Source organism: Bufo gargarizans, chromosome 10, assembly GCF_014858855.1.
Source record: "Bufo gargarizans isolate SCDJY-AF-19 chromosome 10, ASM1485885v1, whole genome shotgun sequence".
NCBI classification, from domain to species: Eukaryota; Metazoa; Chordata; class Amphibia; order Anura; family Bufonidae; genus Bufo; species Bufo gargarizans.
The window spans coordinates 128,135,753-128,197,646 of record NC_058089.1 but is presented as its reverse complement, the minus strand read 5'-3'; the positions used below and the strand labels follow the sequence as shown (position 1 = coordinate 128,197,646).

The 61,894-nt window shown below is 54.5% G+C and overlaps 4 protein-coding genes across 5 annotated transcripts; 2 read left to right on the top strand and 2 right to left on the bottom strand.

Moving 5' to 3' along the window:
• Positions 1 to 8,761: 8,761 nt before the first annotated feature.
• On the bottom strand, positions 8,762 to 12,405 carry CSNK2A2 (casein kinase 2 alpha 2). Its single transcript, XM_044269340.1, has 8 exons — positions 12,160 to 12,405; positions 10,268 to 10,379; positions 10,042 to 10,143; positions 9,888 to 9,938; positions 9,758 to 9,817; positions 9,503 to 9,586; positions 9,290 to 9,400; positions 8,762 to 9,214 (listed from the first exon to the last, which is right to left on the bottom strand). Exons 1-8 carry the CDS (start codon positions 12,261 to 12,263, stop codon positions 8,762 to 8,764), a joined length of 1,077 nt encoding a protein of 358 aa, XP_044125275.1. The 5' UTR covers positions 12,264 to 12,405.
• A 13-nt stretch (positions 12,406 to 12,418) lies between these two features.
• CCDC113 (coiled-coil domain containing 113) lies at positions 12,419 to 28,678 on the top strand. 2 transcript variants are annotated; one of them, XM_044269946.1, is made up of 10 exons: positions 18,206 to 18,277; positions 21,302 to 21,484; positions 23,264 to 23,390; positions 25,847 to 26,011; positions 26,385 to 26,543; positions 26,804 to 26,884; positions 27,254 to 27,409; positions 28,038 to 28,145; positions 28,235 to 28,390; positions 28,473 to 28,678. In XM_044269946.1, exons 2-10 carry the CDS (start codon positions 21,375 to 21,377, stop codon positions 28,572 to 28,574), a joined length of 1,164 nt encoding a protein of 387 aa, XP_044125881.1. In that variant the 5' UTR covers positions 18,206 to 18,277; positions 21,302 to 21,374; the 3' UTR covers positions 28,575 to 28,678. The 2 variants fall into 2 exon arrangements, with proteins under 2 accessions (XP_044125882.1, XP_044125881.1); XM_044269947.1 differs by lacking the exons at positions 18,206 to 18,277; positions 21,302 to 21,484 and adding an exon at positions 12,419 to 12,446.
• A 977-nt stretch (positions 28,679 to 29,655) lies between these two features.
• PRSS54 (serine protease 54) lies at positions 29,656 to 52,173 on the bottom strand. Its single transcript, XM_044269339.1, has 7 exons — positions 50,415 to 52,173; positions 50,199 to 50,332; positions 34,817 to 34,875; positions 34,097 to 34,253; positions 30,370 to 30,626; positions 30,105 to 30,226; positions 29,656 to 30,033 (listed from the first exon to the last, which is right to left on the bottom strand). Exons 3-7 carry the CDS (start codon positions 34,860 to 34,862, stop codon positions 29,656 to 29,658), a joined length of 960 nt encoding a protein of 319 aa, XP_044125274.1. The 5' UTR covers positions 34,863 to 34,875; positions 50,199 to 50,332; positions 50,415 to 52,173.
• A 929-nt stretch (positions 52,174 to 53,102) lies between these two features.
• Positions 53,103 to 55,457, top strand: GINS3 (GINS complex subunit 3). Its single transcript, XM_044270693.1, has 3 exons — positions 53,103 to 53,322; positions 54,660 to 54,893; positions 55,115 to 55,457. Exons 1-3 carry the CDS (start codon positions 53,155 to 53,157, stop codon positions 55,343 to 55,345), a joined length of 633 nt encoding a protein of 210 aa, XP_044126628.1. The 5' UTR covers positions 53,103 to 53,154; the 3' UTR covers positions 55,346 to 55,457.
• The last annotated feature ends 6,437 nt before the right edge of the window (positions 55,458 to 61,894 follow it).

Sequence of the window (61,894 nt, the reverse complement as noted above, 5' to 3'; positions counted from 1 at the left end):
TGAAACAATCTCTCTCCTATTGATAACCGGTCCGGCCTCTGTACTCACTGTCACTATGAATGCACTGACGGCAGCGAGCGGGCCGGCCGGCGTAACGCTCCTGCTTCCTGACGTGGGAGGAGCGTTACTAAGTGACGTCAGTCCCGCTCGCTGCCGTCAGTGCATTCATAGTGACAGTGAGTACAGAGGCCGGACCGGTTATCAATAGGAGAGAGATTGTTTCACACAGGAGTAACATACTTTACACACAAAGGCAGTTATGTGCGCGGTTTAGGACACATGAGGGGACACATAGGGCCATGAGGGGGACCAGCATAAGATGCTATATGTGTGTCTTATGCTGGCCCCCCTCATGGCCCTATGTGTCATAGCACACATCCCCCATAACAGCGCCCTCCACAGATCCCACACATAACGGCGTCCTCCACAGATCCCACACATAACGGCGCCCTCCACAGATCCCCCACATAACGGCGTCCTCCACAGATCCCCCACATAACGGCGCCCTCCACAGATCCCACACATAACGGCGCCCTCCACTGATCCCCCACATAACGGCGTCCTCCACAGATCCCCCACATAACGGCGTCCTCCACAGATCCCCCACATAACGGCGCCCTCCACAGATCCCCCACATAACGGCGTCCTCCACAGATCCCACACATAACGGCGCCCTCCACAGATCCCCCACATAACGGCGTCCTCCACAGATCCCACACATAACGGCGCCCTCCACAGATCCCACACATAACGGCGCCCTCCACTGATCCCCCACATAACGGCGTCCTCCACAGATCCCCCACATAACGGCGTCCTCCACAGATCCCCCACATAACGGCGCCCTCCACAGATCCCCCACATAACGGCGCCCTCCACAGATCCCCCACATAACGGCGTCCTCCACAGATCCACCCCATAACGGCGTCCTCCACAGATCCCACACATAACGGCGTCCTCCACAGATCCCACACATAACGGCGTCCTCCACAGATCCCACACATAACGGCGTCCTCCACAGATCCCACACATAACGGCGTCCTCCACAGATCCCACACATAACGGCGTCCTCCACAGATCCCACACATAACGGCGTCCTCCACAGATCCCACACATTACGGCGTCCTCCACAGATCCCCCACATAACAGCGTCCTCCACAGATCCCCCCCCCCATAACGGCGCCCTCCACAGATCCACCCCATAACGGCGTCCTCCACAGATCCCACACATAACGGCGTCCTCCACAGATCCCCCACATAACGGCGTCCTCCATAGATCCCCCACATAACGGCGTCCTCCACAGATCTCCCCCCCATAACGGCGCCCTCCACAGATCCCCCACATAACGGCGTCCTCCACAGATCCCCCACATAACGGCGCCCTCCACAGATCCCCCCCCCCCATAACGGCGCCCTCCACAGATCCCCCACATAACGGCGCCCTCCACAGATCCCACACATAACGGCGCCCTCCACAGATCCCACACATTACGGCGTCCTCCACAGATCCCCCACATAACAGCGTCCTCCACAGATCCCCCCCCCCCCCCCATAACGGCGCCCTCCACAGATCCACCCCATAACGGCGTCCTCCACAGATCCCACACATAACGGCGTCCTCCACAGATCCCCCACATAACGGCGTCCTCCACAGATCCCCCACATAACGGCGTCCTCCACAGATCCCCCACATAACGGCGTCCTCCACAGATCCCCCCCCCCCCCCATAATGGCGCCCTCCACATATCCCCCACATAACGGCGTCCTCCACAGATCCCCCACATAACGGCGCCCTCCACATATCCCCCACATAACGGCGCCCTCCACAGATCCCCCCCCCCCATAACGGCGCCCTCCACAGATCCCCCACATAACGGCGCCCTCCACAGATCCCCCACATAACGGCGCCCTCCACAGATCCCACACATAACGGCGCCCTCCACAGATCCCACACATAACGGCGCCCTCCACTGATCCCCCACATAACGGCGTCCTACACAGATCCCCCACATAACGGCGTCCTCCACAGATCCCCCACATAACGGCGTCCTCCACAGATCCCCCACATAACGGCGTCCTCCACAGATCCCACACATAACGGCGCCCTCCACAGATCCCCCACATAAACGGCGTCCTCCACAGATCCACCCCATAACGGCGTCCTCCACAGATCCCCCACATAACGGCGTCCTCCACAGATCCCCCACATAACGGCGTCCTCCACAGATCCCACACATAACGGCGCCCTCCACAGATCCCACACATAACGGCGTCCTCCACAGATCCCCCACATAACGGCGTCCTCCACAGATCCCACACATAACGGCGCCCTCCACAGATCCCACACATAACGCGTCCTCCACAGATCCCCACATAACCGGCGCCCTCCACAGATCCCACACATAACGGCGTCCTCCACAGATCCCCCACATAACGGCGTCCTCCACAGATCCCCCCCCCCCATAACGGCGCCCTCCACAGAGTCCACCCCATAAACGGCGTCCTCCACAGATCCCACACATAACGGCGTCCTCCACAGATTCCCACACATAACGGCGTCCTCCACAGATCCCACACATAACGGCGTCCTCCACAGATCCCCCACATAACGGCGTCCTCCACAGATCCCCCACATAACGGCGTCCTCCACAGATCCCCCACATAACGGTGTCCTCCCACAGATCCCCCACATAACGGTGTCCTCCACAGATCCCCCCCCCCCCCCCCATAACGCGCCCTCCACAGATCCACACATAACGGCGCCCAATCCACAGATCCCCCCCATAACGGCGCCCTCCACAGATCCCACACATAACGGCGCCCTCCACAGATCCCACACAATACGGCGCCCTCCACAGATCCCCCCCCCCCCCCCCATAACGGCGCCCTCCACAGATCCACCCCCATAACAGCGTCCTCCACAGATCCCCCCCCATAACGGCGTCCTCCACAGATCCACCCCATAACGGCACCCTCCACAGATCCCACACAACGGCGTCCTCCACAGATCCCCCACATAACAGCGTCCTCCACAGATTCCCCCCCATAACGGCGTCCTCCACAGATCCACCCCCATAACGGCACCCTCCACAGATCCCACACATAACGGCGCCCTCCACAGATCCACCCCATAACGGCGCTCTCCACAGATTCCCCCCCCCCCATAACGGCGCCCTCCACAGATTCCCCCCCCCCCCATAACGGCGCCCTCCACAGATTCCCCCCCCCATAAACGGCGCCCTCCACAGATTCCCCCCCCCCCATAACGGCGCCCTCCACAGATTCCCCCCCCCCATAACGGCGCCCTCCACAGATTCCCACCCCCCATAACGGCGCCCTCCACAGATTCCCCCCCCCCATAACGGCGCCCTCCACAGATTCCCCCCCCCCATAACGGCGCCCTCCACAGATCCCCCCCCCCCATAACGGCGCCCTCCACAGATCCCCCCCCCCCCATAACGGCGCCCTCCACAGATCCCACACATAACGGCGCCCTCCACAGTCCCACACATAACGGCGCCCTCCACAGATCCCACACATAACGGCGTCCTCCACAGATCCCCCACATAACAGCGTCCTCCACAGATCCCCCACATAAAGGCGTCCTCCACAGATCCCCCACATAAAGGCGTCCTCCACAGATCCCCCACATAACGCGTCCTCCACAGATCCCCCACATAACGGCGTCCTCCACAGATCCACCCCCATAACGGCACCCTCCACAGATCCCACACATAACGCGCCCTCCACAGATCCACCCCATAACGGCGCCCTCCACAGATTCCCCCCCCCCCATAACGGCGCCCTCCACAGATTCCCCCCCCATAACGGCGCCCTCCACAGATTCCCCCCCCCCATCAACGATCCCCCCCCCCATAAGGCCTCCACAGATTCCCCCCCCCCCATAACGGCGCCCTCCACAATTTCCCCCCCCCATAACGGCGCCCTCCACAGATCCCCCCTCCCCATAACGGCGCCCTCCACAGATCCCCCCACCCCCCCCCCATAACGGCGCCCTCCACAGATTCCCCCCCCCATAACGGCGCCCTCCACAGATTCCCCCCCCCATAACGGCGCCCTCCACAGATTCCCCCCCCCATAACGGCGCCCTCCACAGATTCCCCCCCCCATAACGGCGCCCTCCACAGATTTCCCCCCCCCCATAACGGCGCCCTCCACAGATTCCCCCCCCCCCCCATAACGGCGCCCTCCACAGATTCCCCCCCCCATAACGGCGCCCTCCACAGAAAACGGCGCCCTCCACAGATAACGGCGCCCTCCACAGATCCCACACATAACGGCGCCCTCCACAGATCCCACACATAACGGCGCCCTCCACAGATCCCACACATAACGGCGTCCTCCACAGATCCCTCACATAACAGCGTCCTCCACAGATCCCCCACATAAAGGCGTCCTCCACAGATCCCCCACATAACAGCGTCCTCCACAGATCCCCCACATAACGGCGCCCTCCACAGATCCACCCCATAACGGCGCCCTCCACAGATCCCACACATAACGGCGCCCTCCACAGATCCCCCCCCATAACGGCGCCCTCCACAGATCCCACACATAACGGCGCCCTCCACAGATCCCACACATAACGGCGCCCTCCACAGATCCCACACATAACGGCGCCCTCCACAGATCCCACACATAACGGCGTCCTCCACAGATCCCCCACATAACGGCGCCCTCCACAGATCCACCCCCCCCATAACGGCGCCCTCCACAGATCCCACACATAACGGCGCCCTCCACAGATCCCACACATAACGGCGCCTTCCACAGATCCACCCCATAACGGCGCCTTCCACAGATCCACCCCCATAACGGCGCCCTCCACAGATCTACCCCTATAACGGCGTCCTCCACAGATCCCCCCCATAACGGCGTCCTCCACAGATCCCCCCCCCCATAACGGCGTCCTCCACAGATCCCCCCCCATAACGGCGTCTTCCACAGATCCCCCACATAACGGCGTCCTCCACAGATCCCACACATAACGGCGTCCTCCACAGATCCCCCACATAACGGCGTCATCCACAGATCCCCCACATAACGGCGTCATCCACAGAACCCCCACATAACGGCGCCCTCCACAGATCTCACACATAACGGCGTCATCCACAGATCCCCCACATAACGGCGTCCTCCACAGATCCCCCACATAACGGCGTCCTCCACAGATCTCACACATAACGGCGTCCTCCACAGATCCCCCACATAACGGCGTCCTCCACAGATCCCCCACATAACGGTGTCCTCCACAGATCCCCCACATAACGGCGTCCTCCACAGATCCCCCACATAACGGCGTCATCCACAGATCCCCCACATAACGGCGTCCTCCACAGATCCCCCACATAACGGCGTCATCCACAGATCCCCCATAACAGTGCGTCATCCACAGATCCCCCATAACAGTGCGTCATCCACAGATCCCCCCCATAACAGTGCGTCATCCACAGATCCCCCCCATAACAGTGCGTCATCCACAGATCCCCCATAACTATGTCATACCCAGCCTCGTCAGCGGCTCATATGGGAAAATCCAAGAAAATAGACCTCTAGCAGAATTCCCTTAAAATATTGCATCGCATATCGTTATCGCAATTTTTAGGGCCTTAATCGCAATTGCATAAAATTCCCATATCGTGCAGCCCTAATGTGCACTATACCGAGAAGTAACTTGTGGGATGGCGGTCGCACATCAGTATATCATGTATTTATGCCACTGCCATAACACAGCTTATAGCACCACTATTCTATTAGGGTCCATTCACAGGTCCGTAGTGTATTGCAGATCCGCAATACACCCGGCCGGCGCCCCCACAGAACTGCCTATTCTTGTCCGCAATTGCGGACAAGAATAGGACATGTTCTATTTTTTTTCGGAGCCACGGACTGGAAGATCGGTGGCGCGCTCCCTATTCAGTGAAACTACAAGTCCCAGCTAAACCCTCCAGCCGAGCCTCAAACCTGAGAGCATACGGACTAAACACAATGGCCAGTCGTACTTTACTATGCTTCTCATACAGCACTGAATTGGCGGCAGTCTGCAGTAAGGGTACTCAGTAAGGGGGGGGGGGGCTTAACCAGTTGGGACTGAAAATGGCAGCACTGATTGGATAGAGTCAGTCTGTGCAGGGACCCCCCAACTGGTTCCCCCCCTCTGTACCCTTACTGCAGACTGCTAGCAATTCATTCAGAACTTCCAGCAGGAATAGTAAAGGATCGGTGTATTGCACTCGCCTCGCAGCTAAAAATATAAATAAATACAGAACGCTCCCGGGTTGAGCGCTCACGGCGCACATTACTTCGCTACAATCCCGACTAAGCCTCAGGCCGAGCTTCTCTCTTCTCCGCGAAACTAGTGGAAACCCGCGCGAAACTAAAGGATGCCTCTATGCATAATGTGGAGCGCATGCTGCTTTACTCCAAGCAGAGATACTACGGGAAGGGAAAGAAGGGAAACAAAGCCCACACCATTTTGGCTCGTCACTTGCGGGACGCTGCCTCTAAACTTGCCCCACAAGGCGGTAAAATATTCAACCGGCTGCCCCCAATACCACCCTGATGCGATTGCTCGATACTTTCGTGATTACTACTCCAAACTTTATAACCTGACCGATAAACCCTCGCACCCCCAATACTCCGCATACGGAATTACTTATCCTCTTGTAAACCGCCCAGGCTCTCCCCAGATGCAGCTGCTTCCCTGAACAACCCTATATCGGCCAAAGAACTCTGTGATTAAAGCTCTCCCCCCTAGGTACTACAAAACGTTCCAATCAGAACTCTCCCCTCACCTCTTGTCCTTACTCAACTTACTCATTTCTACAGGGTTCCCCAATCCCGCCGTCTATGCTGTCATCTCATATTGTAGTCATTCACAAGACGGGTAAAGACCCTCAGGATTGCGCTATAAACCGATTGCCCTTCTCAGTGCGGACCTTAAGATTCGCACCTGAATCCTCGCTGCCCGCCTGAATGTATGGCTCCCCACCATGGTCCATAGGGACCAAGTGGGGTTTATGCCCTATAGACAGGGCAGAGATAACACTCGCCGGCTGTCAATCTGATTGATGTGGCGACACGCACCTCGACCCGCACAGTTGTCCTGAGCCTTGGCGCAGAAAAGGCCTTTGACCGGCTCGACTGATCTTTCCTCTTCGAAAACCCTCCGAACCTTGACCTCACCCTGACCAACCCCCACATTACACTACCAAACTTACATACGGCTCTATCCAACTACGGCGCCCTTTCTGGATACAAAATCAATGCTTGAGACATAAGGCTCTGCCTCTCCTTATACCCGCCCGTGACTTAACGCTACTCCAGAGCAATTTCCCTTATCGATGGTTGGATACCAAGCTGAAGTACCTGGGGGTTTATATTACCCCCCACCTATGCTTCACTGTACTCCAGTAATTTACCACCCCTCTTCCGTGAGCTTAAGTCCCTCCTCGAAAATGGAAACCCCTATACATATTGCTAGGTCGCATAGCAGCGGTGAAAATGGCCCTCCTCCCAAAACTGCTATATTACTTTGAGACCCTTCCAGTGCGAATCCCTATGTCAGAACTCCGCCTCCCCCAACAAGCCATTTTCGACTTCATATGGCAAGGTAAACGTCACCGCATCCCCCGCAAGGTTATGCTCGTGGCCACATGTAGAGGTGGCCTATCGGTCCCTATTATCTTGCACTATTACTGGGCTTCTCATTTACGTGTTGGCATACTCCAAATGGGTGGAAATCGAAAAACTCTGGATTGCCCCGATCCACCCGAATACCCCAGTAGCCCCTCACACCCCCCTCCTTACCAAGCACATATGGGATGCCTGCCACAGCCGATCTGCTTTAGCCTCGCAGCACTCCTCTATGATCTCTCTTCTTTACAATTCCCTCCAGCTTAACCACCCCTATGGTCCGGGTCGTCGTCTCTCCCCCCTGGCTGACATTGTGGATGCTTCAACTCTAACGCCGAAATCTTCTGCGCAGCTCCAGGACCAATCAAACCTGCCGGCGGCGGAGGGGCTTCTCTACCTCCAAGTTCCCCACTATGTGAGCTCTACTTTTGGTTCGCTTAAGGTGTCCCTCCCTACCCCATTTGAGCGTCTGTGTAGACTAGGCACCGAGACGAGAGGTCTGATCTGTTATTTATCGCCTTCTGGCCAGATCCCGGAGGGCGAGACCCCACATCATGCATATATGGACAAATGGGCTACCGCCCTGGGATCGCCTCTTTCTCGCGGAGCCTGGCAGACTGTATGGCATAGGGCAGCCCAGTCATCTATTTGCACCACATAAAGGAAACGCAGTATAAACTGGTAATGCACTGGTACCATACCCCGGCACTCCTACATTCCATCAGTCGCATCCCCCCAAGGGTCTCTCCCCTACCCTGCCCCTCCTGCTGGTATTTTCTCATATCCGTCCCTCTCCCTTTTTTATATTGTGATATATTGTGGATACCAGTATATCACCCAACATTAGTTAGGTGGCCCCACCTCCTCACCCCTGGGCTCACACACTGAGGGTAGGTGGCCCCGGCTCCTCACCCCTGGGCTCACAGACTATGAGGTGTAGGTGGCCCTAGCTCCTCACCCCCCTGGGCTCACACACTATGAGGGTAGGTGGCACCGGCTCCTCACCCCCCTGGGCTCACACACTTTGAGGGTAGGTGGCCCCGGCTCCTCACCCCTGGGCTCACAGACTATGAGGTGTAGGTGGCCCTAGCTCCTCACCCCCCTGGGCTCACAGACTATGAGGTGTAGGTGGCCCCAGCTCCTCACCCCCCCTGGGCTCACAGACTATAATGGTAGGTGGCCCCGGCTCCTCACCCCTGGGCTCACACACTATAAGGGTAGGTGGCCCCGGCTCCTCACCCCTGGGCTCACACACTATGAGGGTAGGTGGCCCCGGCTCCTCACCCCTGGGCTCACACACTATGAGGGTAGGTGGCCCCGGCTCCTCACCCCTGGGCTCACACACTATGGGGGTAGGTGGCCCCGGCTCCTCACCCCTGGGCTCACACACTATGAGGGTAGGTGGCCCCGGCTCCTCACCCCTGGGCTCACACACTATGAGGGTAGGTAGGGTACTCACCTGGTCATAGTTGTCCTGACCGTGGAAGAATGGCTCCTTCCGGAATATCATACTGGCCAGCATGCACCCGAGGCTCCACATGTCCAGGCTGTAGTCGTACATCTGCGGAGCACAGCGGTGGTCAGTGGAGGACAGCCATGGCAGCAGTCAGCATTCTGCAGGCCAGAGCCTCCTTACCTGATAATCAACCAGCAGCTCCGGACCCTTAAAGTATCGAGAGGCGACGCGTACGTTGTACTCCTGCGCCGGGTGATAGAACTCCGCCAATCCCCAGTCTATGAGCCGCAGCTGCATGACACAAAAAGGGTTAAATGTCACATGTAGCCGACCAGTCACATGACACAGTGGCTGATCATCAGCGGGGCTCCGCTGTGGTCACATGACCCCTACCTTCTTCTGCTGGTGGTCTATCATGACGTTGTGCGGCTTCACGTCTCGGTGCATCACACCCTGACTGTGGCAGTAATCCAGAGCCTGCAAGAGGGAGGGGCATCCATGACAACCACCACAAGACGCCGAACACCCGCTGTCACGGGGATACACACACTACAGAGCAGATGATAAGCCAGGACTGCGGACCTCGGCACCAAAGCCCAGACAGGACTGACCACTGACAACCCCCGTACACAGGACTGACCCCCGTACCTTCAGCAGCTCGTACATGTAGTATCGGATGTCATAGTCGGTCAGGATCTGGTAGAGCTGCTGCAGAAATAAAAGGGAGCAGTAAGTAGTCAGTCGCCCCTCCCCGCCCCTCCTAAGGAGCTGCACTCACCTTGAAGTCTGTATTATTGATGTATTCAAACACGAGAGCCGGAGTCTTGGACTATGAGAAAAAGATAGAGAAAGATGGAGTTGTCAGACTATAACACCCATCATCCTTCTCGCTCCGCCCTCCTGGGCGGGCCCCATCAGAGAAAGAGACTCACCACTGGATCCTTGATGGTGTCCAGCAGGCGGATGATGTTGGTGCCACCTCGCAGGTTCTCCAGGATCTTCACCTCCCGCTTTATCTTCTTCTTCTTCACCGGCTGCAGAAAGAAAGAGCTCAGAAGAGGTGGGGGGGACAGGGGGAATCGGGAGAAGGGGGGCGACACGGGGGAACAGGTGGGGGATGTGGCGGGGGAGGGAGATGGGGATCCGGCAGGAGCCCACCTTCAGGATCTTCACCACGACCCTCTCATTATTGGTGATGTTTATCGCCTCGAACACTTCGCTGTATTTGCCACGGCCGAGTTTCCGCACCAGCTGATAGTCCTCCTGGTTCCTGCGCCGAAAAGAGGAGATCAGGAGCTCAGAACACAGGCGTCCACAACCCTGCACCCCCCGACATCTGACCAGTGCGCCCCCCCCCCCCAACCTCCAGACATCTGACCAGTGCGCCCCCCCAACCTCCAGACCAGTGTGCCCCCCCCAACCTCCAGACATCTGACCAGTGCGCCCCCCCAACCTCCAGACATCTGACCAGTGCGCCCCCCCCAACCTCCAGACCAGTGTGCCCCCCCCCCAACCTCCAGACATCTGACCAGTGCGCCCCCCCAACCTCCAGACATCTGACCAGTGCGCCCCCCCCAACCTCCAGACATCTGACCAGTGCGCCCCCCCAACCTCCAGACATCTGACCAGTGCGCCCCCCCCAACCTCCAGACATCTGACCATTGCGCCCCCCCCCAACCTCCAGACCAGTGCGCCCCCCCCCACCCTCCAGACCAGTGTGCCCCCCCCAACCTCCAGACATCTGACCAGTGCGCCCCCCCAACCTCCAGACATCTGACCAGTGCGCCCCCCCCCAACCTCCAGACATCTGACCAGTGCGCCCCCCCAACCTCCAGACATCTGACCAGTGCGCCCCCCCCAACCTCCAGACATCTGACCAGTGCGCCCCCCCCAACCTCCAGACATCTGACCAGTGCGCCCCCCCCCCAACCTCCAGACATCTGACCAGTGCGCCCCCCCCAACCTCCAGACATCTGACCAGTGCGCCCCCCCCAACCTCCAGACATCTGACCAGTGCGCCCCCCCAACCTCCAGACATCTGACCAGTGCGCCCCCCCCAACCTCCAGACATCTGACCAGTGCGCCCCCCCCAACCTCCAGACATCTGACCAGTGCGCCCCCCCCCAACCTCCAGACATCTGACCAGTGCGCCCCCCCCCCCAACCTCCAGACATCTGACCAGTGCGCCCCCCCCAACCTCCAGACATCTGACCAGTGCGCCCCCCCCCAACCTCCAGACATCTGACCAGTGCGCCCCCCCCCAACCTCCAGACATCTGACCAGTGCGCCCCCCCCCAACCTCCAGACATCTGACCAGTGCGCCCCCCCCCAACCTCCAGACATCTGACCAGTGCGCCCCCCCCCAACCTCCAGACATCTGACCAGTGCGCCCCCCAACCGGGAAATTTCCCTGTAAGGTCTATGCCCAATCCGCCCCTGACTCCACCCGTCTCCCCTCACCTTCCTCCTGTTCCCCCCTCTTCCTCACTCCCCATCCCCACACCTTCCCCCAGTCCCACTTCTTCACCCCCAATCCCCCTTCTTCACCCCCAATCCCCCTCATCATATTCCCTCTCTGCTCCCCTTCTTCCTCAACCCCCCCAATCATCATACCCCCCTCTTCACCCATCCTTTTCTTCCTCACACCACCCCCCCCAATCATCATCATCAGACCCCCCTCTTCCTTTTCTTCCTCACCCCCCCCCCCATCATCATCATCATCATCATCAGACCCCCCTTCCTTTTCTCCCCCCCCATCATCAGACCCCCTTCCTTTTCTCCCCCCCCATCATCATACCCCCTTCCTTTTCTCCCCCATCATCATCAGACCCCCTTCCTTTTCTCCCCCCCTCTTCCCTCTCCCCTCTCTGTCCCCCCCGCTCCCTCACCCCCCAATCATCATTATCAGACCCCCCTCTTCCCTCCCTAGCCCCCCCCTCACCCCCTTCCTTTTCTTCCTCACCCCCCTTCCTTTTCTTCCTCACCCCCCAATCATCAGACCCCCTTTTCCCTCCCCAGCCCCCCGTCCCTCTCTGTCCCCCCTCTCTTACCCCCAGTTCGGGACGTGCGCCTCGTAGTCCCAGTACTCGCGGCTCCTCAGGCTGTTTACATCGGCATACACGCGGGCTCGGCTCCCGGTTTGCGGGCCCGGCATAGCTGCTGAGAATTTGGAGGTCAGGCCCCGCAGCCCCGGGCTAGGGAGGCGGCGGGAGGCCGCTCGCAGGAAGAGAGGGGCGGCCACACACAGGACCGCCAGGCCGGGCCGGGATCACGGGCTTCCGGGACTGAAAGGGACGAGTGAACGGGCGGCGCCTGCAAATCACAGCGACACCAGGTGGTCGGAGGGAGGCAGCGCCGCTCAGCCCCACTACACCAGAGCTCGGCCTCAGCCCCAGCCCCAGCCCCACTACACCAGAGCTCGGCCCCACTACACCAGAGCTCGGCCCCACTACACCAGAGCTCGGCCCCACTACACCAGAGCTCAGCCTCGGCCCCACTACACCAGAGCTCAGCCTCGGCCCCACTACACCAGAGCTCAGCCTCGGCCCCACTACACCAGAGCTCGGCCTCAGCCCCACTACACCAGAGCTCGGCCTCACTACACCAGAGCTCGGCCCCACTACACCAGAGCTCGGCCCCACTACACCAGAGCTCGGCCTCGGCCCCACCACACCAGGGCTCGGCCCCACCACACCAGGGCTCGGCCCCACCACACCAGGGCTCGGCCTCAGCACACCAGAGCTCGGCCCCACCACACCAGAGCTCGGCCCCACCACACCAGAGCTCGGCCCCACCACACCAGGGCTCGGCCCCACCACACCAGGGCTCGGCCCCACCACACCAGGGCTCGGCCCCACCACACCAGGGCTCGGCCCCACCACACCAGAGCTCGGCCCCACCACACCAGGGCTCGGCCCCACTACACCAGAGCTCAGCCCCACTAGACCAGAGCTCAGCCTCAGCCCCACTACACCAGAGCTCGGCACCACTACACCAGAGCTCGGCCTCAGCCCCACTACACCAGAGCTCAGCCTCAGCCCCACTACACCAGAGCTCGGCCTCAGCCCCACTACACTAGAGCTCAGCCTCGGCCCCACTACACCAGAGCTCGGCCCCACTACACCAGAGCTCGGCCCCACTACACCAGAGCTCGGCCCCACTACACCAGAGCTCGGCCTCACCACACCAGAGCTCGGCCTCAGCACACCAGAGCTCGGCCTCAGCACACCAGAGCTCGGCCCCACCACACCAGAGCTCGGCCCCACCACACCAGAGCTCGGCCCCACCACACCAGAGCTCGGCCCCACCACACCAGAGCTCGGCCCCACTACACCAGAGCTCGGCCTCAGCCCCAGCCCCACTACACCAGAGCTCGGCCCCACTACACCAGAGCTCAGCCTCGGCCCCACTACACCAGAGCTCAGCCTCGGCCCCACTACACCAGAGCTCAGCCTCGGCCCCACTACACCAGAGCTCGGCCTCAGCCCCACTACACCAGAGCTCGGCCTCACTACACCAGAGCTCGGCCCCACTACACCAGAGCTCGGCCCCACTACACCAGAGCTCGGCCCCACTACACCAGAGCTCGGCCCCACTACACCAGAGCTCGGCCCCACTACACCAGAGCTCGGCCTCGGCCCCACTACACCAGAGCTCGGCCTCGGCCCCACTACACCAGAGCTCAGCCTCAGCCCCACTACACCAGAGCTCAGCCTCGGCCCCACTACACCAGAGCTCAGCCTCAGCCCCACTACACCAGAGCTCGGCCCCACTACACCAGAGCTCGGCCTCGGCCCCACTACACCAGAGCTCAGCCTCGGCCCCACTACACCAGAGCTCGGCCTCAGCCCCACTACACCAGAGCTCGGCCTCACTACACCAGAGCTCGGCCCCACTACACCAGAGCTCGGCCCCACTACACCAGAGCTCGGCCCCACTACACCAGAGCTCGGCCTCGGCGCCACTACACCAGAGCTCAGCCTCAGCCCCACTACACCAGAGCTCAGCCTCGGCCCCACTACACCAGAGCTCAGCCTCAGCCCCACTACACCAGAGCTCGGCCCCACTACACCAGAGCTCAGCCTCTGCCCCACTACACCAGAGCTCGTCCCCACTACACCAGAGCTCGGCCTCACCACACCAGAGCTCAGCCTCGGCCCCACTACACCAGAGCTCAGCCTCAGCCCCACTACACCAGAGCTCGGCCCCACTACACCAGAGCTCGGCCCCACTACACCAGAGCTCGGCCTCGGCCCCACTACACCAGAGCTCAGCCTCAGCCCCACTACACCAGAGCTCAGCCTCGGCCCCACTACACCAGAGCTCAGCCTCAGCCCCACTACACCAGAGCTCGGCCCCACTACACCAGAGCTCGGCCCCACTACACCAGAGCTCGGCCCCACTACACCAGAGCTCGGCCCCACTACAACCAGAGCTCGGCCCCACTACACCAGAGCTCGGCCCCACTACACCAGAGCTCGGCCCCACTACAACCAGAGCTCGGCCCCACTACACCAGAGCTCGGCCCCACTACACCAGAGCTCGGCCCCACTACACCAGAGCTCGGCCTCAGCCCCACTACACCAGAGCTCAGCCTCAGCCCCACTACACCAGAGCTCAGCCTCAGCCCCACTACAACAGAGCTCAGCCTCAGCCCCACTACACCAGAGCTCGGCCCCACTACACCAGAGCTCAGCCTCGGCCCCACTACACCAGAGCTCGGCCCCACTACACCAGAGCTCGGCCCAACTACACCAGAGCTCGGCCCCACTACACCAGAGCTCGGCCCCACTACACCAGAGCTCGGCCCCACTACACCAGAGCTCGGCCCCACTACACCAGAGCTCGGCCCCACTACACCAGAGCTCGGCCCCACTACACCAGAGCTCGGCCCCCACTACACCAGAGCTCGGCCCCACTACACCAGAGCTCGGCCCCACTACACCAGAGCTCGGCCTCACCACACCAGAGCTCGGCCTCAGCCCCACCACACCAGGGCTCGGCCCCACCACACCAGGGCTCGGGCCTCAGCACACCAGAGCTCGGCCCCACCACACCAGAGCTCGGCCCCACCACACCAGGGCTCGGCCCCACCACACCAGGGCTCGGCCCCACCACACCAGGGCTCGGCCCCACCACACCAGGGCTCGGCCCCACACACCAGGGCTCGGCCCCACCACACCAGGGCTCGGCCCCACCACACCAGGGCTCGGCCCCACCACACCAGGGCTCGGCCCCACCACACCAGGGCTCGGCCCCACCACACCAGAGCTCGGCCCCACCACACCAGGGCTCGGCCCCCACTACACCAGAGCTCAGCCCCACTAGACCAGAGCTCAGCCTCAGCCCCACTACACCAGAGCTCGGCCCCACTACACCAGAGCTCGGCCTCAGCCCCACTACACCAGAGCTCGGCCTCAGCCCCACTACACCAGAGCTCGGCCTCAGCCCCACTACACCAGAGCTCGGCCTCAGCCCCACTACACCAGAGCTCGGCCTCAGCCCCACTACACTAGAGCTCAGCCTCAGCCCCACTACACCAGAGCTCGGCCCCACTACACCAGAGCTCGGCCCCACTACACCAGAGCTCGGCCCCACTACACCAGAGCTCGGCCCCACTACACCAGAGCTCGGCCCCACTACACCAGAGCTCGGCCTCACCACACCAGAGCTCGGCCTCACCACACCAGAGCTCGGCCTCAGCACACCAGAGCTCGGCCCCACCACACCAGAGCTCGGCCCCACCACACCAGAGCTCGACCCCACCACACCAGAGCTCGGCCCCACCACACCAGAGCTCGGCCCCACCACACCAGGGCTCGGCCCCACCACACCAGGGCTCGGCCCCACCACACCAGGGCTCGGCCTCAGCACACCAGAGCTCGGCCCCACCACACCAGAGCTCGGCCCCACCACACCAGAGCTCGGCCCCACCACACCAGAGCTCGGCCCCACCACACCAGGGCTCGGCCCCACCACACCAGGGCTCGGCCCCACCACACCAGGGCTCGGCCTCACCACACCAGAGCTCGGCCCCACCACACCAGGGCTCGGCCCCACTACACCAGAGCTCAGCCCCACTAGACCAGAGCTCAGCCTCAGCCCCACTACACCAGAGCTCGGCACCACTACACCAGAGCTCGGCCTCAGCCCCACTACACCAGAGCTCAGCCTCAGCCCCACTACACCAGAGCTCGGCCTCAGCCCCACTACACTAGAGCTCAGCCTCAGCCCCACTACACCAGAGCTCGGCCCCACTACACCAGAGCTCGGCCCCACTACACCAGAGCTCGGCCTCACCACACCAGAGCTCGGCCTCACCACACCAGAGCTCGGCCTCACCACACCAGAGCTCGGCCTCAGCACACCAGAGCTCGGCCTCAGCACACCAGAGCTCGGCCCCACCACACCAGAGCTCGGCCCCACCACACCAGAGCTCGGCCCCACCACACCAGGGCTCGGCCCCACCACACCAGGGCTCGGCCTCAGCACACCAGAGCTCGGCCCCACCACACCAGAGCTCGGCCCCACCACACCAGAGCTCGGCCCCACCACACCAGAGCTCGGCCCCACCACACCAGGGCTCGGCCCCACCACACCAGGGCTCGGCCCCACCACACCAGGGCTCGGCCCCACCACACCAGGGCTCGGCCCCACCACACCAGGGCTCGGCCCCACCACACCAGGGCTCGGCCCCACCACACCAGAGCTCGGCCCCACCACACCAGGGCTCGGCCCCACCACACCAGGGCTCGGCCCCACCACACCAGGGCTCTGCCCCACCACACCAGAGCTCGGCCTCAGCCCCACTAGACCAGAGCTCGGCCCCACTAGACCAGAGCTCAGCCTCAGCCCCACTACACCAGAGCTCGGCCCCACTACACCAGAGCTCGGCCTCAGCCCCACTACACCAGAGCTCGGCCTCAGCCCCACTACACCAGAGCTCGGCCTCAGCCCCACTACACCAGAGCTCGGCCTCAGCCCCACTACACCAGAGCTCGGCCTCAGCCCCACTACACTAGAGCTCAGCCTCAGCCCCACTACACCAGAGCTCGGCCCCACTACACCAGAGCTCGGCCCCACTACACCAGAGCTCGGCCCCACTACACCAGAGCTCGGCCCCACTACACCAGAGCTCGGCCTCACCACACCAGAGCTCGGCCTCACCACACCAGAGCTCGGCCTCAGCACACCAGAGCTCGGCCCCACCACACCAGAGCTCGGCCCCACCACACCAGAGCTCGGCCCCACCACACCAGAGCTCGACCCCACCACACCAGAGCTCGGCCCCACCACACCAGAGCTCGGCCCCACCACACCAGGGCTCGGCCCCACCACACCAGGGCTCGGCCCCACCACACCAGGGCTCGGCCTCAGCACACCAGAGCTCGGCCCCACCACACCAGAGCTCGGCCCCACCACACCAGAGCTCGGCCCCACCACACCAGAGCTCGGCCCCACCACACCAGAGCTCGGCCCCACCACACCAGGGCTCGGCCCCACCACACCAGGGCTCGGCCCCACCACACCAGGGCTCGGCCCCACCACACCAGGGCTCGGCCCCACCACACCAGAGCTCGGCCCCACCACACCAGGGCTCGGCCCCACCACACCAGGGCTCGGCCCCACCACACCAGGGCTCTGCCCCACCACACCAGAGCTCGGCCTCAGCCCCACTAGACCAGAGCTCGGCCCCACTAGACCAGAGCTCGGCCCCACTGCACCAGAGCTCGGCCCCACTGCACCAGAGCTCGGCCCCACTAGACCAGGGATCGGCCCCACTAGACCAGAGCTCGGCCCCACTGCACCGGGGCTCGGCCCCACTACACCAGAGCTCGGCCCCACTACACCAGGGCTCGGCCCCACTGCACCACACTAGAGTGCTCGGCCCCACTACACCAGGGCTCGGCCCCACTACACCAGAGCTCGGCCCCACTGCACCGGAGCTCGTCCCCACTACACCAGATCTCGTCCCCACTACACCAGATCTCGTCCCCACTACACCAGATCTCGTCCCCACTACACCAGAGCTCGTCTCCACTACACCAGAGCTCGTCCCCACTACACCACACTGTAGAGTGCTCGGCCCCACTACACCAGAGCTCAGCCCCACTACACCAGAGCTCAGCTCCGCTACACCGCCTCTATAATGCACCCTGCTATCACATGGTGAGTCGCTGATCAGATCTTTCCGTCGCCTGTGGGCAGAGGATGCTGCTAATACTGGGAGGTAATGGTGGCTGATCCCATCGCTGACAATTATCTGCCGCTCAGCGCTTATTAGATGGCAGAAGTCTGGAGTTCAGCTCCGAGGCCAAACGACAGGGCAGCCATCTCAAGTCATTGATATAGAGAGCTTCAGTGTAAAGCATGGAGGATAGAACAGCAGCCAGGGTTCCTGATTGTGATGGACTGGGGCTGCTGGAGAGGCCTGAGGGCTAGCCTCCTTCCTATGGACCCATGACTATGGAGATCCCCCCCGGGTCAGTATTCCACAATGGGTAGTTTCTGCCTGTGAGTGATTACGTTACCCCATTGTGTTGGTTAATTGTCACAGGAGGGAGTTTTCTGCCTGTGATTGGTTTATGTAAAGGTCCCCATGGGGAGTGTCCCTTTCTGGAAGACCGGCATAGAAGGCGGGCATGTAGCCCCATTAAGGGTCCGGTTCTTCCCTTCATGAAGCCTGGGCTCCTGTTTGGGGGGTTGCTGTAATCATTATACTCTCCGCAGTATAATCCCTAGCTCCTGTAAGAGCTGCTCCTGTAAGAGCTGCTCCTGCTCTCTGAAGGAAGAGGTTCACCCACTGGAGCCTTGGCGTCGGCCCAGGGTGGGTAAGAGGCGGCGAGATCCCAGCCAAGCTGCGGCGGTTCGTGGGGTCGGCAGCGCTTACGGTGTAGAGCGGAGTGCTTGGAGCCCTCGGGAAGCACTAGGAGCATCCATCGACGGAGGTACCCGGTCGGGTGCCAGGAGATCCGTTACACTGAACTGAGGTTTCTTGGCAGCGTCGGTCACCTTGCAGCGGGGGCCAATTACTATGGTGAGGCAATTGGCTGGGGCCCTGCAGAGTGACCCCAGGGTCACAGAATCCCCCACACTGCGCCCCCGCTTCAGATCTGTGCTCGTGTGTCGCCATCTTCTCTCAGCCTCCATCTGAGCCGTATGTTCAAGAGGTTCTGCAGCAGCAGCAGCGAGGCCGCTCTGCGGCAAAGTCCTCGTCAGATCCGGAAAGCGTGAACAGAGGCTAGAGCTGGCGGAGCAGTGACCCAGAGAAGGGGCCGCACACAGTGCGCTGCTCGGTACCAGAGTTCTGACCCGGAAGAGACATCTTTCATCTGGCTAATATATTAACCCCTTCATGGGAGTCACCGGGGGCCTGTGATCCGCGAAAGGCCTTTAACCCCGCAGATTCCGGTGTCATTCGCGACCACAGCATCTGATCTGCATCATTAGCATCGCTGCGTCCAAACTATTATCTATCGCCCCGCAAACAACAAAAAGTTACAGTATTTAAGGTTTTATTTATTTATTTATTTTAGTATCAAAACACCCAAAAAACGATATGAGGCCACATTCACACGACCGTATGTGTTTTGCAAAACATGGATCCGCAAAAAATACTGATGGCGTCCTTTTGGCATCTGTGTTGCATCAGTTTTTTTTTGCAGATCCATTGTAACAATGCCAATCCTTGTCCACAAAACGGACAAGAACAGGACGTGCGCTATCTTTCTTTGCGGGGCCACAGAATGGACATACGGATGCGTACGGCACACCATGTGCTGTCCGCATTTTTGGGACCCATTGAAATGAATGGGTCTGCATTCCAAAAAAAAATGGAACGGACACGGAAACAAAATGTTTGTGTGCATGAGGCCTTAATGGGGTCTCGCTGTAATGGTACTGACCCGGAGAATGAAGAGAAGAGGTCCGCTTTATCTCGGATGAGAACCCGTTCACTTCAGTGGGGCCGCAAAAGATGTCTGCTCCATTCCGTGGGGCCGCAATAAAGGAAGACAACGTGTCCTATTCTTGTCTGTTTTGTGGACAAGAATATGCATTTCTACTATGGGCGTCCCATTCCGTTCTCAAAACGCACACGGCAGCATCCGTGTTTTGCAGATCCACAGAACATGGCACGGTCGTGTGCATGAGCCCTGACAAAGTGCAATCTGTCCTTAAAAAAAGCCCTCATACATCTACGTGAACGTTATGGCTGTGGGAAGGTGTGGAGTGAAACGCGAAAAAGCAGAAAATCACTTAACCCCGTAACGCATCATGACTTTTAGGCCTCATGCACGCGGCTCTTCTGTGTATTGGGGACTGCAATTTGCGGTCCCCAATGCCCGGGCCCCATCCGTGCGGCAGCCGCGACGGTTCCAGACCCATTCAACTTAAATGAGTCCGTGATCCGTCTGCACCGTATTATTTTGCGGTGCGGAGGCGCGGAGAGAAAACCCACGGACGCTTCCGATCTGCGCCTCCGCACCGCACTGCATCTCCCGGATTGTGGGCCGCGGCCGTGTGCATGAGGCCTCATAATGGGGGAGGCTTTGTATGGCCGCCGCTCTGAGGGGTGAAGATCTCACCCTTAGACATAACGGGTATCGATCGCCGCGTCCGAAAATGTCTGGACTATTACATTTTCAAAATCGTTTTCCCGCGCGGTGCGCGTCATTTTTCCGTCACTTATTCCCCCAAAATACTGAATAACTGGTCAAACAGTTGTATGTGCCCCACACATGGTAGGAAGAAAAACAAACAATAAAGTACCAGTTTGGTATCGCCGTAATCGCACAAGGACGTCGGGTCATTTTTAGCGCACAGCGAATGTTGTGATTTCAAAACCCAAAAACACTTGGTGGAATTGTTTTTTTTTTTTTCAGAATAATTTTTTCCAATATTATTGGTGCCATTAAAAATGCATCTTATCCAACACAAAAATAAGCCAAGTGCAAAAACTAAAATGGGCTCGGCCAGTCCTCAAGGGGTTAAGCACGGCCTCCACGGCGCACATCGGCAGGAAGCTGTTCCGACCACTGGGGGGCTCCCTGCTGTGACCCCGCCCCCTGTGCTGCACCTCCTGTAACCCCGCCCCCTCTATGTAGGATGCTGTTGTGGGCGGGATTATATATATAGATGGTAATAGCATCTTGGAGGTGTGGTCACTATGGTAATGAGCTAATATTGGGGCAGGCATATAATCAGTCACGTGATTCATCTACTTGGAGACGCCGGAGTTCTTGCCTGTTTACCTTGACAACCAACCATGGCGGAGACGGACGCGGAGAGTGTGAGGACCGAGTCCCAGGCTGGGGAGGAGCTGTACCTGTCCGAGCTGAGCCCCGAGCAACTGCGGGCGCTGATCCGGGACACGCGGTACCGCACACAGAACAGCACCTCACCATATAGATATACTGACCTGCCCCTGTATATATACCGACCTATACACCTGCCCCTGTATATACCGACCTATACACCTGCCCCTGTATATATACCGACCTATACACCTGCCTCTGTATATACTGACCTATACACCTGCCCTGTATATACTGACCTATACACCTGCCCCTGTATATACCGACCTATACACCTGCCCCTGTATATATACCGACCTATACACCTGCCTCTGTATATACTGACCTATACACCTGCCCCTGTATATACTGACCTATACACCTGCCCCTGTATATATACCGACCTACACCTCCCCCTGTATATATACCGACCTATACACCTGCCCCTGTATATATACTGACCTATGCACCTCCCCCTGTATATATACCGACCTATACACCTGCCCCTGTATATATACTGACCTATGCACCTCCCCCTGTATATATACCGACCTATACACCTGCCCCTGTATATATACTGACCTATGCACCTGCCCCTGTATATATACTGACCTATACACCTGCCCTGTATATATACCGACCTATATACCTGCCCCTGTATATATACCGACCTATACACCTGCCCCTGTATATATACTGACCTATACACCTGCCCTGTATATACCGACCTATACACCTGCCCCTGTATATATACCGACCTATACACCTGCCCCTGTATATATACTGACCTATACACCTGCCCTGTATATACCGACCTATACACCTGCCCCTGTATATATACCGACCTATACACCTGCCCCTGTATATATACCGACCTATACACCTGCCCCTGTATATATACCGACCTATACACCTGCCCCTGTATATATACTGACCTATACACCTGCCCCTATATATACCGACCTATACACCTGCCCCTATATATACCGACCTATACACCTGCCCCTGTATATATACTGACCTATACACCTGCCCCTATATATACCGACCTATGCACCTGCCCCTGTATATATATACTGACCTATGCACCTGCCCCTGTATATATACCGACCTATGCACCTGCCCCTGTATATATACCGACCTATGCACCTGCCCCTGTATATATACCGACCTATGCACCTGCCCCTGTATATATACCGACCTATGCACCTGCCCCTGTATATATACCGACCTATACACCTGCCCCTGTATATACTGACCTATACACCTGCCCCTGTATATACCGACCTATACACCTGCCCCTGTATATACCGACCTATACACCTGCCTCTGTATATACTGACCTATACACCTGCCCCTGTATATATACCGACCTATACACCTGCCCCTGTATATATACCGACCTATACACCTGCCCCTGTATATATACCGACCTATGCACCTGCCCCTGTATATATACCGACCTATGCACCTGCCCCTGTATATATACCGACCTATGCACCTGCCCCTGTATATATACCGACCTATACACCTGCCCCTGTATATACACTGACCTATACACCTGCCCCTATATATACCGACCTATACACCTGCCCCTATATATACACCGACCTATACACCTGCCCCTATATATACCGACCTATACACCTCCCCCTATATATACACTGACCTATACACCTCCCCCTGTATATATACTGACCTATACACCTGCCCCTGTATATACTGACCTATACACCTCCCCTGTATATATACTGACCTATACACCTCTCCCTATATATATATATATATATATACTGATACATTCCCATATATAAGGTTATATTGCCCCCCCTCTATACGTTGCTCCCCTCCTCTCTTGCAGACACGCTCTCTCCGCACTCACAGCTGAGACTGAGATGTTTGAAAAATTCTATAAGCGACTGGATCCCAAGGAGCTGACCCCGGCCGCCCCCCCTGACACCTCAGCTTCTCCGTTGGACTTTAGCCAGGTAAGATCCGGACCCCACAAACAACGCCACTAAACCCATGTGTAGGGGCAGAGCTCACCCCTATAGACCCGCCATCTCTCCTGTATATATACCGCTGCAGAGTGTACCCCGTATTGTCCTCTGTGCAGCAGTGTACACCCCTATAGACCCGCCATCTCTCCTGTATATATACCACTGCAGGGTGTACCCCGTATTGTCCTCTGTACACCAGTGTAGGGGCAGAGCTCACCCCTATAGACCCGCCATCTCTCCTGTATATATACCGCTGCAGGGTGTGCCCCGTATTGTCCTCTGTGCAGCAGTGTACACCCCTATAGACCCGCCATCTCTCCTGTATATATACCGCAGCAGAGTGTACCCCGTATTGTCCTCTGTGCAGCAGTGTACACCCCTATAGACCCGCCATCTCTCCTGTATATATACCGCAGCAGAGTGTACCCCGTATTGTCCTCTGTGCAGCAGTGTACACCCCTATAGACCCGCCATCTCTCCTGTATATATACTGCAGCAGAGTGTACCCCGTATTGTCCTCTGTACACCAGTGTAGGGGCAGAGCTCACCCCTATAGACCCGCCATCTCTCCTGTATATATACCGCTGCAGGGTGTGCCCCGTATTGTCCTCTGTGCAGCAGTGTACACCCCTATAGACCCGCCATCTCTCCTGTATATATACCGCAGCAGAGTGTACCCCGTATTGTCCTCTGTGCAGCAGTATACACCAGTGTAGGGGCAGAGCTCACCCCTATAGACCCGCCATCTCTCCTGTGTATATATACCACTGCAGGGTGTACCCTGTATCGTCCTCTGTGCAGCAGTGTACACCCCTATAGACCCGCCATCTCTCCTGTATATATACCGCTGCAGGGTGTGCCCCGTATTGTCCTCTGTGCAGCAGTGTACACCCCTATAGACCCGCCATCTCTCCTGTATATATACCGCTGCAGGGTGTGCCCCGTATTGTCCTCTGTGCAGCAGTGTACACCAGTGTAGGGGCAGAGCTCACCCCTATAGACCCGCCATTTCTCCTGTATATATACCGCTGCAGGGTGTGCCCCGTATTGTCCTCTGTGCAGCAGTGTACACCCCTATAGACCCGCCATCTCTCCTGTATATATACCACTGCAGGGTGTGCCCGTATTGTCCTCTGTGCAGCAGTATACACCCCTATAGACCCGCCATCTCTCCTGTATAAATACCACTGCAGGGTGTGCCCGTATTGTCCTCTGTGCAGCAGTATACACCCCTATAGACCCGCCATCTCTCCTGTGTATATATACCGCTGCAGGGTGTGCCCCATATTGTCCTCTGTGCAGCAGTGTACACCCCTATAGACCCGCCATCTCTCCTGTATATACCGCTGCAGGGTGTGCCCCGTATTGTCCTCTGTGCAGCAGTGTACACCCCTATAGACCCGCCATCTCTCCTGTATATACCGCTGCAGGGTGTGCCCCGTATTGTCCTCTGTGCAGCAGTGTACACCCCTATAGACCCGCCATCTCTCCTGTGTATATACCGCTGCAGGGTGTGCCCGTATTGTCCTCTGTGCAGCAGTGTACACCCCTATAGACCCGCCATCTCTCCTGTATATATACCACTGCAGGGTGTGCTCGTATTGTCCTCTGTGCAGCAGTATACACCCCTATAGACCCGCCATCTCTCCTGTGTATATACCGCTGCAGGGTGTGCCCCATATTGTCCTCTGTGCAGCAGTGTACACCCCTATAGACCGCCATCTCTCCTGTGTATATACCGCTGCAGGGTGTGCCCCATATTGTCCTCTGTGCAGCAGTGTACACCCCTATAGACCCGCCATCTCTCCTGTATATACCGCTGCAGGGTGTGCCCCGTATTGTCCTCTGTGCAGCAGTGTACACCCCTATAGACCCGCCATCTCTCCTGTATATATACCGCTGCAGGGTGTGCCCCGTATTGTCCTCTGTGCAGCAGTATACACCCCTATAGACCCGCCATCTCTCCTGTATATATACCGCAGCAGAGTGTACCCCGTATCGTCCTCTGTGCAGCAGTGTACACCAGTGTAGGGGCAGAGCTCACCCCTATAGACCCGCCATCTCTCCTGTATATATACCGCTGCAGGGTGTGCCCCGTATTGTCCTCTGTGCAGCAGTGTACACCAGTGTAGGGGCAGAGCTCACCCCTATAGACCCGCCATCTCTCCTGTATATATACCACTGCAGGGTGTACCCTGTATCGTCCTCTGTGCAGCAGTGTACACCCCTATAGACCCGCCATCTCTCCTGTATATATATATATACCGCTGCAGGGTGTGCCCCGTATTGTCCTCTGTGCAGCAGTGTACACCCCTATAGACCCGCCATCTCTCCTGTGTATATACCACTGCAGGGTGTACCCTGTATTGTCCTCTGTGCAGCAGTGAACACCAGTGTACGGGCAGAGCTCACCCCTATAGACCCGCCATCTCTTTCTCGTGTAGATGCGCAGTCGGCGGCGCTCTAAGTCACGCAGCACGATTTCTGAGCGGCTGCTGAGCCTGAGTGTGGACCAGAAGTGTGAACTGGTGCAGCGGGAGCTGGAGGAGTCCCAAGAGGAGGCGCAGAGGAACGCTGACAACACCGAGCGCATCCTGCAGGGCCACAAGGTAAGTGAGGCGCCTGCATGGAGGGTGACCGCAGCCCCGTCTCTGTTCTGCTGTGCATGCATTACTGCTGATTATACAGAGATGAGCAGTGAGGCACTGCTTATCTCTGCCTGCGTAAGCAGTGTAACTGACCTCAGCTGCTGCAGAACCTCAATGTGTAAAGAATGAGGCTCGACTCCTCTGCTAAGACCTTTCTGGCGCCAACTTATCTCTACAAGAACTGTGGTATTGGGCATGTTGAGAACTAGCTGCCCAATCCTCCAGGCGCCCATACACATTGCATGGTCAGTGGGTTTGGGGGGTGTATGGACAGGACATGGGGTGCTGCCCTCCTCCGCTCGCTCTGACCCATCCTTCTGGCTGTTTGTTTCAGGCCACTATGGAGGAGGCCGAGATCCGCAGCTCCGAAATGAAAAAGGCCAAGTATGAATTTGAGCGTGACGTCGGCCGAGCCGCTGTGAGCAACAAGAAGGGGGAAGGCGTGAACCCCGAAAAACCTCTCCGCTACATGGAAGAAAAGATGCTGGCAAGAGTCAGTCCCTGGATATACGTTATATAAGGGGTGCAGCATGGATATGGGGGGGGGGGGCACACCACATGGATAATATGTTAGGGTGCATATGGGGGTACACATGACATAGATAATATATTGGGGAGCATATGGGGGTACACATGACATAGATAATATATAGGGGAGCAGGGCAGATATGGGGGTACATGGCATAGATAATATATAGGGGAGCCGGGTGGTGTACTGTATATGATTTGTGTACCCCACTCTTTTTTGACCAGGACAGTCTGGTGGATAAACTCCGTTTAAAGAACGCGGCATTAAAAGTTCAGAAGAAGAAGTTCCAGATGCAGCTCAAGCAGGTACCCCACTAAACATGCCCGCAGGTCCCCCCCCGTACATGTCCGCAGGTCATGGGTAGTAGTATTCTCCTCCTCACAACACTCCCATCATTGTGCAGTCAGTTTGGCCTTCTAGTCTGAGGGACATGTCACAGATCCCTGACATGGGCCTGTCGTGTCCCTGTATGGCGGCACGCACCGCACTTGTGCCACACTGCTGTGTATGGGGGTGTCATACCCACACCCCCACCTATCCCATGTCTCCAGGTTTAGGTGGGCGACACCTGGAGGAGGTGAATATTTCTTCACAGCCCTGGATATGAGGGGATGGGGGGGGTTATAGTCATGCACCGCCGGGTTGCTTCTTCACATCACTTTCACCATTTACAGAAGGAGGAGATGGGGGAGGTGCTGAACGAGGTGGATTTCCAGCAGCTGAAAATTGAAAACACCCAATTTCTGGAGCGAATTGATGAACGGAACCAGGACCTGCTGCAGCTAAAACTGACCACGGGCGACACCCTGCAAGTGCTGAACTCCTACAAGGTGACCGCGGGGCCGCCCTGAGGAGGGGGTTGTATGGGGAGGGTCAGGATGTATACTGTGAGGATTGAGACCACGCTATGGATGTATACGGGGATATCCAGATCGTACACTGGGTGTATGCGGGGAGAGTTGGGGGGCTGCACTCTGGTTGTATACGGGGAGAGTTGGTGGGACGAGGGGCTGTGCTCCGGGTGTATACGGGGAGAGTTGGGGGGCTGTGCTCCGGGTGTATACGGGGTGAGTAGGCGGGACGAGGGGCTGTGCTCCGGGTGTATATGGGGAGGGTTGGGGGGCTGCGCTCTGGTTGTATGTGGGGAGGGTTGGGGGGGATTAGGGGCTGTGCTCCAGGTCTATACGGGAAGAGTTGGGGGGGCCGCGCTCCGGTTGTATACAGGGAGGGTCGGAGGGGCCGCGCTCCGGTTGTATACAGGGAGGGTCGGAGAGGCCGCGCTCCGGTTGTATACGGGGAGGGCAGCAGCGCTCCGGTTGTATACGGGGAAGGTCGGGGGGACCGCACTCCGGTTATATACGGGGAGGGTCAGGGGGGCCACTGTTTTGGTGTATACGGGGAGGGCCACTGTTTTGGTGCCGCGCTCTGGAAAAACTGACTCTATGACTATCTATATAGAAAAGGCTACAGAACAATATGGCGGAGTCCACTCATTTGGCCGCAGAGATTTCGATGCGCAATGACATTCTGCAGAGAATTGAGGTGGAGACTGAACAGGTGGAGCAGGTAACGGGGGGGGCACTATGTCACAGGGGCTTTGTCTGCACCTTGTTCCGGCCTCTGACCCTTTCTCCGTCCCTGATTACCGTTGTCAGGAACGAGCAAAGGCTGAAAGTCTGAACAAGAAGCTGAGGAAGCAGCTGAGCGACTATCGGGTCCCAGGCGTTCTGCAGTACGTGCAGGAAAAGATGGAGCAGGAAGAGCTGGAGAAGAATGTGCGAGCGTGGGAGAGGAAGGTGGAGATTGCTGAGGTAAGTGCTGACGTGGTGGTGGAAGGAGACTTGTCCACGGTGATGTGGTAACCTCTGACCATGTCTTCTCCTGACTGCACAGCTTTCCCTGAGGACACAGCGCAGAAGTTGGGAGCAGATAAAGGTGGCCAGCCTGACATCAGAATATGGGCAGCTACAGGGCAATGACATCCCGGATCTTTAGATGATTGTCAGCTTCTCCAGCCACGTGGCTCAGCTCCTTGTTGTGTATTTTTTTGTAGTTTCTTCTGTTTTCCATGTAATATAACATGGAGGTAAAATAATAAACTTTCTGTCTCCATTTGGTTAATTGTCATTGGGGAGCAGAGCACATGGTGGCGGCCGAGCTGTAATACGGAGGCTGTTACACGACTCCAATAGAAGGTGACCTGTCGCTTGGGCGCTGGGTTATGGAGGTGTGAGGAAGCATCACTGCACCTCAACAGTCCTCAATGGCAGGGACCCCATGGACCTTCACCCAGCCTCCTCCTCTTCTGCATGGCTGAGGTTCCCTCTGCACCTTGTGCCCGCCGTGTATTGGGTTCCTGTCTATGGAGGTTTTGCAGAACCCGGGTGCCAGCTGGTAGTAATGATTCCCCTACAGCTGGTCATACACATTAGATTTCTGTGGGTTTAGCTATGGGGCGTCCAGAATCTCCCTGACGGCTGATGTTGGATGCAATTGCCCTATCCTTTTGTTGGGAGAGGAACCATTGGCAGCGGCCTTCTCCCCATGTGTATGTATCGGAGGGTCTGGAGAGAGAAGCCGCCATATACATTAGATAACAGGTTAGGACCCAGCTCACATAACGGTCTGTGAAACATCTGGAATATTGCCCTGAGTCGGAGTAAGAACCATGTACTGAGGTATAAAACGCCCAACGGACCCTGAGCATGCATGGAGCCTGATGAATGGGTGTAGTACAGACCCTGAGAGCTTTCTCAGCTTGTACGCCAGGGCACAGTGTGATGAGGGGAGGCCATGTCTGTTGTGCCAGTCATTTACAATATGATTTTACACTCCACTTAGTATGAGCGGTGGACCTCATAACCCGGCAGCCTCCATCTGCTGGAGACTCCGCATCTCTTATGGTCCTGGAGCCTGATCTGTGGTGGTATTGTATTATGGCTTCTTGTGTCTTCGTCTCCTGTTCTTTACCCTGGTAACCCCATATCTCCAGCCCTGCCTGGTACCCTGAAATCAGTAACCTGTGGGCACAGGGTGAAGTACAAGGTGGCAGCTACATAGGTTCCTCATGTTTATTTCATCTTGTAAGTAAAAGGACAATCGCGATGAGGTGGACATCAGGGCTGCGTGAATAGCCACAGGTTTTCGGGAGCTCGTTTCCATGGTAATAATCGTACAGCAGACCCTCGTCTTCCTCTTCACGAGGTTGGGCCTTCTTGACTGCAGATCGGAAGTGCAGTTGGTCGTACGCTTCAACCACAGTGTTGATGGTGACTGTAGGGATGAATGGCCGCCCTGCCTGCGTGGTACGAGATGAAATCCAGTCACTGTAATATGAGGTGCGAGTGTAGAGGACAGGAACATGGGACCTCATGCCAGCAGCGGGCAGGACTCCAGCCAGCAGCCATCGCTCCTCACCCTTCACCTGACAAGAGACCGGGCTGCCTTCTGTGCCCTGCGGACCAGACACATCTAGTGACCCTCACACGTTCTACACACAGGCTCCCAATGCTGACAATGACTTACCGCACAGCCACGCTCACCGCTCCCACGGTGGATACAGCACTCTGTAGACACAGTCCGCTGCAAAGGACAACGGTTCATGTTCTCCACTGACAACCTGCACCAAGACGTAGAGCCCGAATGTCCTGTCAGAGAACAGAGCAGAGGTCCTGAGCATCCGGTCACCCCCCTGAGCATAACAGCTGGCTCTGTACCCCGACCTCACCCCTTGCAGGCCCAAACTACCCCCCTACACCCAGGCAGTGCAGACCCTGGGCCCCGCTCTCACCTGACTCTTTCCAGCCTGTCCTCCCGGACACCGTGCAATTGCTGAGAGCAGAGTTGTGAGGGTCCAGGCTTGGGAAGCATATGGGTTGAACCCTGCGGCCAAATCGAATCTTTTCCCTGGTCATAAGCAGCATCAGGTCATTGCTGTGGAGAATCTCATCAAATTCCTCATGTATGATGAGCCTGTGGATAACGTAGGACGCTCTGCTGCCCATAAGGTCCAGCTCTGAGATTCCCACCACAACCGAGAGATCTCTCCTGAGGAGGACAGACAGAACGTATAGGAGCCCGGTCAGCAGCATTCAACATGGTAAGGGTTGTGCCAAGATTTAAACTTATCCCCTGCTGATCATGAGAACAGGGGTCCTGTGTCCCCCCCCCCCCCCCCCCCAAGTGATGATTGTACATGCACACCGCTCCATCCATTTCTATGGAGAGACAAAGAGAAGCCAAGTGCAGCGCTCACCTATCTCCACCATTCATATAGAGCTGAATGGATTGGCATGTTCGAGCAATACTCCATTCATATGGGGGTCGGGGGATACAAAGGACTCATGATCATTCCTGTGGTCAGTGAGGGTCCGAGCACGTGGACCCTTCCAATCAGACCTCAACCTTGAGCCTGTGGGTGGTGGATAACTTTAAATCTTGGCTCAACCCCTTTAACCCTAAAGATGGCCATACGTATCAGCTGTATATTGGCCTTAACCCTCTCGACTCTCCAACCATAGCAGATATCAAGGGGCATCGGGCTGTTGGGTTTCAACTTCCAGTCCTTTTGTTCATAGCAGATAAACTGCAGTTTGGAGAGGAGCAGTGGGGTCTGGAGGGAGAACAGAGCTGTGTGGAAGGGATAGAGGAGTCTGGAGGAGGACAAGGTAGTCTGAAGGGGTACAGAGGAGTCTGGATGGGGAGAGAGGGGTCTGGAGGAGGACAGAGCGGTGTGAAGGGGGATAGAGGAGTCTGGAGGAGGACAAGGGAGTCTGGAGGGGGGCAGAGGAGTAGGGATGGGGATAGAGGAGTCTGGAGGAGGACAAGGGAGTCTGGAGGGGGGCAGAGGAGTAGGGATGGGGAGAGAGGGGTCTGGAGAAGGACAAGGGGGTCTGGAAGGGGACAGAGGGGTCTGGAGGGGGGCAGAGGAGTCTGGAGAGGGATAAAGGAGTCTGGAGGGGGACAGAGGGGTCTGGAGGAGGACAAGGGAGTCTGGAAGGGGACAGAAGGGTCTGGAGGAGGACAGAGCGGTGTGGAGGGGGATAGAGGGTCCTGGAGGAGGACAAGGGAGTCTGGAAGGGGTCAGAGAGGTGTGGAGGAGGATAGAAGAGTCTGGAAGAGGACATGGGAGTCTGGAAGGGGACAGAGGAGTCTGGAGGGGGATAGAGGGGTCTGGAGGGGGATAGAGGGGTCTGGAGGGGGATAGAGGGGTCTGGAGGAGGGCAGAGGAGTCTGAAGGTAGCAGAGGGGTCTGAAGGGGGGCAGAGGGGTCTGGAGGAGGGCAGAGGGGTCTGGAGGAGGGCAGAGGGGTCTGAAGAGGGGCAGAGGGGTCTGGAGGAGGGCAGAGGAGTCTGAAGGGGGGCAGAGGGGTCTGGAGGAGGGCAGAGGAGTCTGTTGTGAAACAGGCGAGTCTGGATCAGGACAGAGGAGTTGGGAGTGAGACAGAGGAATTTGGATGAGGATTGAGGAGGGGGACAGGAGTCTGGAGGAGGACAGGGTGGTCTGGAGGATGACAGATGAGTCTGAAGGAGCACAGAGGGTTTTGGAGGGGGATAGAGGGGTCCGAATAGGGACAGAAGAGTCTGGAAAGGGGCAGAGGGGTCTGGAGGAGGACAGAAGAGTTTAGAGGGGGACAGTTGAGATGGGTCTGGAGGGGGACAGAGTCTGTCCCCCTCCACACCCCTCTGTCCCCTCCACACCCCTCTGTCCCCCTCCACACCCCTCTGTCCCCCTCCACACCCCTCTGTCCCCCTCCACACCCCTCTGTCCCCCTCCACACCCCTCTGTCCCCCTCCACACCCCTCTGTCCCCCTCCACACCCCTCTGTCCCCCTCCACACCCCTCTGTCCCCCTCCACACTCTCCTGTCCCCCTCCACACTCTCCTGTCCCCCTCCACACTCCTCTGTCCCCCTCCACACTCTCCTGTCCCCCTCCACACTCTCCTGTCCCCCTCCACACTCCCCTGTCCCCCTCCACACTCCCCTGTCCCCCTCCACACTCCCCTGTCCCCCTCCACTCTCCCCTGTCCCCCTCCACACTCCTGTCCCCCTCCACACTCCCCTGTCCCCCTCCACACTCCCGTCCCCCTCCACACTCCCCTGTCCCCCTCCACACTCCCCTGTCCCCCTCCACACTCCCCTGTCCCCCTCCACACTCCCCTGTCCCCCTCCACACTCCCCTGTCCCCCTCCACACTCCCCTGTCTTCCTCCACACCCCCCTGTCCTCATCCACACCCCCCTGTCCCCCTCCACACCCCTCTGTCCCCATCCACACCCCCCTGTCCTCATCCACACTCCTCTGTCCCCCTCCACACTCCTCTGTCCCCCTCCACACTCCTCTGTCCCCATCCACACTCCTCTGTCCCCCTCCACACTCCCCTGTCCCCCTCCACACTCCTCTGTCTTCCTCCACACCCCCCTGTCCTCATCCACACTCCTCTGTCCCCCTCCACACCCCCCTGTCCCCCTCCACACTCCTCTGTCCCCATCCACACTCCTCTGTCCCCCTCCACACTCCCCTGTCCCCCTCCACACTCCCCTGTCTTCCTCCACACTCCTCTGTCCCCCTCCACACTCCCCTGTCCCCCTCCACACTCCCCTGTCTTCCTCCACACTCCCCTCTCCTCATCCACACTCCCCTGTCCTCATCCACACTCCCCTGTCCTCATCCACACTCCCCTGTCCTCATCCACACTCCCCTGTCCCCCTTCACACTCCTCTGTCCCCCTTCACACTCCTCTGTCCCCCTTCACACTCCTCTGTCCCCCTTCACACTCCTCTGTCCCCCTTCACACTCCTCTGTCCCCCTCCACACTCCTCTGTCCCCCTCCACACTCCTCTGTCCCCCTCCACACTCCTCTGTCCCCCTTCACACTCCTCTGTCCCCCTTCACACTCCTCTGTCCCCCTCCACACTCCTCTGTCCCCCTCCACACTCCTCTGTCCCCCTCCACACTCCTCTGTCCTCCTCCGTCAGGATATCTCCTTTGAAAATAAAAGGGCTGGGTAAATCCAGTATGCTCAGTTCTTTTTTTCCCTCTGGATTGGGGGGACAGTTGGGACACCCTGAAATTTTTTAGTGCTGGTTCACACAGTGAGTTTCACAATGTCAAAATCTGCAGCCGTTTTTCACTGTTAATACTGGAATATAGATAGACCTACTGAATGGAGCTGTGATCGGACACCTGCTGTGTTCCAGCTCCGGCCACCAGACTTCTGTCCATTCTTGGTGTGGTTGCGGTTATAACCATGGCCACATGGGTTGCAGTCTGCCTCCTATTGACAACAATGGGAGGCAGATTCAGAGCTGCTGCCAGTGGATTTTTGGTGTAGCATCCATGCCACTATCCCGCCAGCAAAAACAAAGTCCAGTGTGAACGGGGCCGTAGATTGTCGGCTATCAGTCATCTAATGCGTATGGTCACCTTAAAGATCACTCCAGAACGGAACAAACACCAGGAGGATCTCATGGATCATGGTGGGGAGTGATTCTAGAATATTCTCTGGAGGTCAGTCACCTCAGCTTCAGAGCAGATGGCGCCGTCACTATCCAGAATTCACTTATGATTGCTCCCCCTGCAAGATGGGATCCACTGTAGTCCTGAACTGATGCCAACCACGGAAAACTGGAGAGATCGAGGAACCGTGTCTTCAGTCCATTCAACGTCCCACAGCCTACAAGACACAGAGCCAGCACTGGTCAGCCATACTGCTGGGTGCACCCAGACTGGAAGAGTACAGGGCCGGACCAGAGGTAGGTAAGGGCAGGAATCCACACAGGGCACCAACTCACAGCAAAGATTGGGGGGTCAATTTTTTGCTTTAGTGACTTATTGCACCTCACATTTTCATTTCATCTCCCCTCGCCCTGCGGTCTCTTCTCCCCCTCGCCCCGCGGACTCTTCTCCCCTCGCCCCGCGGACTCTTCTCCCCCGCGCCCCGCGGACTCTTCTCCCCCGCGCCCCGCGGACTCTTCTCCCCCGCGCCCCCTTCCCCCCTCTTCTTCCTGCGCCCTGCGGACTCTTCTCTCACAGTATCTCAGAGTGTAGATCTTTGTGATGATGGCGCCTGTCGCAGCCCCTCATCCACCGGCTTGGATCTGCTTATGGTTTCCCTTTAACCTCTTCTTTGTTAATGGCCCAGTTGCTATTTTAATAAATGTTATGGCTGGGGAGGAGGGGCAGGAAAATGCCTTGTCCCAGCCCTGGCACCACATGTAGGGTATGGCGGATACTCACTGGCAGAAGAGCGGCAGGAGCAGGCAATGAGGAACCAGCAGCACATCAGTACGTGGGCCCTGAAATACAGCAATGGTGTCAGAGGCAAACAGGAATGGGGCTGACACATGCAACTTATGGACATTTTTTCCTCACCTCATATTCACCTGTTAGGGCCAAATCTTAACTTAGGGGCCCCACATACAAGAAAAACTGCACTACCACACGTCTCCAGGACAGGGCACTGGACAACAGACAGCAATTGACATCCCTATCTCCATGGTAACGGAGCAGGCGGGAGCAACTGCAGCTCTGAATGGACGAGGAAGGCCGTGACGTCAGGGGGCGTGTCGTGAGGAAGGCGCGAAATGTTATCTAGGAGGTCCTCCTCCTGGAGTCAGTAATAGAAGCTGCACAGTCATTAGATGGAGGTCCTCCTCCTGGAGTCAGTAATATAAGCTGTACAGTCATTAGATGGAGGTCCTCCTCCTGGACTATAGAAGCTGCACAGTTGTTAGATGGAGGTCCTCCTCCTGGAGTCAGTATTAGAAGCTGTACAGATGTTAGATGGAGGTCCTCCTCCTGGAGTCAGTATTAGAAGCTGCACAGTTGTTAGATGGAGGTCCTCCTCCTGGAGTCAGTAATAGAAGCTGCACAGTCATTAGATGGAGGTCCTCCTCCTGGAGTCAGTAATAGAAGCTGCACAGTCATTAGATGGAGGTCCTCCTCCTGGAGTCAGTAATATAAGCTGTATAGTTGTTAGATGGAGGTCCTCCTCCTGGAGTCAGTAATAGAAGCTGCACAGTCATTAGATGGAGGTCCTCCTCCTGGAGTCAGTAATATAAGCTGCACAGTTGTTAGATGGAGGTCCTCCTCCTGGAGTCAGTAATAGAAGCTGCACAGTTGTTAGATGGAGGTCCTCCTCCTGGAGTCAGTAATAGAAGCTGCACAGTCATTAGATGGAGGTCCTCCTCCTGGAGTCAGTAATAGAAGCTGCACAGTCATTAGATGGAGGTCCTCCTCCTGGAGTCAGTAATATAAGCTGTATAGTTGTTAGATGGAGGTCCTCCTCCTGGAGTCAGTAATATAAGCTGCACAGTTGTTAGATGGAGGTCCTCCTCCTGGAGTCAGTAATAGAAGCTGCACAGATGTTATCTAGGAGGTCCTCCTCCTGGAGTCAGTATTAGAAGCTGTACAGTCATTAGATGGAGGTCCTCCTCCTGGAGTCAGTATTAGAAGCTGCACAGATGTTAGATGGAGGTCCTCCTCCTGGAGTCAGTAATAGAAGCTGCACAGTCATTAGATGGAGGTCCTCCTCCTGGAGTCAGTAATATAAGCTGTATAGTTGTTAGATGAAGGTCCTCCTCCTGGAGTCAGTAATAGAAGCTCTACAGTCGTTAGATGGAGGTCCTCCTCCTGGAGTCAGTAATAGAAGCTGTACAGTCATTAGATGGAGGTCCTCCTCCTGGAGTCAGTAATAGAAGCTGCACAGTCATTAGATGGAGGTCCTCCTCCTGGAGTCAGTAATATAAGCTGTATAGTTGTTAGATGGAGGTCCTCCTCCTGGAGTCAGTAATAGAAGCTCTACAGTCGTTAGATGGAGGTCCTCCTCCTGGAGTCAGTAATAGAAGCTGTACAGTCATTAGATGGAGGTCCTCCTCCTGGAGTCAGTAATAGAAGCTGTACAGTCATTAGATGAAGGTCCTCCTCCTGGAGTCAGTAATAGAAGCTGCACAGTTGTTAGATGGAGGTCCTCCTCCTGGACTATAGAAGCTGCACAGATGTTAGATGGAGGTCCTCCTCCTGGACTATAGAAGCTGTACAGTTGTTAGATGGAGGTCCTCCTCCTGGACTATAGAAGCTGCACAGTTGTTAGATGGAGGTCCTCCTCCTGGAGTCAGTAATAGAAGCTGCACAGATGTTAGATGGAGGTCCTCCTCCTGGAGTCAGTAATAGAAGCTGCACAGATGTTATCTAGGAGGTCCTCCTCCTGGAGTCAGTATTAGAAGCTGTACAGTCATTAGATGGAGGTCCTCCTCCTGGAGTCAGTATTAGAAGCTGCACAGATGTTAGATGGAGGTCCTCCTCCTGGAGTCAGTAATAGAAGCTGCACAGTCATTAGATGGAGGTCCTCCTCCTGGAGTCAGTAATATAAGCTGTATAGTTGTTAGATGGAGGTCCTCCTCCTGGAGTCAGTAATAGAAGCTCTACAGTCGTTAGATGGAGGTCCTCCTCCTGGAGTCAGTAATAGAAGCTGTACAGTCATTAGATGGAGGTCCTCCTCCTGGAGTCAGTAATAGAAGCTGCACAGTCATTAGATGGAGGTCCTCCTCCTGGACTATAGAAGCTGCACAGATGTTAGATGGAGGTCCTCCTCCTGGACTATAGAAGCTGTACAGTTGTTAGATGGAGGTCCTCCTCCTGGACTATAGAAGCTGCACAGTTGTTAGATGGAGGTCCTCCTCCTGGAGTCAGTAATAGAAGCTGCACAGATGTTAGATGGAGGTCCTCCTCCTGGACTATAGAAGCTGCACACATGTTAGATGGAGGTCCTCCTCCTGGACTATAGAAGATGCACATTTTTGAGGTGACATTTTACAGTCTTGATATTCTTAGACTATTACATGTATTTTTAATATAAATTAACGGTATTGAAGGCGAACACCCGGCCCAGATAAATAGATGTTACAGTCAGACGGGTACAATGCCGCCATCTCTTGTTATATGTGTTCACCGCGGCAGAGATCTCAGGACTTTTGGCCTCCATCTGGTATATGTCAGTGCACTGGAGAAAGGTGGATGTGGAACAGCGTAGGACATGCTGTAGGTTTATACAGTTGTATTTAGTCAAGTGCAGACTCACCATGGGCCCTTTCGGGATGATTCCTTGGGGGCCACCCAAGGTCTCCTCCAGGCAGATGGACAGATAGACAATGACCTTGGTGCATCAGGTACTTATGTGCCCGGCCAGAGGCCACAGCTGCCCTCAGGACTGAATAGAGAACTGGAGCTGATGACTCCCTGACCCACCGTTCACTAGGACTGGAACCTGAGGTAGTGTACGGGAAGCGCAGGTGGTCGTGAAGTGAAGACGTCATCTTGACTGCCTGTGCCGACACCCAGGTGGCGGTATAATGTCAATGCAACCAACTATGTCGGAAGACAGGTGTGGTACGGTACAGTATTTTTCACCCTATAAGACGCACCTATGTTTTAGAGGAGGAAAATAAGAAAAAAAATATTTTTCATCAGACCTCAGGTTAGACCAGCAATCAGACCCCCAATGTTAATAAGACCCCTCAGAGACAAAAAAAATAAATCGCCTTACCTCTCCTGCTCTGGACGCTGCTGCCGCCGCCCGCTGCTCCTGAGATCCAGTGCTCTTCCTACCGCGCGGTGCTGTGACCTGACACAGGGTGAAGTCACAGAGGGCGCTGACGTCAAGCTGTGTGCAGGACATAGACCAGCGAGTGGCGAGTACGGAGCCCACACAGGGAGCGCTGTATTCACTGGTCCTCCTGTATTACTAATGAGCGTTCCCATAATCTCAGCGCTCATTAGTATTTGCCCCATAAGACGCACTGACATTTTCCCTCCACCTTGGGAGGGGGGAAGGAGTAAAAAAAAAAAAAAAGTACGTCTTATAGAGTGAAAAGTATGGTATTTTGGTGCATTGGTAGGTACCATGGGCACAGTATTGAGGGGTACCGGGATGGGAAAGGTGATGGTATTTTGTGCTGAATTGTGGTACCGCCGCCTCCAGCACCGCGGGCCACTGAGACCCCAGTCCTCCCCTGTATGGTAATTGTATATACATCGATTTTATTCCATGGCAGCCGCGCGGAGACAAATGCCCAGATTTCACAAGATGCAACCTGTTCCAGTCCTTATCCTGAGCGGAGCAGATTGCACATTAACCCTTTACTCCCAGCATGGCGGCAGGAGCCTCAGTATCCCCTGTGCCGGACTGCCCTGGAAGCTCCACTATCACCCCCACAGTGTAAAGAAACTCTCTTCCAATTTCATGTTACAAACAAATCTTCCAGAAAAGTCGACTGTGTCCCACGTGCAGGTTTTAGTGAAATTTGATGTGGATTCCCCCTTTAGCTTCCAGATCCTGATGTGGATTCCCAGTATATCTGTCAGCTCAGCCCATGGGGGGGGACTTAGCAGAACCCCTTGGGCCAGAATAGTAGCGTCAACATTTTTTGCAAATCTAATTTTGAGGAAACATTTGCAGCTTCTCTGCCACCATTTGCACTATGGCAGGGCGGCCCTCCTGCTGCTGCAAAACTACAACTCCCAGCATGCCCAGACAGCCTACTGCTATCAGCCTACAGCAGGGCATGGTGGGAATTGTAGTTTTGCAACAGCTGGAGAGCCGCAGGTTGGCCATCCCTGCACTATGGTTAAGAGGTCAGGACATTTATCCAGGACACGTGCACCGGCTCCGGCACCTGTGCGCTGGAGACGCGATAATCTCCCCGACGGCTGCAGCGTCCGGTCAGGGGGGTCGTCAGATCCTTGGTGAAAAAAATTAAAGGGGACATTTATTAAGACTTTAACATGCCGGCCCTAATCTTTGGTATGGCATACACCACAATTAAGGCCGGGATCACATCTGCACTGTGAACTCTGGAGTTCTCTGTATCCGGTTTTCAGCCAAACATTACACGCCATTTTTTGTCTGGAGAAAGCCTAGTGAGTCGGGATCTGGCGGTGCGCGGTGGCGTCGGCTGTGCCGGATAGAGTTTACTCCGACAGTGTGTTCCTCCGCCAGAAAAGACTGGTGGACTTCACAATGCAGATGTGAACATGCGCTAAGCGGCGCGCGACTCTCTGTCACTAGCAGCCGCGCTATCAGACTAAGCGCGCAGACACACAGGTTTAGGGCACCTGATTACAAGACGGTTTGCCTTGTCCTAACAAGCAAATCACATGTTTGGCAGAACACGGCTGATACTTCGCACCAAAGCTCTGATCCTTTCATTAACACTTCATGGGTCTGCAATCAAAGCAGGCTGGATGCGGAAAGGGGAGGGAGTGGTCGCGGAAAGGGGAGGGCGTGGTCACGGAAAGGGGAGGGCGTGGTCGCGGAAAGGGGTGGGAGTGGTCGCGGAAAGGGGTGGGAGTGGTCACGGAAAGGGGTGGGAGTGGTCACGGAAAGGGGTGGGAGTGGTCGCGGAAATGGAAGGGAGTGGTCGCGGAAATGGAAGGGAGTGGTCGCGGAAAGGGGAGGGCGTGGTCGCGGAAAGGGGAGGGCGTGGTCGCGGAAAGGGGAGGGCGTGGTCGCGGAAAGGGGAGGGTGTGGACGCGGAAAGGGGAGGGAGTGATCATGGAAAGGAGCAGCGTTTTGGTGCAATCCAGATATCATTTTTGGGCCAAAAGGTAATTAGCATTTTAAGAAAAATGAAGCCTCGGATCAACAAAAAGGAAAACGGTGTTGAAATCCGGTGACCTGACGCTTCTCGCCCTCGGTTTGACAAGGTGGTCGCAGGTGACAGACTCCCTCCCGTTAGCTCGGAGCTAGCACACATTTCTGGTCTAATTTACACCAGTTGTTTTTTTTCCATAAATCACAATAAAATGCCCATTACTGCCTATTCCCCTCCGTAGGCGCAGAGCGATAACGAAACTACAGAATTTTTTTTTTTATTCTAAAGAAGGCCAAAGACCAATGTCATCTTTTCATTAAGGTATTTTTAAATCCTAATGGTATGTTTTGAATAAAAATATTTGCTTTTATGTAAATTTGTTAGAGATGCTTTAGTTCCAGCTTCATCTGATGCGGACGCAGGACAATGTGAGTGTACTCCAGCACTGGAGATGTCCGGACTCAGCTGTCATCATACCTTTTGTTTTCGGTACTTTTTATCCTGTTTTGGCGCTTTTCTGAACAACTACATATAAATACGACACCAATCTGTTATGAGGGAATATTTTATTTCAATCAAAAAATCTTTATACTTCACAACGTATTAACTTGCATGTAAAAATATACAAAATGCAAACAAACATAAAGCAAACGTCCACCCGGGGGAGCTCGGCCCAACCGTCCACCCGGGGGAGCTCGGCCCAACCGTCCACCCGGGGGAGCTCGGCCCGGCCCAACCGTCCACCCGGGGGAGCTCGGCCCGGCCCAACCGTCCACCCGGGGGAGCTCGGCCCGGCCCAACCGTTCACCCGGGGGAGCTCGGCCCGGCCCGGCCCAACCGTTCACCCGGGGGAGCTCGGCCCGGCCCAACCGTCCACCCGGGGGAGCCCGGCCCGGCCCAACCGGGGGACATTTATTAAGACTTTAACATGCCGGCCCTAATCTTTGGTATGGCATACACCACAATTAAGGCTGGGATCACATCTGCACTGTGAACTCTGGAGTTCTCTGTATCCGGTTTTCAGCCAAACATTACACGCCATTTTTTGTCTGGAGAAAGCCTAGTGAGTCGGGATCTGGCGGTGCGCGGTGGCGTCGGCTGTGCCGGATAGAGTTTACTCCGACAGTGTGTTCCTCCGCCAGAAAAAACTGGTGGACTTCACAATGCAGATGTGAACATGTGCTAAGCGGCGCGCGACTCTCTGTCACTAGCAGCCGCGCTATCAGACTAAGCGCGCAGACACACAGGTTTAGGGCACCTGATTACAAGACGGTTTGCCTTGTCCTAACAAGCAAATCACATGTTTGGCAGAACACGGCTGATACTTCGGCCCTCAGTGCACCAAAGCTCTGTTCCTTTCATTAACACTTCATGGGTCTGCAATCAAAGCAGGCTGGATGCGGAAAGGGGAGGGAGTGGTCGCGGAAATGGAAGGGAGTGGTCGCGGAAATCATACCTTTTGTTTTCGGTACCTTTTATCCTGGTTTGGCGCTTTTCTGAACAACTACATATAAATACGACACCAATCTGTTATGAGGGAATATTTTATTTCAATCAAAAAATCTTTATACTTCACAACGTATTAACTTGCATGTAAAAATATACAAAATGCAAACAAACATAAAGCAAACGTCCACCCGGGAGAGCCCAGCCCGGCCCGGCCCAACCGCCCACCCGGGGAGCCCGGCCTGTCAGTCCAGAAGGAAGGGTGCACAGAATGGTTTTGGCTTGATCTCTGTGCACCTAAAGGCTATGTAAACCTTTGGGGACATTTTTTTATTATTATTATTGCATTGCACTCATATAAACTAAAAATATTTTTTTAAATTGGTCTTTATTAAAAATATGTTGTCCTTTTTCTGTGCAGAGCTGAGATGCGCTAGTAGCGCCCATTTTCTATCTTTTCCGTCAGACCAGGAGCTGATGGGCTCCTTATCTCTGCTCTCTGACATTATAAACACTCAGATCATCTTATAAGAACGTGGACCAAATAAGTGTTTATGACCCGTTACTAATTTAGAGATAAGGTTTATTAGATGACGGCACAAAGTGAAAGTACCAGTCACAGAGTTAGGCTACATGCACACGACTGTATGTGTTTTGCGGTCTGCAAATTGCGTATCCGCAAAAAAAAACAAAAAAAAAATGATGACGTTCCGTATGGCATCCGTTTTTTGTGTGGATCCACTGTAATAATGCCTATCCTTGTCCGCAAACTAGAAAAAAATAGGACATGCACAATTTATTTTGCGGGGCAACGGAACGGACATACTGATGCGCACAGCACGCGGTGTGCTGTCCGCGTTTTTTGCGGACCCATTGAAATGAATGGGTCCGCATCCTATCCGTAAAAAACCCCCCCACAAAAAACGGAACAGACACAAACAACATTCGCGTGCAAGTAGCCTTAGAAAAACAGTTAACCCTTTGTGTCAGAATAGCGCAATTTTTTTTTAATAAAGGCCAATTGAAAATATGATTTTTAGCTAAAAATGAGTAAAATGCTATCAAACAAAAATTGCCTCGGAAGGTGTACGTAGCCTTAACTGCTCAGCTGCATTAAAAGTACTTTCTCTCCACAATGAAGCAACCAATCCACATAACAAAGGTAGGGTTTGAATCAGCAGGATCATACCCATCAGGCATTGTGCCTGGCGTATTAGGGTTGATCCTGCTGACATATGCTGTTTAACCACTTCAGCCCCGCTAGGTGAAACCCCCTTCATGACCAGAGCACTTTTTACACTTCGGCACTACACTCCTTTCACCGTTTATCGCTCGGTCATGCAACTTACCACCCAAATGAATTTTACCTCCTTTTCTTCTCACTAATGGAGCTTTCATTTGGTGGTATTTTATTGCTGCTGACATTTTTACTTTTTTTGTTATTAATCAAAATGTAACGATTTTTTTGCAAAAAAATGACATTTTTCACTTTCAGCTGTAAAATTTTGCAAAAAAAACGACATCCATATATAAATTTTTCGCCAAATTTATTGTTCTACATGTCTTTGATAAAAAAAAAATGTTTGGGCAAAAAAAAAATGGTTTGGGTAAAAGTTATAGCATTTACAAACTATGGTACAAAAATGTGAATTTCCGCTTTTTGAAACAGCTCTGACTTTCTGAGCACCTGTCATGATTCCTGAGGTTCTACAATGCCCAAACAGTAGAAAAACCCCACAAATGACCCCATTTCGGAAAGTAGACACCCTAAGGTATTCGCTGATGGGCATAGTGAGTTCATAGAACTTTTTATTTTTTGTCACAAGTTAGCGGAAAATGATGATGATTTTTATTTTTTTTATTTTTCTTACAAAGTCTCATATTCCACTAACTTGCGACAAAAAATAAAAAATTCTAGGAACTCGCCATGCCCCTCACGGAATACCTTGGGGTGTCTTCTTTCCAAAATGGGGTCACTTGTGGCGTAGTTATACTGCCCTGGCAATTTAGGGGCCCAAATGTGTGAGAAGTACCTTGCAATCAAAATGTGTAAAAAATGGCCTGCAAAATCTGAAAGGTGCACTTTGGAATATGTGCCCCTTTGCCCACCTTGGCAGCAAAAAAGTGTGACACATCTGGTATCGCCGTACTCAGGAGAAGTTGGGGAATGTGTTTTGGGGTGTCATTTTACATATACCCATGCTGGATGAGAGAAATATCTTGGCAAAAGACAACTTTTCCCATTTTTTTATACAAAGTTGGCATTTGACCAAGATATTTTTCTCACCCAGCATGGGTATATGTAAAATGACACCCCAAAACACATTCCCCAACTTCTCCTGAGTACGGCGATACCAGATGTGTGACACTTTTTTGCTGCCAAGGTGGGCAAAGGGGCACATATTCCAAAGTGCACCTTTCGGATTTTGCAGGGCATTTTTTACACATTTTGATTGCAAAGTTCTTCTCACACATTTGGGCCCCTAAATTGCCAGGGCAGTATAACTACGCCACAAGTGACCCCATTTTGGAAAGAAGACACCCCAAGGTATTCTGTGAGGGGCATGGCGAGTTCCTAGAATTTTTTATTTTTTTGTCGCAAGTTAGTGGAATATGAGACTTTGTAAGGAAAAAAGAAAAAAAAAGAAAAATCATCATTTTCCGCTAACTTGTGACAAAAAATAAAAAATTCTAGGAACTCGCCATGCCCCTCACGGAATACCTTGGGGTGTCTTCTTTCCAAAATGGGGTCACTTGTGGCGTAGTTATAGTGCCCTGGCAATTTAGGGGCCCAAATGTGTAAGAAGTACCTTGCAATCAAAATCTGTAAAAAATGGCCTGTGAAATCCGAAAGGTGCACTTTGGAATGTGTGCCCCTTTGCCCACCTTGGCTGCAAAAAAGTGTGACACATCTGGTATCGCCGTACTCAGGAGAAGTTGGGGAATGTGTTTTGGGGTGCCATTTTACATATACCCATGCTGGGTGATAGAAATATCTTGGCAAAAGACAACTTTTCCCATTTATTTATACAAAGTTGGCATTTGACCAAGATATTTCTCTCACCCAGCATGGGTATATGTAAAATGACCCCCCAAAACACATTCCCCAACTTCTCCTGAGTACGGCGATACCAGATGTGTCACACTTTTTTGCAGCCTAGATGCGCAAAGGGGCCCAAATTCCTTTTAGGAGGGCATTTTTAGACATTTGGATCCCAGACTTCTTCTCACACTTTCGGGCCCCTAAAAAGCCAGGGCAGTATAAATACCCCACATGTGACCCCACTTTGGAAAGAAGACACCCCAAGGTATTCAATGAGGGGCCTGGCGAGTTCCTAGAAATTTTTAATTTTTTGCATATGTTAGCGGAAATTGATTTTTTTGTTTTTTTTCTCACAAAGTCTCACTTTCCGCTAACTTAGGACAAAAATTTCAATCTTTCATGGACTCAATATGCCCCTCAGCGAATACCTTGGGGTGTCTTCTTTCCGAAATGGGGTCACATGTGGGGTATTTATACTGCCCTGGCTTTTTAGGGGCCCTAAAGCGTGAGAAGAAGTCTGGAATATAAATGTCTAAAAATGTTTACGCATTTGGATTCCGTGAGGGGTATGGCGAGTTCATGGGAGATTTTATTTTTTGACACAAGTTAGTGGAACATGAGACTTAGTAAGAAAAAGCAAAAACAAAAAAAAAAATTTCCGCTAACTTGTGCCAAAAAAAATGTCTGAATGGAGCCTTACAGGGGGGGGTGATCAATGACAGGGGGGTGATCAATGACAGGGGGGTAATCACCCATATAGACTCCCGGATCACCCCCCTGTCATTGATCACCCCCCTGGTAAGGCTCCATTCAGACGTCCGTATAATTTTTACGGATCCATGGATCGGATCCGCAAAACACATGCGGACGTCTGAATGGAGCCTTACCAGGGGGGGGTGATCAATGACAGGGGGGTGATCACCCATATAGACTCCCTGATCACCCCCCTGTCACGGATCACCCCCCCTGTAAGGCTCCATTCAGACATCCGCATGATTTTTTACGGATCCATGGATACATGGATCGGATCCACAAAAAACATGCGGACGTCTGAATGGAGCCTTACAGGGGGGTTATCAATGACAGGGGGTGATCAGGGTGATCACCCCCCTGTCACGGATCACCCCCCCTGTAAGGCTCCATTCAGACATCCGCATGATTTTTTACGGATCCATGGATACATGGATCGGATCCACAAAAAACATGCGGACGTCTGAATGGAGCCTTACAGGGGGGTTATCAATGACAGGGGGTGATCAGGGTGATCACCCCCCTGTCACGGATCACCCCCCCTGTAAGGCTCCATTCAGACATCCGCATGATTTTTTACGGATCCATGGATACATGGATCGGATCCACAAAAAACATGCGGACGTCTGAATGGAGCCTTACAGGGGGGTTATCAATGACAGGGGGTGATCAGGGTAATCAGGGTGATCACCCCCCTGTCACGGATCACCCCCCCTGTAAGGCTCCATTCAGACATCCGCATGATTTTTTACGGATCCATGGATACATGGATCGGATCCACAAAAAACATGCGGACGTCTGAATGGAGCCTTACAGGGGGGTTATCAATGACAGGGGGTGATCAGGGTGATCACCCCCCTGTCACGGATCACCCCCCCTGTAAGGCTCCATTCAGACATCCGCATGATTTTTTACGGATCCATGGATACATGGATCGGATCCACAAAAAACATGCGGACGTCTGAATGGAGCCTTACAGGGGGGTTATCAATGACAGGGGGTGATCAGGGTAATCAGGGTGATCACCCCCCTGTCACGGATCACCCCCCCTGTAAGGCTCCATTCAGACATCCGCATGATTTTTTACGGATCCATGGATACATGGATCGGATCCACAAAAAACATGCGGACGTCTGAATTGAGCCTTACAGGGGGGTTATCAATGACAGGGGGTGATCAGGGTGATCACCCCCCTGTCACGGATCACCCCCCCTGTAAGGCTCCATTCAGACATCCGCATGATTTTTTACGGATCCATGGATACATGGATCGGATCCACAAAAAACATGCGGACGTCTGAATGGAGCCTTACAGGGGGGTGATCAATGACAGGGGGTGATCAGGGAGTGTATATGGGTGATCACCCCCCTGTAAGGCTCCATTCAGACGTCCGCATGTGTTTTGCGGATCCGATCCATGTATCCATGGATCCGTAAAAATCATGCGGACGTCTGAATGGAGCCTTACAGGGGGGTGATCAGTGACAGGGGGGTGATCAATGACAGGGGGTGATCAGGGAGTGTATATGGGTGATCACCCGCCTGTCATTGATCACCCCCCTGTAAGGCTCCATTTAGACGTCCGTATGAGTTTTGCGGATCCGATCCATGTATCCGTGGATCCGTAAAAATCATACGGACGTCTGAACGGAGCCTGACAGGGGGGTGATCAATGACAGGGCGGTGATCAATGACAGGGGGGTGATCAGGGAGTTTATATGGGGTGATCATGGGTGATCAGGGGTTTATAAGGGGTTAATAAGTGACGGGGGGGGGGGGGGGGGTGTAGTGTAGTGTGGTGTTTGGTGCGACTGTACTGACCTACCTGAGTCCTCTGGTGGTCGATCCTAACAAAAGGGACCACCAGAGGACCAGGTAGGAGGTATATTAGACGCTGTTATGAAAACAGCGTCTAATATACCTGTTAGGGGTTAAAAAATTCGGATCTCCAGCCTGCCAGCGAACGATCGCCGCTGGCATGCTGGAGATCCACTCGCTTACCTTCCGTTCCTGTGAGCGCGCGCGCCTGTGTGCGCGCGTTCACAGGAAATCTCGCGTATCGCGAGATGACGCGTATATGCGTGACTGTGCGCCAGCCTGCCACCTCCGGAACGCACATGTGCGTTAGGCGGTCCGGAGGTGGTTAAAAAAACAAACAAAAAAAAAAAAACAACATGTCCCCACAGAATGCAGTGTAATCTGCAGGCAATAAACATATTACCGGATAACCCCTTTAACCCCTTAGGTGATGTCTGTTTTGGGCCTTACTGAACAAGCTTTTTTTTTCCGTCGTCACCTTCCAAGCGCTATTACTTTATTTTTCTGTCTACGTAGCTGTACGAGGGCTTGTTTTTTGTGAGACAAGTTGTCGTTTTTAATGATCCCATTTTGGGGTACATAACACTTTTTAATAGGGATCGACCGATATTGATTTTTTTAGAGCCGATACCGATAATCTGTGAACTTTCAGGCCGATAGCCGATAATTGATACCGATATTCAGTGCATTTTCATTTTTGAAATAAAAAAAAACTCCTACACAAATCTGCTGAAAATGATTTTCTTGTTTATTGTTAACGTTTAGCTTTTTTTTGTAAATATTTTTTTTCCCTTTATACTTAATATTTTGGCGTTTGTTTTTCTTCAAACTTTTTACTAACTTTTAGCCCTTGTCCTATTCACCCTGATGGATCTCTATTAGGGTGAATAGGACCTCGCACTCTCCCTGCACCCCGATGCACAGTGCACGCAGCAGCAGGGAGGTTACCATGGCAGCCAGGGCTTCAGTAGTGTCCTATGGTACCGATCGGAGCCCCAGGATTACTGCTTCCTTCTCCCCTGTGCTGCTGAGGGAACTTGGAGCACGCTGATAACAGCGCGATCCGTGTATCCGATTCGTTATCAGCATATCGGCAAAATAGATGCCAATAACTTTGAAAATCCTGAATATCGGCCGATAATCAGTCGATCCTTACTTTTTATAAAAATATTTGGGTTGCGACTAAGCAAAAAACAACAGCAATTCTGCCATTTGATTTAGGGCGTTCACCGTACAGGATCTTTTACATGATAGTTGTGTAGTGCGGGTCGTGACGGATGCGCTGATACCAACCATGTGGGGTAGATTTCATTTGTGCAATTTTTCCATTGAAAAGCGTTTTTTCTGTGAAAAATAAAAGCAAATTTTTTATTGGATAATTTAGTTTTTTTTTTAACCATTTAATAGTCCCACAAGGCAAGGCAAACTTTTGATTGCTTCTAAAATACAACACACTGGGGGAGATTTATCAAACTGGTGTAAAGTAGAACTGGCTGAGTTGCCCATAGCAACCAGATTCCACCTTCATTTTGCACAGCTCTTTTGGAAAACGAAAGGAGGAATCTGATTGGTTGCTACGGGCAACTCAGCCAGTTCTACTTTACACCAGTTTGATAAATCTCCCCCACTATTCCTATAGTGCATCATACTTTAATGTCAGTGCTATGCAGGGAGGCGCAGCCGGCTGGGGAACACTCGAGACAGGCTTGGGGCCGATACTAGGTCCAGGCCTGAATATATACACATCAGCACCCTGCAATCTCATTTGCGGGGTGCCGATGGGATACAGAGGGAGTCCGTTCCCTCTGCAACCGCTTACATGCGTCGGGCGCCATTGCTCACAGCATGTAAGGGGTTAAACTGCCCGGATCGGAAACGCTGGGACTGGGCTGCCATGAAAAGGCTGTGGCCTATTCTAAGGCCCCTTAACCCTTAGGATACTGGAGGTTTTTGTGTTTTTATTTTTCTTCCTTGTCTTCCTGGAGCCATAACTTTTTTATTTTTCTGTTCACATATCCATATAAGGGATTGTTTTTTGCAGGACAAGTTGTACTTTCTAAGGCCACCATTTAATATGGCATACCATGTAGTGGGCAGCGGGAAAAAAATCTAAATGGGGGTGAAATTGGGGAAAAAAAATGCAATTCATCCACCGTTTTATGGGTTTTGTCCCTACGGCGTTCCCTTTGCGGCAAAACTGACCCATGCCCTTTATTCTCTGGGTCAGTACGATTACAACTATACCACATATGTATAGGTTTTTTAGGTCTAAATACCATAAAAATAAATTAAAACTTTGAGGGGAATAAAATGTATTTTTTACATCACCATATTCTGACCCCCATAACTTTTTTTTATTGTTATATCTACTGAGCTGTGTCACTTTTTGCGGGACGACCTGTAGTTTTTATTGATACCATTTTGGAGAGTGTATGACTTTTTGATCACATTTTTTGGGGTAAGAGAAGCAATGAAAAAATGTTGAATCAGCCATTTTGATACCTTTTATATTTTAATAGTACGGGCATTTTTGGATGCGGTGATGCCCATGATGTTTATATTTTTTATTATTTATGTATTTATTTTTTTATTCTAAGAAAAGGGGGGTGATTTAAATTTTCATATTTCTTTATATATTTTTTTTTAATGTTTTTGTAGCCTGTGTAGGAGTCTACCACATTCACAAATTTTTTTCTTATTCAATATTACCACACTCTATACAGGAGGAGCATAGTTACATGTGAATTGCTAATGTCTTATGTTGGCCTGCCACCTGCTGGTCAACATCAGAATTGCAGCTCTAATACGCTGGGTCTCTTCTTTGAGACCTTGCGTATTTTTGTGAATTGCCGGCATCCCCATTGGGGACTGAGTATTGCGGAGGTGCTAGCGGCCATCTAGCAACCCATGTCCTCAGCTCTATGCACAAAATCCCGGTGACAGGTTCCCTTTAAGCAGCCGGTGGAGGTTACCTTCAGTCCCAATTTTTTTTTTCAAGACGACAAAGTTTGAAGTCGTATGTCTGTCATAGTCCGCAGCGGCTTCCATGGCGTTCCGTAACAAATGAAGTCTCTGCAAAACGAGCGTCATGTGCAGCGGCAAAGTCCTAAGGAAAGAGAAGAAGAGTCTCTTCACTGATAGGACAAGGGCAGCGCTCAACCTCAATATCTGGAGCATAATGCACGTACGATAACGTGTTAACCCCTTCGTGACCACTAGTACACCTTTTGTCCAAAGTGCTACACGGGTCGCCCTCAGCTTTCAGGTTCAATATAAAAATAAAAAAAACTGAGCTGTGACGGCTTCATGTGAGAAAAAAGCCATCAGATGAACTAAAAAATGGGGGAAAAAGCACATCCATTCAATCCCAATTATTGGTATCAATTATGATCGGTTTGGGTGAGATCCATGAGAGATCCGTTATTCTCATGTACTTTTTCTCCGGTGAAAAATAACGGAAACCTGACGGATCTGTGTCCCATCTCGCCTTAGTAATGGTGGGATGAGACAACCCCTTTAAGAACAAAACAAAAAGAGAAATCCGCGCTGCTCAGAATAGGTATAAATTCAGATTTAGGAGTAAGAAAGGAGCGTCTTTCCTCAGGATCCTGCGAGGATTATCACAAAAGTCGATGCTCTAATCTCCTAGAGAACAGAAGAAATGGCCGACGTAGTGAAGTCCCGTCATAAATACACGGACGTGTTCTACTCACAAGATCCATAAAACAACAATCATGTAAAATGTCCACGTCCTCTCATCAGACGCCCGACCCGGGCTTCGCCTCGGCTTCGTCAGGGGCACCGCAGCGCAACTAGTGAACATTGATTCGGGACTGGAAGTTTGCTGCAGATTGCGGGTTAGTTTGTCCTTGCGGTTTTTGTTTTGTTGTATTTTTTTATTCAGTCTTTCTTTTTGTATATTTAGTTAGGATTGAGTATTCGTTTGTCGCTGTATTTTATTGGTAAGACCTTTAAGAACAAAGCATAGCCACATCTCGGAGCACACGTACCGACCGCGATCGTGTCCCCCCTACGACTCCCTGTAAGCCACCCTCCAGCTATTAGTTTACATCCCACACGTTTCCACAAAGGGTGCCACAACGGACATCCGACCAACCTAGAACCCGTCCTAGCACCTGCCCCAGCACAGGCTGCCCCCTCACAGCCTGAGAGCTGCTCTGGGTGCCACAACGGACATTCGACCAACCTAGAACCCGTCCTAGCACCTGCCCCAGCACAGGCTGCCCCCTCACAGCCTGAGAGCTGCTCTGGCTGCCCACACACTGCACCTCATGCTGCTCCCCAAATCCTATTTTCTCTCCTATTACATCTGCAAATTCTGCAGGCGATTGTCGGGGAGGGAAGCGTTCCTTTCGGAAATCGCCTGCTTATCAGTAGAGGAGACGGCTGCTATTACATGCCGCGATCTCCTCCACAGTACAGGGAGCAGTGATCAGTAATGCCATCGCTCGTCCCCATACTGAATCATTGTTTGTTGAAAGACTCCGATTACCCAGTGAACATTCATCGGGAAGAAGGTGGCGGTATTACACTGCCAGATCGTCGCTAACGGGCGTTCATTCGAATGCTGGTTAGCGATCATCTTCACGATTATCTGCAGGGGTAAGAGGGCCCTGACCCTAATGCACATGGTTCCCTTACACCCACTTTCTCATCCCGAAACCCAGGACCCACAAGGTGATCCTGAGCAGCTCCCTAAAGAGTATCGTTGCCTCGTACTGAATAGACCTCCATGACCCCCGACACTCACAGCCTCCTGACTGCTCTCCATTCTGCCCGCCCCTCAAAACTGCCCCCTCCACCAGTGTTTGCCCTCTATAAACTACAATCCAAAGCCACTGGACCGACATATCCAGCCCCAGAGACTCAACCACACAGCCCTGCACGTCCTGTTATCACACCCGTCCTCTGTCTGTACAGGATCCGGCCATGGAGTGCTCCTGCCCCCGTAGGCACCACCGCCCCCCTCACCAGCACCCGTGACCCCCACCGCCCCCCTCACCAGCACCCGTGAACCCCTCCGCCCCCCTCACCAGCACCCGTGAACCCCACCGCCTCCCTCACCAGCACCCGTGAACCCCACCGCCCGCCCCACCTGCCCCCATGGACACCACCGCCCCCGTGAACCCCACCGCCTCCCTCACCAGCACCCGTGAACCCCTCCGCCCCCCTCACCTGCACCCGTGAACCCCACCGCCTCCCTCACCAGCACCCGTGAACCCCACCGCCCGCCCCACCTGCCCCCATGGACACCACCGCCCCCGTGAACCCCACCGCCTCCCTCACCAGCACCCGTGAACCCCACCGCCCGCCCCATCTGCCCCCGTGAACCCCACCGCCCGCCCCATCTGCCCCCGTGAACCCCACCGCCCGCCCCATCTGCCCCCGTGAACCCCACCGCCCCCCTCACCAGCACCCGTGAACCCCTCCGCCCCCCCCCCACCTGCACCCGTGAACCACACCGCCCCCCCTCACCACCCCCCGTGACCCCCACGGCCCCCCTCACCTGCACCCGTGACCCCCACGGCCCCCCCTCACCACCCCCCGTGACCCCCACCGCCCCCCTCACCTGCACCCGTGAACCCCACCGCCTCCCTCACCTGCACCCGTGAACCCCACCGCCTCCCTCACCTGCACCCGTGAACCCCTCCGCCCCCCCCCCCACCTGCACCCGTGAACCACACCGCCCCCCCTCACCACCCCCCGTGACCCTCACCGCCCCCCTCACCTGCACCCGTGACCCCCTGTGTACTCGGCACCTGCTCCAGCAGTAGCCCGTCCGCCAGCACTTCCATCCTATACACATCTGGTCATGTGACCATTAAGGAGCATGTGACCGGTGACGTCACAAAACCTCCTTCTCCCCCTGTGTGAGGCGCCGTAGTTTGAGTTGGGACTGTGCGCGGGATGTGGGAGTCCTACGAGCCGGTGGAGGCCAGCCTGGGCCGGGAGGAGAGCTTCCTGTCCCTGGGGGACCTGCTGATGTCTCAGGAGAAGCTGCCCTGCCGGCTGGAGAGCGGCTTCCCGCGCCTGGGCTTCCTGGAGAAAGGCGGAGACAGCGACCACATCCCTGAGGTGACCCCACAAAGTGCAGCCCCCCACATCATGTTGTGCCCCCACATGCCTGAGGAGACCCCCCACACCATGCGGCACCCCCACATGCCTGAGGAGACCCCCACACCATGCGGCGCCCCCACATCCCTGAGGAGACCCCCACACCATGTGGCACCCCCAGTACCCCACACACCATGCGGCGCCCCCACATCCCTGAGGAGACCCCCACACCATGCGGCGCCCCCACATGCCTGAGGAGACCCTTACAACATGCAGCGCCCCCACCTGCCTGAGGAGACCCCACAACATGCAGCGCCCCCAGTACCCCACACACCATGTGGCGCCCCCACATCCCTGAGACCCCCACACCATGCGGCGCCCCCACATCCCTGAGGAGACCCCTACAACATGCGGTGCCCCCACATCCCTGAGGAGACCCCCACACCATGCGGCGCCCCCACATGCCTGAGGAGACCCCTACAACATGCAGCGCCCCCAGTACCCCCACACCATGCGGCGCCCCCACATCCCTGAAGAGACCCCCACACCATGCGGCGCCCCCACCTGCCTGAGGAGACCCCCACAACATGCAGCGCCCCCAGTACCCCACACACCATGCGGCGCCCCCACATCCCTGAGGAGACCCCCACATGCCTGAGGAGACCCCTACAACATGCAGCGCCCCCTGTACCCCACACACCATGCGGCGCCCCCACCTGCCTGAGGAGAACCCCACATCCCTGAGGAGACCCCCACACCATGTGGCGCCTCCACATCCCTGAGGAGACCCCCACACCAGTTCAGGCCGTACCTCGGGTGACAGATCTGTGTTCTGCAGTCGTACGTTTCCTGTACCGTCCTGCAGTGAAGGGCCTGGAGGCTGCCACGTCTGCGGCCACGCTGCCTTCAGGTGGTCACCGGGTGCAGAGCTCTCTGGTCGGGGCCGGTGCATCAGCCGTGCTGCGAGGATTTTGATGGTGAAAAGGAAAGTGCCGCTCAGAAAATAGATGGTGTCACGAGGACAGGTCTGGGGGCAACGAGGGTCGGCACCTGACTCTGTACCCTCTGCAGCACTTGCCACCCTGCTAATGGTGCCCCCTCTCCCCAGTAGTCGGAGCAGGGCCCCCACATGCAGTCTCCTGGAGCTTCCATGACGTGGCGCCTGCTGTCGGTAGTGTCCAGCATTAGGAGCGGTGAGCGCTGTGACGGCTGGAGCCGAGCTGTATGTAGAGCGCTGGTCTCCACTGTATATCGTCCTGCCCGCTGTAGGGGGCAGCTCGTCCTGTGTGATGGGGGGCCGTCTTTGGGGTCACCCCCTCCTTGCAGTTCTGTGTTAATGCCTCCATTCTCCTGACCAGGGCACCAAGATGGAGATGCCGCTGTGGCTGGTGAAGGGTCTGTATGACAACAAGCGAAGAATCGTCTCTGTGGAGCTCCCAAGGATCTACCGGGAGGGCTGGCGCACCGTGTTCAGCGCCGACGCCAACGTGGTGGACCTGCACAAGATGGGGCCACATTACTACGGCTTTGGCTTTCAGCTGCTGAACTTCGAGAGTCCCGAGAACGCAGAGATTGCCAAGACGATACTGCAGGTAAGGTAGAGCGGCCATTCCACCTTCCCTTGTGGTGGGCATCATTGTAGAGGTGAGCGGGATCGGTTTCTTCTGGGGTCCCTTCTCGTGCAGCCCCCACTATTAGAAGCAGGGGCCCTGTGGGCGTTTATCGTGGGAGGATAGCCGCCGGGCTGATGTCCGGTTCTTCTGTTCTGCCGCCATCAGACTCTTCATTGTACCTTATGGGCTTTGTTTTCCAGACATTCATCGGTCGCTTTCGTCGCATCATGGACTCTTCTCAGAACGCTTACAATGAGGACACGTCTGCGCTGGTGGCGCGGCTGGATGAACTGGAGCGTGACTTGTTCCGGGCCGGACAGAAGGGCTTGAATGCTTTTCAGAGCTGGGAACGGGGGACTGCGGCTCAGATCACAGCCTCCAGCCTGGTGCAGAGTTACAGGAAGAGGAAGTTTAACGAGGCTGATATGTAATGGCTACGTGTGAGGGGCCCGGGGCCACAAAGAGACTAGCAGCGCTGGGAGCTGCGGGGTGAAGCTGTATGTAGCAGGGTGACTCCTCTGTATAAAGGACCATGCACAACAAGCTGCTGTCTCTGTCCCATCACTGCAGGTCAGAGGGATTGAGGCGTGTGATGGCGCGGTCTCCGTGCGCCATCCGTAAGAGGCTAATGGTGCTCTGCGTATAGGTACGTTTGGCATAGGCGAAACTTAAAGGGGATGATGAGCTATCCTCGGGATACGGCACCCACCGCCCATCATTCTCTTCACGGTTCACCCTGCAGCGCCTCCATCCCTGGGATGATGTAACTACATCTGATCCGCACCATTCAAGTGAAAGGGGCGGTGGTGTCAACGGCGAGCAGGTAAACCGCAAAGAGAATCCGGAGCGACAGCTGATCGGTGGGAGCTGGACCAGAAGCCAGTTTGATATTGCTGAGCGATCCAGAGGATAGGCCATCAACATCGGAAACCAGACAACCCCTTTAACGATGGCACGGGTGTGAACAGAGCCATCGACAGGAGTCTGTCTGTCTGCGCCGCTCCCTGTTGCATCCCCGGAGCCATGAGGGACCACCAGAGCCGCAGAGGAGTGGGGTCTAAGGCTACACCCCAACGAGTTCTACAGGATCCAGTTAACCCCTGAGACTGACAGGCTTTGACCCTCCAGGAGCGGAGGCCGGTCCGATGGCTGGGAATACGCTGCTTCTAAGGCTACTCTCACACTGGCGTTTTGGCTTTCCGTTTGTGAGATCCGTTCAGGGCTCGGCGGTCCAAAACGGAGCAGTTTTGCCCTAATGCATTCTGAATGGAAAAGAATCCGCTCAGAATGCGTCAGTTTGCCTCTGATCCGTCTCCATTCCGCTCTGCCTGCAGCGTTTTGGTGTCCGTCTGACGAAGCGGAGCCAAACGTTATAATAACACAACCGCATGCATCCGTCTTGAACGGATCCGGTTGTATTAGGTCTTCTAGAGCCACGACGGATCCGTCTTGAACACAATTGAAAATCAATGGGAGACGGATCCGTTTTCTATTGTCAGAGAAAACAGATCCGTCCCCACTGACTTACATTGTGAGCCAGGACGGATCTGTTTTCTCTGACAATAGAAAACGGATCCGTCTCCCATTGATTTTCAATTGTGTTCAAGACGGATCCGTCGTGGCTCTAGAAGACCTAATACAACCGGATCCGTTCATGACGGATGCATGCGGTTGTGTTATTATAACGGAAGCGTTTTTGCGGATCCATGACGGATCCGCAAACAACGCTAATGTGAAAGCAGCCTAACCTGTCCTGTAGGGAGAGGACTGCAGCGCGCAGGGCAGATGGGGGCAGTGTTATCTGCAGCACCCTCCTGACACTGTGCAGACAGCTTTCTCCTGAGCGCTCTGCTGTATTCTGCGGTTAGAGGGAAGGGGTTCTCGGTGCACAATCTGCTGGAGCGGAGCCTGAGATGCCCCCCTGACAATCTGTACCTGTGCTCCTTAACCCCTTCATGGCTGGGGCGTCTGGGAAGTTTTACATTGTTTTGACAGAACGTCTGAATGATATAATTCCTGTACCCACATATGACTCCAGATTAGACACCGCCAGGTGCACTCACGGCCACGCGTGTGCACCACACGTTTATGGGGGGGGGGACTCCTGGGTGGCAGTCGGTGCGGTCACTAAATTTATGGAGGGGCAACTGATGTACAAGAAGAATCTACCTACAATCCCCCCAAATCTGAGGCCACTGCAGGAATCAGAAACTGAAGAGTCGCCATAATGGTGCAGCCTGTCGGAGTATTCCTGGGGGTAATCTGAAGTCTGAAAGACCCCCCCAACGCCCGGGCCCCTCGTATACATTACTTACCTGCGTCGTTCCGGATCCCTGCACGGCCGTTGCGTAGATCAAAACATCCAGTGATGGTGACCAGCTGCTAGGAGGGGCTCGTCCCTGCCTGCGGCCCGCACCCCCTCCCCGGTCACCGGATGTTTGGATCCACACGACAGCGAGATGCAGCGGCGGCCGTGCAGGGATCCGGACCAACGCAGGGGGCAGGTAAGTGTAATGTATACGAGGGGCCTGGCAATTGGGGAAGGGGGAATCTTTTACACTTCGGCTAACCCCTTTAACCACCTCAGCTCCCCCTAGCTTAAACCCCCTTAATGACCAGGCCACTTTTTACACTTCTGCACTACACTACTTTCACGGTTTATTGCTCGGTTCATAGAACTTACCACCTAAATGAATTTTACCTCCTTTTCTTCTCACTAATAGAGCTTTCATTTGGTGGTATTTCATTGCTGCTGACATTTTTACTTTTTTTGTTATTAATCGAAATTTACCGTTTTTTTTTTTTTACATTACATTACATTTTTAAATTACATTTTTCCCTTTCAGTTGTAGTTTTTAAAAAAAATATATATATTTCTATATAAATTTTTCACTAAATTTATTGTTCTACATGTCTTTGATAAAGAAAATATGTTTGGGTAAAAAATAAAATGGTTTGGGTAAAAGATATAGCGTTTACAAACTATGGTACAAAAATGTGAATTTCCGCTTTTTGAAGCAGCTCTGACTTTCTGAGCACCTGTCATGTTTCCTGAGGTTCTACAATACCCAGACAGTAGAAAACCCCCACAAATAACCCAATTTCTGAAAGTAGACACCCTAAGGTATTCGCTGATGGGCATAGTGAGTTCATAGAACTTTTTATTTTTTTGTCACAAGTTAGCGGAAAATGATGTTTTTTTTTTCTTACAAAGTCTCATATTCCACTAACTTGTGACAAAAAATAAAAACTTCCATGAACTCACTATGCCCATCACGAAATACCTTGGGGTGTCTTCTTTCCAAAATTGGTTCACTTGTGGGGTAGTTATACTGCCCTGGCATTCTAGGGGCCCAGATGTGTGAGAAGAAGTTTGAAATCCAAATGTGTAAAAAATGCCCTTTCCAAAATGGGGTCATTTGCGGGGTGTTTGTACTGCCCTGGCATTTGAGGGTCTCCGCAATTATTACATGTATGGCCAGCATTAGGAGTTTCTGCTATTCTCGTTATATTGAGCATACAGGTAATGAGATTTTTTTTTATTCCGTTCAGCCTCTGGGCTGAAAGAAAAAATGAACGGCACAGATTTCTTCATTCGCATCGGCAAACGTATCTTTTACTGCAGAGAAATCTCGTCTTGCAGCGCCGCATACACCGACTTAATCTGACAGCAGCGCAATGCTTCTGTCAGAATGCACATCAGTGCTGCAGCTAGTCGATCGGTTGGTCCACCTGGAAGGTAAAAAAAACAAAACAAAAAAAAAGACCAGGCCGCAACGCAATAAATTTATTAACATGAACTTTATAATAACATTTGAACAGAACATAACTTTTTTGCTTACCGGTGATTTTTACCTTTATAGGACAAACCTCTCCTTCCCCATGGGACAATGTGCAAATCGCCCAAAGATGTGGCGAAGTACATTATGCACTCTGTCCCAGGTGAAAGGAGACGTTTGCAGCAGCTGTGTGTGAATGGGCCCTAATAGCCCTGTGTGCCTGTCCTGTGAGATGTGATCCCTATGCTAATAGTGTACCTGTGTGTGGTACTTCCGGAAACACTCCCCTAAGCATAGGGCAGGGTGGTCAGGACAGTCAGGACAGAAATAGCGGGTGTCACGCCTTATTCCACTCCTGCTACAGACACGACATCTTTTTCGGGGTGACTGTTGGGTTGAGGTACCAGGAACGACATTGGGGAAATGTCGCTCGTGTAGATGGCTAACTACACTGGTGGTTGGGGCCACGGAACCTCCTGGATACAGGAGGTTCTCGATGATCTCTTCCTGAAGTTTGAGAAAGGATCCTGTTCTCCCAGCCTTACTGTAGAGAACAAAACTATTGTACAGAGCCAATTGAATTAAATATACAGACACCTTCTTATACCAGCGTCTGGTTCTGCGGGAAACTAAATACGGAGCCAACATCTGGTCTAGGGCTGCAGCTAACGATTATTTGAATAATCGATTAGTTGCCGATTAATTTCTACGATTAATCGGGAAAAACGACAAAATTACAAAACAGAGGTTTATATGATCTTACTTGAAAAATTATGTTCAAAGGCCATATTAAAACAAATTGTGGACGACACTATTATGGGGGATCTGTGGACGACACTATTATGGGGGATCTGTGGACGACACTATTATGGGGGATCTGTGGACGACACTATTATGGGGGATCTGTGGACGACACTATTATGGGGGATCTGTGGACGACACTATTATGGGGGATCTGTGGACGGCGTAGTTATGGAGAGGGGGATCTGTGGACGGCGTAGTTATGGAGAGGGGGATATGTGCACTGTTATGGGCATAACAGTGCACAGATCCCCCTTCCCATAGCAGTGCCATACACAGACCCCCCCTCCTCCCCATAGCAGTGCTATACACAGACCCCCCTTCCCATAGCAGTGCCATACACAGACCCCCCCTCCTCCCCATAGCAGTGCTATACACAGACCCCCCTTCCCATAGCAGTGCCATACACAGACCCCCCCTCCTCCCCATAGCAGTGCTATACACAGACCCCCCTTCCCATAGCAGTGCCATACACAGACCCCCCCTCCTCCCCATAGCAGTGCTATACACAGACCCCCCTTCCCATAGCAGTGCCATACACAGACCCCCCCTCCTCCCCATAGCAGTGCTATACACAGACCCCCCTTCCCATAGCAGTGCCATACACAGACCCCCCCTCCTCCCCATAGCAGTGCTATACACAGACCCCCCTTCCCATAGCAGTGCCATAGACAGATCCCCCCCTTCCCCCTACCCCCTAACAGCCCGGCCCCGATGCTTGCATCTTTATTTTACCTTTTTACAATGACGCTCCCGCTCCTGTAACAGCCAGGCAGAGCGGACGGCGGCGTAACGTCACTCAATCACGTGACGCGCCTGCTCCGCCCACTTCATGAATGAAGGAGGCGGAGCAGGCGTGTCACGTGAGTGAGTGACGTTACGCCGCCGTCCGCTCTGCCTGGCTGTTACAGGAGCGTCATTGTAAAAAGGTAAAATAAAGATGCAGCGACCGCCCGCCCGAATAGCAACGAATCGGCGATTATTCGATAACTGGATTCGTCGACAACGAATCCAGTTATCGACTATAATCGATTACATCGATTAATCGTTGCAGCCCTAATCTGGTCATTGAAGTCCACCCCTCCCATGTGGAGGTTATAGTCGTGGACACAGAGGGGCTTTTCAATGACACGGGTTGCCCGTTCTATTTGTATTGTCGTGTCTGCGTGAATGGAGGAGAGCATGTAAACGTCACGCTTGTCTCTCCATTTCACCGCGAGCAGTTCTTCGTTACACAGTGCGGCCCTCTCCCCCCTTGCAAGACGGGTGGTAATGAGCCGTTGGGGGAAGCCCGCGCGACTAGTTCGCGCGGTACCACAGGCGCCAATCCGTTCTAGAAACAAATGCCTAAAGAGGGCCACACTTGTGTAGAAATTGTCCACATAAAGATGGTACCCCTTGCCGAATAAGGGTGACACCAAGTCCCAGACTGTCTTCCCACTGCTCCCCAGGTAGTCAGGGCAACCGACCGGCTCCAGGGTCTGATCTTTTCCCTCATAGATCCGATATTTGTGGGTATAGCCTGTGGCCCTTTCACAGAGCTTATACAATTTGACCCCATACCGGGCGCGCTTGCTTGGGATGTATTGTTTGAAGCCAAGGCGCCCGGTAAAATGTATTAGGGACTCGTCTACGCAGATGTTTTGCTCTGGGGTATACAAATCTGCAAATTTGGTGTTAAAAGGTCTATGAGGGGCTGAATTTTGTGGAGCCGGTCAAAAGCAGGGTGGCCTCTGGGACGGGAGGCGGTGTTATCACTAAAGTGCAGGAAACGCAGGATGACCTCAAATCGTGTCCTGGACATAGCAGCAGAGAACATGGGCATGTGATGAATCGGGTTCGTGGACCAATATGACCGCAATTCATGCTTTTTGGTTAGTCCCATGTTGAGGAGGAGGCCCAGAAAAGTTTTAATTTCGGAAACTTGGACTGGTTTCCACCGGAAAGGCTGGGCATAAAAGCTTCCCGGGTTAGCGGTGATAAATTGTGTGGCATATCTGTTTGTTTCTGCCACGACTAAGTCCAAGAGCTCCGCAGTCAACAGCTCAAAAAATCCCAGGGCCGAACCGATCTGAGCCGTCTCAACCCGAACTCCAGACTGGGCGGTGAAAGGGGGAACTACAGGTGCGGCGGAAGTTGGGGACTGCCAATCAGGGTTTGCCAGCACCTCTGGGATTCTAGGGGCTCTACGGGCACGTCTGTGCGGTGGCTGCGACGGGGTCACTACTGCACGTGCCACCGTACCAGCTTCAACTGCCCTTCTGGTGCTCGCTACTTCACCATGTTCTACGGCAGTGCTGGTACTAGGTCCAGGAAGGGCTGGGCTGCTGGTGTATGCCTCACCACGTAATCCAACAGCGCCAGCCCCACTCTGCTGCTCTTGAAGCGGATCCTGCGCAA

What these genes read in the sequence shown, in the direction of transcription:
- CSNK2A2 (XM_044269340.1), bottom strand. Translation starts at nt 12,263, where the DNA reads ATGCCGGGCCCGCAAACCGGGAGCCGAGCCCGCGTGTATGCCGATGTA. An exon ending in TCAATAATACAGACTTCAAG is followed by an intron (nt 9,818 to 9,887) that starts GTGAGTGCAGCT and finishes TTATTTCTGCAG; the next exon opens with CAGCTCTACCAGATCCTGAC. An exon ending in TAGACCACCAGCAGAAGAAG is followed by an intron (nt 9,401 to 9,502) that starts GTAGGGGTCATG and finishes TGTGTCATGCAG; the next exon opens with CTGCGGCTCATAGACTGGGG.
- CCDC113 (XM_044269946.1), top strand. Translation starts at nt 21,375, where the DNA reads ATGGCGGAGACGGACGCGGAGAGTGTGAGGACCGAGTCCCAGGCTGGG. An exon ending in GCGCTGATCCGGGACACGCG is followed by an intron (nt 21,485 to 23,263) that starts GTACCGCACACA and finishes CCTCTCTTGCAG; the next exon opens with ACACGCTCTCTCCGCACTCA. An exon ending in CTCCGTTGGACTTTAGCCAG is followed by an intron (nt 23,391 to 25,846) that starts GTAAGATCCGGA and finishes TTTCTCGTGTAG; the next exon opens with ATGCGCAGTCGGCGGCGCTC.
- PRSS54 (XM_044269339.1), bottom strand. Translation starts at nt 34,862, where the DNA reads ATGTGCTGCTGGTTCCTCATTGCCTGCTCCTGCCGCTCTTCTGCCA. An exon ending in CTCCTGCCGCTCTTCTGCCA is followed by an intron (nt 34,254 to 34,816) that starts GTGAGTATCCGC and finishes TGTGTCTTGTAG; the next exon opens with GCTGTGGGACGTTGAATGGA. An exon ending in GACAGGCTGGAAAGAGTCAG is followed by an intron (nt 30,227 to 30,369) that starts GTGAGAGCGGGG and finishes GTTCTCTGACAG; the next exon opens with GACATTCGGGCTCTACGTCT.
- GINS3 (XM_044270693.1), top strand. Translation starts at nt 53,155, where the DNA reads ATGTGGGAGTCCTACGAGCCGGTGGAGGCCAGCCTGGGCCGGGAGGAG. An exon ending in ACAGCGACCACATCCCTGAG is followed by an intron (nt 53,323 to 54,659) that starts GTGACCCCACAA and finishes TCTCCTGACCAG; the next exon opens with GGCACCAAGATGGAGATGCC. An exon ending in TTGCCAAGACGATACTGCAG is followed by an intron (nt 54,894 to 55,114) that starts GTAAGGTAGAGC and finishes TTTGTTTTCCAG; the next exon opens with ACATTCATCGGTCGCTTTCG.